The 72,089-nt window shown below is 39.0% G+C and overlaps 2 protein-coding genes across 2 annotated transcripts; one reads left to right on the plus strand and one right to left on the minus strand.

Annotated features, from left to right (window-relative positions):
* On the plus strand, positions 16,965-24,466 carry LOC109227398 (zinc finger CCCH domain-containing protein 13). Its single transcript, XM_019392542.1, has 12 exons — positions 16,965-17,057; positions 17,161-17,296; positions 19,006-19,116; positions 19,393-19,426; positions 20,012-20,147; positions 20,300-20,356; positions 21,287-21,384; positions 21,479-21,550; positions 21,685-21,893; positions 22,511-22,686; positions 23,381-23,587; positions 23,963-24,466. Exons 2-12 carry the CDS (start codon positions 17,167-17,169, stop codon positions 24,020-24,022), a joined length of 1,290 nt encoding a protein of 429 aa, XP_019248087.1. The 5' UTR covers positions 16,965-17,057; positions 17,161-17,166; the 3' UTR covers positions 24,023-24,466.
* On the minus strand, positions 24,778-44,148 carry LOC109227399 (peroxisome biogenesis protein 22-like). Its single transcript, XM_019392543.1, has 8 exons — positions 43,792-44,148; positions 34,380-34,616; positions 34,238-34,285; positions 28,657-28,713; positions 28,474-28,575; positions 27,567-27,623; positions 25,988-26,089; positions 24,778-25,291 (listed from the first exon to the last, which is right to left on the minus strand). Exons 1-8 carry the CDS (start codon positions 43,882-43,884, stop codon positions 25,187-25,189), a joined length of 801 nt encoding a protein of 266 aa, XP_019248088.1. The 5' UTR covers positions 43,885-44,148; the 3' UTR covers positions 24,778-25,186.

Genomic DNA, 72,089 nt, shown 5'->3' on the forward strand with positions numbered 1-72,089 from the left:
CTTGCGCAATCGACCGCAAAAATTCTCGGGATCTTTCTGTAAAACCCCTTTTTATACTCTGAATCATCAACCATATTCGCACGACCGATCTCCCTGCTGTATAACCAATAGAATTTCTGCAGAAGCTTCGCCAACCATGCAACTGCCGATCCGCTCACTGGAGATAACCCACCTGTGGGATTTACGTGCCGACGTCTTCCAATGCTGCTACACGGGGTGCAATCCCCACGACATTAATGACCCATCCTGAGTCCAAGCTCACTCTCTAGCTGCACAAGTCCATTCACCTCTCATGGACATCAATTAAGTGCGCGGCAACATCCTTCCAATTCAAAGTTAGGTTGTATCCTTCTTCATTTCAAGCAGCTCCTTTCCGTTATATCAAATCTCCTGCCGCCTAATAGCCCATACTCCAAATTAATCCGTAGGCCCAAATCACCAAATCACTAAAATTCCCAAATCACCCCAAACTCTCCCACTTTGCGGAACTCACCCCGTTAGTCGACTACTCGACCTTTACTTCTATACCTGGCCTTCTAGAAATTTTAACCACCGCCTGACACCCCCCACATGTCCTTCCTTATCCTTTGCTGCTCAGTTGTTGCCTTAGATAAAATCTATCTTCCTGGCACTTGAACCCACAACTGTTGCTAACTTTAAACCTTTCCGAAGATCATCTTTCTCGAACCGTTGACAATAGAAATACTGATTCAATCCTGAACTACCGCACCCCGCGATATCTGACAGTCGCATCTTCAATACTATTACACAATATCTTACCCCAAAGGCGAATTGTAGAAGATCATAACACCAGCGAACCGAGTACGTTCAATTAGGACAACGACACCTCATCATAGAAGAAAACTCCACCACGCTCGCAAATACCAAGTCTCATTACTCCATCAACCCAAATCTAAACATCCTTAGTCCGATTGCCTTTCCCCTGCCGGGAACAAAATACCAAATCTCTTGGTCATGCACGGGGTAAACCTCCCTACAAGTCATTCACTGCCCCGACACGTGGGCAAACATCATATCATCATATCAATACTGCGGAACAATCATTCATAGCATCATGGCAACTTGTGCCTAGCCTCAGAGCTCTCAGAAGTACCGCTACTGAGCTGAAACGACAAAATATTCTTCCACAAGGCGACAATAATAGCTCAGACAACTATGCAGGGAGAAACATCCCGCACCACCTCGGTAGTACCATTACAATTCTTCAATTCTCGATTTATAACAAACGGCTCGCGTCGCGTAAGATTGAGTAGGAAGGAAACAAGGGCATAAGCCTCAAGGAATCAAATCGCACGATGAGGAATCAAGAAGGGAAGTACTCCTAACAGCCCTGTAGCCTCCCGAGGATAAGTACAAACGTCTCCGTACCGATCCGCGAGACTCTACTAGACTTGCTCATGACTCGTGAGACCTACGGGAACTTAGTGCTCTGATACCATGTTGTCACGACCCAAAATCCATTCGTGATGGCGCCGGACACCACTGTCAGGCAAGCCAACTAAAAATACTTAATTAAATTTTCGTTTTAATACTCTTGAAATCTATGATTTTCCGTCAAATTTACCAATTAAAAAGATGATCGCTTCAATTCAAATTAAATGATAAGCAATTAATACAAAATACATTCATAATCATCCCAGAACCGGTGTCACAAGTGCACGAGCAATTTCTAAGAAGAATCGAATAAAGTACAACAGTTATCCGGAATACAACTGGACGGAAAATAAATAGAATCCTGAGAGAGACTATACTAGCTGCGGGTCGCCTCGAGGAAATACAGCTCACCTAGTCTCCGTGTCAACCATGCTGCTACGCCCACTAGGCCACTAGAGGTGCATGTGCCTGTGCAACAAAAATGCACAGAAGTGTAGTATGAGTACAAAAATAACGTGTACTCAGTAAGTATCCCGCCTAATCTCAAAGAAGTAGAGACGAGATGGCAACTTCGAGACTTACTAAAGGTCCAGTAATAATATTATTAATGCAATGACTCATGGATTTATTAAGAACAACAGTAAAATTTAAATGAGTCACTAAACAGGTGAAAGTTCCTTTTTATTTAAGGTCTCCGGATTCATAATCCATAAGTTAACAATTATCTCAAGTCGGGAGAGCAGACAGCAATATCAATAGATCTCAAGACAAGCAACTCAAACATGCGCAACTCATGCCGAGGTCGTACGACCCGATCCAACATAAATGCAAAATGTGCACTGCCGAGGGTCGAGCGGCCCGAACCATAGATGCATCTATTACCCCGCTCGCAAATCATACATGCGACGCGGTCAAATATAAATACACACGACAATCAGTCAATCATGAATTTATCAGGGAACAATTATCCAAGGAAAAGCCAAATTCTCTTTTAACAATTCAAGAAAATGAAGTTTAATCTTCTTAGAAATTTATTTACCAATTCGATAGGATTTAAGAAATTCAATTGTCAATAAGGTTACAGATATTCCAAGTATAGCATGCTTTTGGGTCCTAGACTACCCGGACTTACACATATTAGTAGCTACGCACGGACTCTCGTCACCTCGTGCGTACGTAGCTTCCACAAATAGGAGCACATAACCAATTATTCACCTATGGGGACAATTCCCTCTTACAAGGTTAGAAAGGAGACTCACCTCGCTCCGAAGATCCGTATCCGGCCTTCCACGCCCTTCCGAAGACTCAAATTGATGCTACTTGCTCCAAAACTAGCCAATAGTTATGCAAATCCATTAATATATGCTCAATTACTCATTATAATCCAATATTTAACAATTCCTAATCCCGATCGAAAAGTCGATAAAAACGCCCTCGGGCCCACGTGCCCGGATTCCGAAATTTTTCGAAGATAAAGTTTACCCATAACCTCACGAACTCAAATATATAATTTACTCTCAAGTTTATATCCAAAATCGTGGTCAAAATCCAAGAATATCAATTTTCTAGGTTTACCCTCAAACGCCAAGTTTCTACCAATTTTCATGCTCAAATCCGAAGCAAAACCATGTATTTAGCGCCTAATAAGTGGGAACGACTAACCTTGACATAGATGGAGAAAATCTCTCTTCCAAAAGCTCCAAAATCGCCCAATCCGAAGTGAAAATGGAGGAAATGAGCCTAAACTCGATTTTTAAAGATAGCTCACTGCCTCCAGTCCTTTCGCATCTGCGGTCTATTGACCGCTTCTGCGGTCCCACAGGTGTGGACCAATGGCCGCTTCTGCGGTCTTTCCCCAAGACTCCTACTTCCGCATCTGCGCTTCTCCTTGCCGTTTCTGCGCTTGCACATATGCGGCCAATACCCCGCATCTGCGGTCCTTCTCTTAGCTTCCCCAGCCCGCTTCTGCGCCGCACTGACCGCATCTGCGATCACGCAGGTGCGGTAATTCCTTTGCACCTGCGGCCTCTGCTCCCTTCACCTCTAACCGCTTCTGCGGTTCAATTTCTCGCTTCTGCGGGGCCGCTTCTGCGGTGAACCCTCCGCAGAAGCGGTTATACCAGCAACCAGACCCCTTCAGCTCATCCTTCAAGCTCCAATTCGATCCGTTAACCACCCGGAATCCACCCGAGGCCCCCGGGACCCCAACCAATCATACCAACCAGTCCCAAAACACATTACGGACTTGCTCGAGGCCTCAAATCATACCAAACGACGCTAAAACCACGAATCGACCTCCAATCCAAGCTTTATGAACTTTAGAATTTCAAACTTCTACTTTCGATGTTCAAACCTATCAAATCACGTCCGATTGACTTTAAATTTTGCACACGAGTCATATTCGACATTACGGGCCTACTCCAACTGTCAGAACCGGATTCTGACCCCGATATGAAAAAGTCCACCTCCGGTCAAACCTCTCAAAAACCTTCAAATTTCTATCCTTAGCCAAATGGCTCCAAAATGCTCCACGGACATCCGAATTCACTTTCGATCGCGCTCCCAACTCCAGAATCACCATGCGGAGCTACTCCCAGGCTCGGAATCCCAAACGGACATCGATAACACTGAAATGCACTTCAACCCAAACTTATGAAATTCCTTCCTAAAATGCTAACTTCCACAATAGGCGCCAAAACGCTCCCGGGTCACCCAAAACCCAATCTGAGCATACGCCCAAGTCCGAATCCATCATACGAACCTGTTGGAACCTTCAGATCCCGATTCCGAGGTCGTTTACTCTGAAATCCAATCCTAGTCAATTCTCTCAACTTAAAGCTTCCGAAATGAGAATTTCGTCTCCAAGTTAACTCCGGACCTCCCAAAATTTAATTCCGACCACGCTTACAAGTCATAATGCTTGAATTGAAGCTGCTCCATGGCCCCGAACTGTTGAATGGCGCGCTAGGGCTCAAAACGACCGGTCGGATCGTTACAGTGGGCCACGTAACCTGGCCACGCGACTTGAGATCCCTTCCCTCCTTATTCTGGAATAGGCCACGCAGCCTGCGTGGGCCACGCAGCCTGCGTGGGCCACGCATCTTGGCCATGCAGGGCTTCAGCAATGCACCAAGTCCAATTTCGATCCGAACCCCGTCCGAAACTCATCCGAGCCACTCGAGACCTCGTCCAAATATACCAACAAGCCCTGTAACATAATACGCACTTGCTCGAGGTCTCAAATTATGTCAAACAACGTCGAAATTACAAATTGTACCTCGAATCGAACTTATACATTTTCAAATTTCCAAATTCCATATCTTGTGCCGAAACGTATCAACTCAATCCGGAATGACTTCAAATTTTGCACACAAGTCATAAATGATATAACAAAGCTTTTCCAATTTTCAGAATCGGATTTCGACCCCGATATCAAAAAGTCAACTACCAGTCAAACTTCCAAATTTTTAATTTCCTATTTTCGTCATTTCAAGCCACATTTAACCACAGACCTAAAAATAAATATCCGGACAGACTCCTAAGTCCGAAATCACCATGCGGAGCTACAAGAACCATCAAATTCCATTCTAGGGTCTTTTACACATAATTCACTATCCGGCCAATTATTTCAACTTAAGCTTTAAACCTTGGAACTAAGTGTTCCAATTCATTTTAAAACCTCCCCGACAAGTCACATAATTATAACTGAACACGGAATAAGCAGTAAATGGAGAAACGGGGTTATAATACTCGAAACGACCGGGCGGGTCGTTACACTAACATTATTTTAAGGGGCTCTCTAGCAAGCATGGGAAGCCAACAGTTACTACTGACGAGATTTCACAATTTGAACAACTATCTTATTGAGTGTTGACTATCACATCCCCTAATTTTAATTGATAACAACATATAAACTTCATTGCTAAAGACTAAATCGTGCAAACGATTAATTTCATATAGATTTGCAGGAAACTTTCAAATAGGCAGATTTTTTATCATTGTTTAACATGATACATGCAGTAGTTCAAGTTATAACACCAAATTACTTTCCAAACAATAATCAAACAAGACACAACTTGATGAATATCGAACAAATTAACAACACTGGAACACAACCAGCAGTCAACAATTTTATGCTTCAAACAAACTGAAATTTACATCACTTGATCGAGAAAGGATACCTGGCTTACAACAGAATAAAGAGAAGAAAATAAATCTCTGGCTTTGGAGAAGAAGTAACTACCAGAACTAAAGAGCTCAGCTACAGATTAATAGGCAGCAACAAACAACAATTTTCGAATTTAAAACAACTTCTAACTACCAGAGAATATGTAACAAAGAATTGAAATTGAAAATAATCTATGAATCTGCTTTCTTTTAAACCTCTCTTTCGTTTTTCTTTTGAAACCTTTTTTCGGTTTTGGTTTTCTTTCTTCTCAAATCTGGATTGAAATTCCCAGATTTCTAGCTACTAATGTGTGAAAGTGAGAGGAATGTATATTCTTTGAAAAGGCAGAATGAAAAGTGTCTGTGATATGCAAAAATGAGAGGATATATAGAAAAGTGTCAGCCGTGAAAATGGGAAAAAGGCAACTTTTGCTAACAGATTTTTGGTACTGCTGTCTTTCAGATATTCTTTACTTTCTTTTTAATCCTTTTTTTCTATTTTTACTCCCTTAGTCTCTTACACCTGGCCATTTCTTTTCTCTTGTAGAACTTTCTCTAGGCAGTTACATAAGATTTCTTCTGGACTTTTTCTAAATTGAACCTTAAACTCTTACTATGCTCCTCCCCCCTCCCCCTCCCCCACGACCCCTATTTCCAAATTCAAGAGTCATGTGACCTGAAAATCAAATCCCAACAGACTTCACTCGACCTCTTCTCACCCATTAAAAAATTTTAAACTCTAACGGGCCTATCTATTACACAAAGCAGGCCAATCCTATATTAAACTCAAACACACTGAAAATGGAGTTCATGCTCCATTCAAAACTTAAATGGAAATCCAAATCAAAGACAACAACTATTTTTATTCTAATTTCAAAATTAAAACTAAATGGCATTAATGAAAATACTAACTAATATGACACCACATTAATAAACAACCACCAATTTAATCAACAATTAACAGGCTTCAGCACAACATAATCAAAGCTAATTAAACAAAAATCTCAATTAATCTGAAACAAACTACTAATTAATCTACTCTTAAACACGTAATGCAATCAGCCAAAAAATGGATGGATAGCAATGAAATAGTAAATTGGACAGTTAAATGAAAATGAAGGAATGAAGAGGAGGATAAAGGAGTTACCACTCGAGACAACTTGAGAAAAACCCAAGATTCAATGCCAACACCGGAGTTTCAATGCTAAATAGCAACAATCTTTGCCCGATGAACAATTATCTGGACTCTTGATGTCCGATAAGTATTTCATTGGGCAAAGCCTGTTGAGGTTCAACGGATCTTGACAGAGATGAAGGATTCCAGTGAAAGAGATTCCGAGTATCGCGGATTAGCATGAAAAAACATAAATCGAAAGGTCTTGAAGGGACCAATTGATCAACGTAAATATCATGGTCATAGGGGCTCTGGCTTAGCTGGGAATCGAAAGAAAAAGGAGGGTCTAGGGTTTGGGGGGGGTCTGTTCGGACAGTTTTGTAGGATTAGATGGTGGAGTTCGAACGAAGGGTCAGGATTAAACGTGACAAAAACAGGATCGTCTGATTAAAGGGGAAACTGGACTGGGCTAAGGGAATGGGTCTGGGCAGATTTGAGACACAATTGGGCTATCTTTGAATGTCTGGCCCAATTTCAATACAAGACCAAATAGCCTCTTTCATTCCTTTCTTTTAATTTTCAATTCTAACCATTTTATTTAACATACCCAATTCAAATTAATTTGCAAAATTAACCTACTTACCTATTTTAATCTAACAATTGACTATTTAATTAACTAAACAATGCATGTAAAGTGACTAATGTATTTTTTGTGATTTTCATGTATTAATTATGCAATTAATATGTAATTAAATCCTAAAAATACAATTTAACCTAAAATGCTATGAAATAAAGATTTAAACATTTTTATGGCTTTTATGATGTTAAGATATTAAATATGCACAAAAAATGCAAATAAATGCAAGCAAACGAATAAAGAGAAATTCCTAGAACTTCTACAAAGACAACTAGAAAACTATTTTTGTGGAATCTGAAGGAATATTTTTCATAGGGCAAAATTACGTGCTCACAATACCCCATCACATAATACCTAGTGATGTAATCTATTATAGGGCTGTTCAAAATATAACCGAAACCGTTAATCAAACCGAACCGATGGCTTATTGGCTTATTCCTATCGGATTATCGGGGTAACGGATAATGAACAGATTGAGATTTTATAATTAACGGCTTAACGGTTTGGGGGCGAATTACTCAATTTTCTTATCGGGTAAACTGTTAACCCATTAAGAATTTTTATATTTATACTTTTACCCCTATGTATATAAAGTACTACTAAAACCTAAATGGCTAAATCTCTAATTTCTAATTCTCAATAGAACTGTCGTCTAACTGTAGCCAATGGCATTGGCAGTCGTCTTTGGCTTCTAATCATGAAAAGCTACTACAACTAATAGAGACAGCTTGAACTACGCATTTGGCCGTTTGGTATTGATTGTTCAAAATTTTTTTATTTGGTTTGGCCGATAAACCGTTCGATAATTATCAATCCGATACCAATCCGCCCGTTTTCTTATTGGATAGCTAGCGAATTACTATATTTATAATCCGATAACCGATAAGCCGAACTGTTAAGCCTAATTATCCGCCCAATCCGCCCGATAAGTGTAACGACCTAACTGATCGTTTTGCTTTTTAGAACCCCGTTCACTTAAATAAAATCTTCCGCGCTTGCTTTAACTAATTTACAACCTGCGGGGATGGTTGGTTCGGGATTTGGAAGAGTTTGGGTTGAAATATGCTCATTTAACTCCTTGGGATTTTCTTAAAAGGCTAAGTTTGACTTTGGTCAATATTTTGAAAAAATGGACCCAGATTCGTGTTTTGACGGTCTCGGAGGGTCCGCAAGAAAATATGGGACTTGGGCGTATGCCCAGAATCGAATTCCGAGGTCCCTAGCCCGAGTAATGAATTTTTATTAGAAATTATTAAACTGAAATTCTAAGGATTTAAAGAAACTAATTAATGATTGATCACGTTGGTATTGGGCTCGTATGTTGGTTCCGAAGCCCAGTACAGGTCCAATATAACATTTAAGACTTGCCCGCAAAATTTGGTATCAATCCGGGTAGTTTAAGGGCGTTTCGGCTCGTTAGAGGAAAATTAAGAACTTGAAGTTCATAAGTTTGACTCAATTGGTTTTAGGGGGTGATTCTTAGATTTAGCGTTGTTTCGGGCGTTCCGAAGGTTCGAGTAGGTCCGTTTCATGATTTTAGACTTGTCGGTATGTTCGGGCGGGGCCCGGGAGCCCCGAGCGTCAATCGGACGAGGCTCGAGTGAAGTTGGAATTTTTGAGAAGTGCTGAAGCATCTGCTTCTGTCATAACCGTACCTGCGGTTGGTCGACCGCAGGTGCGAGACCGCAGAAGCGGTCCACCTATCGCAGATGCGGCCCAGGGTAGGCCAGGCCAAAACCGCAGAAGCGGCTCCCAAGCCGTAGAAGCGGCTTCTAGACCGCAGAAGCGGTCGCAGCCCGCTTGGCCGGTTCCGCAGGTGCGTCCCATTTCTCGCAGAAGCAGGACCGCAGATGCGGTCCCCTGACCGCAGATGCGCAAATCGCTGAAGCAGTGAGCTTCATTTAATACGGGTTCTAAGTCATTTTTGCCACTTTTCACTCCTCCATTGGCGATTTTGGGAAGTTTTGAGAGAAGACTTCCACCTAGCATCTTGAGGTAAGTTTATCCCACCTATTCTTAGTTTAATACTTGTGTCTTAGGTAGATTAAGCACTAGAATTTAGGTAAAATCTAGGGGTTAGAGCAAAACATAGGGTTTTAACAAAAGTTAGATTAAACTACGAAATTTGTTATGAAATGGATTAGAAATCATATATTATTGATCCTTAGGTTATAGAGAACAACTTCCTTCGAAAAATTTCGGAATCTGGGCACGTGGGCCCGGGGTCGGATTTTAGGAAACTTGTGTTAATGATTGGGAAATTGCTTAAATAGCTAGAATTCGATCTTGTGAGCTTATATTGACTAGTTCCTACCTCATTTAACTAGTTTGGGATTGTTCGGCTCCGAATTGAGGGTTTGGGCTCGTTCTTGATATTGGAACTGCACTTTGGAGCGAGGTGAGTCTCCTTTCTAACCTTGTAAGAGGGAATTATCCCCATATGTGTAATAATGAGTAATTTGCTACTAAATGCGGGGGCTACGTACGCACTAGGTGACGAGAGTCCGTGCGTAACTACTATTATGTTAATTGTCTGGGTAGTCTAAGACTCGTATCATGCTATATTTGTGAATGTCTCTATATTTCTTGCTAATGTGATCACTTAGGATATGCTAGAGACTTGGAAAGGAATATAAGCGAATGTATACACTTGTTGGACGCTTATATGAATTTACTTGGAAATAAATGCGCATTCATGTGTTTTCTTGATATTAATTGATATTTGTGGATTGGGCCGATCGCCTCGGTAGAAATAGATGCATCTATGGTTCGCGCCATTCGATCCTCTGGCGGTGCACAGTTTATTTTCTGTTGGATCGGGCCGTCGACCTCGGCATAATGTGCACATGATATCTATGTGAAACCTTATCCATGACTTGTCCTGCTAAATACTTGAAATGTAATTGGTTGACTGCAAAATTGTTCAGAACATGACTTATTATCTCTTGCTACAAACTGTTGATTATCTGTGACTCCCATGCTTGGCATAACACCTTATTATATTATTTGACCCTAGTAAGTATCAAGTCGACCTCTCGTCTCTACTTCTTCGAGATTAGACGGGATACTTACTGGGTACATATTGTTTATGTACTCATACTACACTCTTGTACTTAATTGTACAGGATCTGAGGCAGGTACATCTGGCTATCAGTCTGGTGCGCGCCCCTGATTCATAGTTCGAGACTTCCACGGTGAGCTACTTCCTTCCTGTGCCGTTCAGCAGCTTGATGGAGTCTTTCTTTACTTTTGTTGTCTATTCTATCTCGGACAGTAGGATAGTTTTATTCTTTTGTACATTCTACTAGTTGCCCATTACTTGTGACACCAGGTCTTGGCACACACATTAGTAGACTATTATTTTGGGGTTGTATAACTATTTTTGGCACATTACTGTTCATTCCTGGTTTGACTTTAACTTAATGAATTGTTGCACTTATTTTGGTAAAAGTAAAAATGAGTACTTAATTATATTTCCGCGTTGGCTTGCCTGACAATGGTGTTGGGCGCCATCACGATCTATTTTGGAAATGGATCGTGACAATAAGCACCCCTAATCTATTAGTTTACCAAACGAAAGAAACTATGATTTCATGTTCAAAATCCAAATAAAAGCAAAAGGAAAGGTTTAATTTTTTGAGAAAATGATATCCTATAGTCGCTCTCAAATAATATGTGAAAAATATATATACAATTTTATATACTTTTTTGACTATCAAATATAAACTAGTATTAGTACCCGCGCGATGTGCGGATACTATTGTAATCCCATGAAATTTATAAATTTTATATACATAAATGGATAACTATTGGCAGAAACTCAAATATTATAACCTCACATCTATGGAGTAATATTATATGGAGTAATAACTAAAAAAATATTTAGTAATATCTTAATTTGAATTATAAAAAAATATATTCTATTGTTATCCCAACAGAAATACCTCTCACAACAACATCAACTTCTACCAACCTAAGTCACACAATTTATTACCTTTAGGGTTCGTTTGATAGGAAGTATAAGAATAGTACTGGATATGGTATATTAGTAATACTGAAATTATGTTTTATTCACTGTTTGGTTTGGTGTACTAAATCATTGCATAATTTTTTTTTAAAATTAATTGTGTACAAAAATATCCTTCACATTCTTTAACTTTGTACATTATTTTTGTTGCAACAATTTTATTACCCTCTACATTCTTTACTCTCTATAAAGCCAGCTTCTTTTACATGAGACCAAAATTAAAATAGAAAACTAATTGAAATATTGGAGTTAAAAGAGAAGAAAAATTTAATTGCTATGACATATAATACAACATACCAATTATTAAAAAAAAGGTAGATTTTTAACAAATAAAAAAATTCAGTTTATACTTTGAATGAATTCAAAATCAAATATAGTATTAAATATAATATTATTTTGATTATAGTAGAATGCTAAAGAAAAAATAATCAAAATATCACAATATAAAAATATACAAAATATATACACAAAGTATTTGGAGGGGCAATTATATCTTTAACCATATTTATGCAAGTATAAAATCCTTGCATTGCTAATATCATGGTTTGCTATGTATTAGTTATACGTAGGATAATACCAAATAGAATGTATAATTAATACTTGTATTAGTTATACATATGTTAAAAAAATATAGTACCAAATAAAGGATTAGTAATACACAAAGCTAATGCTTGCATTATTTTTTCTAATACCTCCTACCAAATGACCTCTTAGTGTTTTGATGTTGAAAAGACAAACTAATATATACATATATGATGGTTTATTGACAATCAACAGTAAAGTAACACAATTGACATTTAACTCAGCCGATGTCTAAGTAGCTTTGTACTTTAAAATGTTATTCCCACAAAATACATTGATGTGTAGCTTGGTTTCAATTCCTCTTGTTCTTATGTACATTCATAATTGATTTTAACTTCCTTCCAACATTATCGGAGTTACTTTATTATTGATCGAATCAAATTACTTGCCCATGACCATTCTCTTTTTTGAGAATAACTTTAAAATTGTTCGAATTCACACTACATCCGTCACACATTTCGATTCTAAAAACTAAATACTAATTGAGCAAGAGAATCAAACTGCATGCCCAATGACTTTTAGTTTCTATTGAAATTAACTACATAAATATTTAAAATATATCTTTATATTTTTATTTATTTATTGAAATTGTGTAAAATATCTATATTTTCTATTTTAGTTTTATCTATCATAATATTTTCAAATACGTGTATCTTATCCATATAGTATGATTTCTCTCGTTCTTTGAAAAACTTTCTCTTCTAAAAAACCAAATAAGTCTTATTCTTCTATATATCTCGATACTGAAATTATTTATTTACATAACTTTTTTCCTTTTTTCCTTTTTATTTTTTGTCCATGTTATTGCATTACCATAACTTAAAATTATCCCTATCGTGTCTGCTACTCCCACTATAATATATTATAGATGAATTTAGTTTTTGTCTTGTAATAATTTTTTTATTTGCGTTTATTCTTTTATTCTACTGCTCAGGTTATTGTCTAAATTTGTCAATAATATTTTTAGTATTATTTATTTAATATAGCCATTTTGTTTTAAACTTAATTCAAGTATAAAACTTACACTCTCTGTTTTTCTTTTTTATAATTATATTTCCTACTGTAAAACTTTTATATAATTATTTTATTTGGTGTTTAATATAATAATAGATTAAAAATAAAAGTGCATATGCTCATACTTTATACTTCACCAAAATTTCAAAGTATTTTTTTCGTCCTCGGAGTTTTCTTTGCTTATTCAAAAGCTTGGATAAAATTTAATTTATTTTATTTTTAATTTAACAGCTTGGATATGATTTGAATTAATTTGGTGTAACAAATAAAAAGATAGAAGATATGTGATTATTATTATTATTATTATTATTATTATTATTATTAATAATAGTAGTAGTAGTAATTACAGTATATGCTAAAATCAAGTTTTCTATTTATCTTTATTTATATCTATGGATCGATTTAAGTTTAATTCATTTGAATAAATAAAATCACATTGCCCCTTGGTTTGTTGCCGATAAAAATAATTTTTTTAATCGTGATTCCTCCTCACAATCAACGTGATGTTATTATTTAATCTAAAAAATAAAATTATTTGTATTTAACGTATTGGATAAATTCTAATAGATATAGATGATTAATCAAATACCAATTTAAAAAGAATACATACTTGCAAGATACTGTATTCAAGGTAAATCAAACTTGTGTCATATAAGAGTCAAAATCTATCTCAACCCCCCCTTTTAATTGATAATATTCATTGTAATGAAGGAGCCTAAACGGAATTTAAATAATTAAAGATCTATAACAAAATTGAATTTAAAATTGCCATATAAGATTCAAAATAAAATTGAATAATGAAAGATTTAATTTAGTAAATGGTATTGTGCATATAGTTCTTAACCGATTTTTTCTTATTTGACAGTATTCCTATAAACTCTCCTTAATATTGCCAAGTGGCTTTTTAATAGCTTGCCACTTGGCTTAACCATAATGCCAATATATATATGGTAACTTTATTGCTTTAATATATATAGATAGATAATTATATTCCCTACTATAAAACTTTTATATAATCATCTTATTTGGTGTTTAATATAATAACAGATTAAAAATAAAAGTGCATATGCTCATACTTTATACTTCACCAAAATTTCAAAGTATTTTCTTCGTCCTCGGAGTTTTCTTTGCTTATTCAAAAGCTTGGATAAAATTTAATTTATTTTATTTTTCAATTTAAAAGCTTGGATATGATTTGAATTAATTTGGTGTAACAAATAAAAAAGATAGAAGATATGCGATTATTATTATTATTATTATTATTATTATTATTATTATTAATAGTAGTAGTAGTAATTACAGTATATGCTAAAATCAAGTTTTCCATTTATCTTTATTTATATCTATGGATCGATTTAAGTTTAATTCATTTGAATAAATAAAATCACATTGCCGCTTGGTTTGTTGCCGATAAAAATAATTTCTTTAATCGTGATTCCTCCTCACAATCAACGTGATGTTATTATTTAATCTAAAAAATAAAATTATTTGTGTTTAACGTATTGGATAAATTCTAATAGATATAGATGATTAATCAAATACCAATTTAAAAAGAATACATACTTGCAAGATACTGTATTCAAGGTAAATCAAACTTGTGTCATATAAGAGTCAAAATCTATCTCAATCCCCCTTTTAATTGATAATATTCACTGTAATGAAGGAGCCTAAACGAAATTTAAATAATTAAAGATCTATAACAAAATTGAATTTAAAATTGCCATATAAGATTCAAAATAAAATTGAATAATGAAAGATTTAATTTAGTAAATGGTATTGTGCATATAGTTCTTAACCGATTTTTTCTTATTTGACAATATCCTATAAACTCTCTTTAATATTGCCAAATGGCTTTTTAATAGCTTGCCACTGGCTTAACCATAATGCCAATATATATGGTAACTTTATTGCTTTAATATATAGATAGATATATAGATATAGATAATTTTTATAACGAGCTAAAAATAAAAAAAATCTGTTATTTTTTGGGATAATTTCACATAAGTACAACTCACATAGGTGCTTCTCATTCGCGTAGCCACCATTTTAAGTTTTCGTCCGTATAGCCAATGAAGCCCTCTAACATTATTGCCTGACTGACATTATCGCCTGACATCAATCTCATAATGATCTCTTTCCTTTTTTTTTTCTATTTCTCCTATTTATTTTTTTCTCTTCCAGATTAATGTGACTATCTGACAAAAAGTCAAGTCATCACGTGGTTTTAAATTCTTACTTTTTCTCCCTCTCTTTGCCTTATTTTTGTCCGAAATTTACCAAAAAAAAGAGTATATTGTCATTTTATATAGTATGTATATATATATATATTTCTACAGAATTGTACATTAGAATGCAATGTAAATACATTATTATATGCTCGTATATATATAATTATACACACTTATATACATATTTATACAATATATATAATACATATGTATGAGTATACAACATATGCACTGAATGTACATAAATTCAACATGCATATTTTACACTAGAAAAAAGCTTTCCAGCCATCATTAAACCTTTATTTCAACATAAAATTTACCATATAAAAAAAGTGTCAAACCTTCATGAAGACCTCTTATACAATAATAATGTATATACACCCTTATACATTGAAAAAAATATAACTATACATCATTATACACAAATCTACACACTTATACCTATTTTATACATAATTATACAATATTTGTGTAAGTGTGTATAAACACCAGTTATACGGTGTATGCACTGAAAAATACCTTATGTCCATCACTACACCTCTGTTTAACACCAATATTATCAAAAAGAACAAGAAAAAAGAAGAAGAAGAACCAATTAGCTCAAGATAGGTCTAGATGAATCCCAAATTTTTAAATTTTGTCTCACCCGATCAATAATACTATTATTAGTCAATACCCATATGGATTGAAGCACCAATTCACAATGAAAACTTCCAGATGTGAAAACTTTAGCTTCGTCAGTGGCGGAATTATGATTTTTGGGACTTATATTTCGATACCAAATGCTCACAGTTATATACACCCTTATACAAAAAAAAAATATAATTATACATCATTATACACAAATCTACACGCTTATACCTATTTTATACATAATTATACAATATTTGTATAAGTGTGTATAAACACCAGTTATACGGTATATGCACTGAAAAATACCGTATGTCCATCACTACACCTCTGTTTAACACCAATATTATCAAAAAGAACAAGAAAAAAGAAGAAGAAGAAGAAGAAGAACCAATCAGCTCAAGATAGGTCTAGATGAATCCCAAATTCTTAAATTTTGTCTCACCCGATCAATAATACTATTATTAGTCAATACCCATCTGGATTGAAGCACCAATTCACAATGAAAACTTCCAGATCTGAAAACTTTAGCTTCGTCAGTGGTGGAATTATGATTTTTGGGACTTATATTTCGATACTAAATGCTCACAGTAAGAGACTCAGAGATTTATCAATCAAAATTACTTAAATCATTAATGGGTCAAATGTTTTCTTCCTCAATCCTTTCAAACGAACAACTAACTTCATATTCTTCATCTTACTCTAGACTTTCATCTTTTTGCATTAGGAAAGTTTGAGAGAATTAAAAAAAATTAAGCAAAATTAGATCTGGAAATCAGAGAAGAGAAAAGATAGGATGAAGATAGATTTAAAATTATAGAAGATAGAAGATGAATATGGGAGATAGATCAAAAAAATATGGAGGATAGAAGATGATGGCCTGTAGAGAATGAAGAGGCACCAGGAGAGAGAGCATTTTGGGCGTGTAGGGAAAAAGAGAACTAGGTTAGTGATTGAAATCTTTCCTTCAAATTCTATACAAACTGGGCTATAGCGGGTAAACTTAAAAAATTTGAACCATTTTTTATTATGGTGTGAAGTGTATTTTCTTGTAATTCTTTCTTATTTTTTCCGCACCTCACAAGGAGAAAGGAAGAAAAAGGCCAAAAGAAAAAATAAAAAGGAAAAAAAAACCACGTGCGTTATTTTTCGATTAACAAAACGATTTCAATACCTAAAAAGATCTGTTACCTCAGAAGGTATCCATTTATATCCATCCGTACGTGCAAGTGAACTATTGCGGTGGTGCTATCCAAAATTAGGGTTTGTGGAACGCTAAGAATCTCGATTTTTCTATGTTTTATTGATTTAATTTTTGGAGCTAATTAATCTGCTGCGTATAAAACGACGATATAAATCCAAACAGAGAAAAATGGTGGAGAAGAAGCTGTACAAAACGAAACTATGCTTGCTTTATCAAAGAGGTCGTTGTCATCGCCAGAGTTGTTCTTTCGCTCATGGCAATGCGCAGCTCCGTCGCTTCTCCGATTCCCCTGCCGCCGGTAATTTTGTTACACTTCTCCATCACCACTTGTTTAACACTTTAACCATATTTTTTTTCATTCCATAAAGGCTCTATTTTTATTGACTATTCTGTATGTGGTTGAACAATACTCCTCCGTCCCAATTTATCTGGTAGTTTTTTTTTTTTTTTTGAAACTTGTGATTTTAAACTGGCATTAGATATTTGTACGAGTGTTAATCAACTCATTGAGGGTAAAAGGGGAATTTTGAAGTTCAATTATTTCTAAATCTAGAAAGATGTTTTGTGACAGATCAAAAAGGAAAATTTGCCACATAAATTGGGACAGAGAGGGTGTTTGAGATCAAGTTGAAAAAGTGAGTCTTTGAAGTTGAAGAATATACTTTAAAACTAGCTTTTGCTGGTTGGTTGAAATTGGTGCTTTCTCTTGTTGATTGTGCCTACTGGTTCATTAATATTAATATTAGATTAAAGAGATGAAAAAGTCTCATTTTGCATTTTGCTTCATTTGCTGATTCATGTTTGTTTCTTATGGTTAACACTCTTTAGAGTAGTATATTGTAGAACTGTATATGCTTAATTTCTTTTAAGAGAAACAAGATAGGTGAAAATTACATCGGACATTAGGATATTTTTCTCCCTATTCGTGTCAGTTCCCATTTTGTTTGTCAATCATTTGCAAATAATTGGGAACTAGGAAAAGACTGAAAAATTTAAAATGAATGGAAATACTTGAGTCACCTAGTAAGGGAGCAGAGACCTGTCCATATCTTGATTACAAATTCTCATTGGATGTATGTAGTTTCTTTTTGCAATTCTTTTTGTTTTCATTTTTATTCCGAAGCTTGTTTGGTACTTCTCTGCTATGCGTTTTGGTTAACATTCAGTTTAAGAGAGCCCCGTGTTGTATCTGTTTGCTCAAATGGGCAATGTTACAGAGTTGAACGGAGAAATTTCACACTTCGGGTTATTCTATTGGACAGTGAATAACTGCCTATCAACTAACAGGTTTTAGTATTTCTTATCAGAAAGGAATTTGCTGGTTGCTTTATCTTTGTGCTGCTTATGGTATTTTTCTCAGCATCTTGGTTTATCATATTGCATATTGAAGCAGCAGTGTATGAGGGATCAGAATATGTTTCTCTGGGCATAGTCTCTTCCATATTTATATTTACTCATCTGCCAGCTTGATGAACCAATGAATGCTCTATCCTAGTAAATTCTTCACTCATATATTCCTTGAGAATATGGTGTTCCCTTCTTGTGACGTCTGTTTGAATGAATCTTCAAAGAGACCTCTTGGATGGGTATTTTGGTCCAAGAAGGCTTATTATCCTATATATCATCCAGGGGCTGGTTTAATACTTGTCCATTTGATACGGCTGCAAGCAGAAATGTATAGCAATATTTTCTTACTGAGCAAGATGCAAGGATGTCTACTAGCTGTTCAGTTGGTTCTATGATATTTGAAGCTTTTCTGGATAAAAGCTCAAAAACTGGTATTCTACATATGTGCATTATATGAGAGCAGTAGGTTCTATGGCTCCTTTTGGAACTCGCAGGAAGGCCGTATAAATATTCACTGTTATGTTTCTCTTGTAGTTCGATGTAATGGTAAGATTAGCTTTATTATTGATTATTGGCGATTTAGTTGGTGCGGATTTCATCAATGTTTTGAATCAACAACTGTCTCCAGTTTAGTGTATAAAGTCAGTGTTCTCATTTCAGAGAGGCGGGATTTTCGCGGTCATGACTTGAGAGAGAAGCTTGATAGAAGGCGTTCTCCGGTGGGCAGATACTCCTCCGATAGAGATGCAAGAGAGAGACACGCATCCCATGGTTAGGCTTGCTTCTTTCACGATCACTTTGCTGTCATTGCTCCAATCCTTATAGACTTATTTAGTCTAGCTCATCTGAAATGATGAGTTACGTGATTAAGGATATTCATTTCCATGGAAGTGTACTTATGTCACAGGATCATGTGAATATGCTGGCTAGATCTAGCCTTTGGTTCATGGAGATTTTGGAGCTAATACATTCCTCTGGTTTTCTTTCTCGGCCTTCTTTCATGGTCTGTTTCATTCATATAATATTTCCTTCCGATTTATTTTGCAGGGCGCAGTCCTACTGAGTCTCCTGGGAGGAGGAGGTAAGTGTATCAATATCTTGTGCGTACTTCATTTTAGGGCTTAGTCAGACAGGTCAATGTTGACAAATTACATACTCAGGCTTTAGATAGAAACCTTGAACTGAATTCAGCACTCAGAAATGAGCTGGAACCTGATTGAGCTTGAATCCATTTGCTTATGATTAATGTCAGATATGGAAATCGTAATTGCTACTTAAAAAGGTGAAATGTCAACTTATTCTGTGCGTCAGTTAGCTTTGTCTCGGAGGAAATGCTATAATCCAGTTTTGGTAACTGTTTTCATACAGTTAATGAGATCACTGTAAAGAGACCTAAGGTTTTATTTTATGAAGGAGAACTCTCTTAGCAGCTTCCTAAGGCAGAATTTTTACCAGTAGAGAGGTTAATTGGATCTTCCCTATTTCTTTGGATTTCTGAACCCCTTTAGAGAGCATCATTGGACAATGTGATGGTATTTCGTGATAAAGACAATATGCGGGTTTTCATATGATTAATCTATTTTCTTTAATCTTTCTATTATCTTGACCTGATACTTTGTCTATAATCATAATGTCTGACTAATACTAGAAAATTGGTATACTGCAGTGATAGAAAGCGGAAGATGAAACATCATTCGGATGGTCAAAGTGATTTGTCTGGAAGTTTGAACATGTCGGCTGAGACAGGAGATCATGTGAAGGAGAAAAAACATTTATCTTCCAGTTCCGAAGATGTCCTTCAGGTACACAGGGAGTAGATAACTCTAGTTCGCAAATAGCAGAATTGATCAGCCCTTTCTTTTCTCTGCTCTATTGGTGGGCTCTGTTTTATACATTTTATATTTGTATCTGATATATATTTTGTTGTGATATCTGTCTATTTTTCATGTTGCAGCTTAGGCAGTTGCAATCCGAAATCGATATGTTGGATGACCAAAAACGCGAACTGGAGGTTGGTTTCATTTCTCTTGTCCAATCGGAGTATGAAATACTTATATCTATTTTGTTAATGAATAGTAGTATCACAGCTCAGATGTAACATGTGTCTAAGCATGTACATGTTTGTGTCTCTACGGATAAAATATATATGTTTTTTCCTTTTCACATGTGTATCACAAAGGTAAGGTTAAGATAATGAAGTAAGTGATTTTACCATCCATGTACCGGGCTATGCTGATATTTCCTTGTTGCTCTGGTCTCGAAGAAATGAAATGTCAAATGTTAACGAGGAGTGGGACTCTTTAATCGGAAGAACTTTAATAAAATTTGATGATCTTAAGGAAATAAGTTCCAATAGACTACTGCTAAACTTGTATTTCATTCCTTGTTTAGGGGTATTAGTCTTGGCATCTATTTTCACTTCTTTAGAGTTTGGAACTATGAACATTTGGTAGGGCAGTTTTTAGCTCTTATTTTCTTACGGGCAAAGAAACCCGATGTCAAATAGAGGGTTTGTTAGTAAAGTTGGTTGTTATGTCATATATTAGCTGCTTAAAACAAAAGAGAAGGGTACTAAGCTGCGAAAGAACACCTTGACAGTCTAGTATGGCCCTCTTGGCTTTTGGTTTGTTTTTCCTTCTTATATAAGCTATCTTCTCTTTCTCAAACCTTCAATCTTTTGTTCTAACTTATAGCAGTGATATAGATATTAGGAAAGACTTCCTCTTCTATCTTTTTACTCATTTGTCATCAGCTACATGTAGAGGCTCTCATTGCCGTTTACTTGCTATATTTCCATATTCCACTCTCTTCTTTCTTCAACAGACTATTCTACTTTCTTTCTCAGTGCCCATCCCCTTTTCTTTAACACATTCTTTTGCTCCTTGCTCTAATATATCAAGTTTATCATCAATACTTTTCTATTTTGGTTGGAACATGGAAGATGTACCTTGAAAAGACAACTCGTCAGGCAGACAGTCTAGCTTCGAAAATTCAGGACCTTGAGATGGAACTTGTCAAGGAAAAGGAGGAATGTAAAAGGTTGTTATCTGTTATAATGCATTTCAAAATATTTTCACTTGAGTCTAGATGTACCTTTTCCTTATGTCTGCCCAATCCCTGGCTTTTCCCCCAGGATTACTTCGAAGATCAAGAAGTTCGTGGAAGCATACAGCAATCACTCACGGTTAGAAGGTGAACTAAAAAGGTATTTTAATGATCTTTCTCCTTCTATTGACTCTCTCTCCACCTCCACTTCAGATTCTTGTCATCTAATATGTAAGGTCTATTTCTGTTTCTTTCGCTTTCTACAAACACTCAGTGGAGATAGTGCAATTGTAGGTCAGAAGCTCAGCTTCAAAAGCTCGCTAATAAACTCAGCTCAGATTTGGTCGGGCCCGGTGCAAGCGAAGAGGATTCGGCCATCAATATGAGTGATGGAGGGATGGCTGGTAATCATTTTAGCTCATTGGATGAGCCGCAGAAGAATACTTCACCCACCAAGAAAAGGCCGAGAATTCATCGTGAAGCTGATGAAACCTCAAATCAAGGTAATAAATGACAATTTATGTATAAGAGTGTAGCTTTTCAGACATGAATAAAATAACTGTACTAGTGCTTCTTATCATAATCCAGGGCACTTAAGCTGACTTTTCTGATTTATCAACTTTGAGTGTGCTTGCTTATTTATATAATTGGTTTTCCTGAACAAAACTGCCAAAGACCTCAGTGTATGTATCGGTACCCTGTTTTATTGTTCTGTATATATAGTCGAAGTGGCTGTCGCAGCCTTGGGATGAACAACAACAACAACAAAAAACCGAGTGATTTCCCACAAGTGGGGTCTGGGGAGGATAGTGTGTATGCAGATCTTACCCCTACCTTGGGCTGAAATACTTAATAATCAGCATTTGCTTCCTGCTCAGCTTTTACAAATTTCTTTTCTTCCTCATCTCCACAAAAGTCAGTCGACTGAAAATAGTGTTCTTTGCAGTCCTACTTAACCATGCACAACATTTGATTCACAGTCCTCAAAGCTCCCGTCCTTGTGAATATTAGATCCTACTTTTTGATGCAGAAGTTTGAATCAGACAGAGTTCATGAAGTCCCTCATTGTGAATTTGGTTTCTCTGACTCGTTTTACCTTTGGCAACTCGCTCTGTAACAGCTTCAACAAAAGGAAAAGGAAATGCTTCGCGGAGGATTGCTTATCCTACTCAGCTGAATAATCAGAAGAAAGATAACACAGAGTTCAATTGGGAGAATGGGTATAAGACCCTAGTGGGTGAAGAGAAGTCCAAGAAGGGAATAAACTTCTCCAGTGACATGACTTTCCCAAACAAGGTGCTCCTTTTACATAACATTCGTGTAGCCCTGACCCTTTCCCCCAACCAAGAAAGTTAAAGGAAAATTGGCGCAGACACTTAAAAAGAGATAGGATGTCTCCTTTATATCTTGGATAATGAATACAATTTCATTTTTACGTGGACAACTTTCTGATGCTCTTTGTTTTGTGGCTTCTCATTTTGTTCTTTCAAAATTTTCCGTTACATTCATAAGCATCTTTCTAGACTTTATGAAATCTGCATGTTCGTCATGATAAGTGCTTTACAATAAATTTACAAAAATGATATGGAATGACATGTGATGATTCAGATAATGGGACGTAAAATGAAGTGACAATATGAGAGGATCACTTGTCAGAAAAGAGAAGGGGAAAAAAATCATAATTGGCTGAAAAATATGGAGTGTGCATCAGTACTTCCCTCAATACGCATACGACTGAATTTGGCTATCATTTTTCGTTGGAAGAATGCAACTGTGTCCCATTTATTATCTTATTAATTTTGTGACACTATTCTTTTGCCTTTGGCATTTCTAGATTGAAAAGCAAAAGGTGTCTTACAGCTTATCCCTGATGGTAGTTGACCCAATTTCTATGCTGCAAACAACAATGCAAGATATATCATCTTAGAACATTTTGTTCTCTTTCAATTGCTGTTGTGGAACTGAAAAATGCATTCTTCAAATTCTGCAGCCCAAAGCCTCTGATGTTGCTGTTGTTTTGCCATCAACCAGCATGGCCGCCCATGCAGCGGATGAAGATGTTGAAGTTGTTGAGATGGAGGAAAAAGTTGAAGTAGCTGGAAATGCTACAAGAGCTGGGAAGGGAACTCCTTCTGGTATTCCAGAGTATCCTTTTCTACCACCTCCTCCTCCTCTCCCTCCGGGTGCTTATTTGAAGGTACAATCCAATAGTGAACTACATCATATGTAGCATGCGAATATATGGACTCGTGAGTTCTTTCTGTTTGAAACATCACTTTGTGTAAAACTATCAGTGATTAAAGTTCTCTTTCGTTGGATTATGCAAAATAATAAAGGGGTGAGCAGTAAAACTGCGAGAAAGGAAAAAAAGGGCAGGCATACTGCATTGTAGTCCACAGATTCTTGCCAAAAGCTGCCAGCATTTTCCATACTCTTTAGTGCTTGAATATCTCCTAGTCCTTAATCTAGATACATCTTTTGTCAGGTTGCCTGGGATCTTGCCTTTTGTATATTGTTGTATCCATAAGCTGAAGTTTTAATCTGAAGTGAGCCACTTGACCTTTGCTTGCAGTATAAGGGTGATAATGCGGAAAGGCTTGATGAAGAGACGGTGGAAGTGGATATTGTTTAGCATAGCGATCAATAAGCAGCTGGTGCACAGATGTAGAGGAATAGAGCTAATGAGCTGGAAATGATGATCGGCTTATACATACAAGTTTTCAGGATTTTAAATTTAAGATTGTTATCAACAGGAAAATAACTTAGATAACGCTTTTGAGCTTGTTTTAGATGGGAGAGCAGATTTCTTTTTGTATAGCAGGTTGATAATAATAGTTTAGTCTCTTAATCTTCGCGTATGCAGGGAGCTCTTCGAGTGTTGCTGGGGTTTGTTGGTTTAAAATGTGCTACTCTGAAGTCTTAACAGGAAACATGCTAAATAATCCCGAAGATGAAATGGTTATCTTCCTAGTATAGGTAGGACGAGTGATCAAAGTCCGCTTAGCTTGTTTTTGAAATATCATTTTGCAAGGAACAAATTAATACTTTGATTCATTTTGTGCGAAATTGTTTATTTTACCTGTTCCAAGAAGGATAATTTATTGATTGGGGAACAATTTAATTTAATGTAGTCATTTTATCTTCAATAACATGATGTTATAGCCACAGAAATGTCATTGCATATTTGAGAATATCAGCTATTGCGCCAACTCCTTAGGTCTTGGTTTTGGGGGACTTATAGTAGCAAGGAATTGAGAAGCATAAACTAATCTGGCAAATCAGGACCAAGCGATTTCTGTCACAATTACATTTTAGTAATTTCTTCAATTGTCATATAATCCTTATTTGTTTTCCTTTGGCTTAATACGGAATGCATGTACAATACACTCAGCAGAATGCGTCATTCAATATATTTCCATTCAGGCAGTAACTGACAAAACTTGAATTTAGTTCGTCTCTCATTTCAGGGTATTCTCGTGCAGAGATTCTGATTTACAGTTGATTCGTCATACTTTTCTTTACTTTTCCATGTGGATAAGTACTTGGATACAGAACAGCGCCAGGTTTGACTTAGGAGAGAATAATACAGCACAACCATATACGGTGATCTGTTCTGAAGATAACATAGTAATATACAAAGTATGCCTTCTTGAACCTCAAAACAGAAGCTGCATGTACCAGAAAAGGATTGAAACAGATAAAGATACGAACTTTCACAGCCCAGAGTTGAAGAGGAAGGGCAAAAAGAGAGACCTAAAATAAATGAAAACATGTTAGAGTTCTTCCGGGTTTGCATCTAAACAGTTCCAAAAAACTGCTCCAAAGAGGTTGAGCTGAAGACATTCATAGCTGCTCTTTCTGGCTTGGTAGGTGAAATGTGTAGCTCATATTTGATAAATCTCTGCAATCAGTTTGTATTAACACATTAAACATCAAAAAAGAAAAAGCACTAGGATCTGCATATAGCCTCACTGCCATTTAAATAATAATAGAACATTTAACATTCCAATTCTGTTTTATCACTACCCTAATGGAATGTCCTGTAGAAAACAGTGATCTGAAAAATCCAATATCTTATAGGTCTAAAACTTGAGTTATAAACAGGCAAGAGACAAGTAACTGTATGTGTTTGTAAAAGACATTCACATTGACAGAGGAAATTACAAGGTTAAACTTGCACACTTTGTTAAATGCAAAGAAGAAAGAGCATAAAATTGATAAGCAATTTGCTTTGAGTCATTATTATTACCAGTATATAATAGACAGTGAAGTTATTTACTTGGGGAAAGAGATCTACCTAATGCATGATAGATAAATGGATGGATTCATTGTTTGATGATACTTCTTACTTTTTCAGCTCATGAATTAGTACGTTTTCTGACAACTATGCCTCAATCCCAAACAAGTTGGCTCCACTACATAAATCCTCACTTCTCCATTTAAGCTCGACTCATGTCATCATCATACCAAATAAAATTAAGAGCGAAAAAATAAGTTATATTGAAAAACAAGTTAATATTAGTACGTTTTCTGATATAACAAAAAAACTAAGATGATGGAACGCTCATGTTATCAGTCAAAAGGAAACAAGGAGTACCGCCAATTGAAAAATGATTTCCGGATTTGTATCTATATGCCAATCAGGTTCCAGTTGTCGGACAAATGATGTTCGCCCATTCTCAGTGCTACAAAAGAGAACCTGCATAACAATCAACTTAGTAATCTATAATGCATACTACAAGAAAAAGAGGATCTTTAGAAAACTAATAGAGGTTAAAAAGGGAAGCTGAGCCATCAATTCAACTGTTGCATCTTATATCAAACATTCAAACTTTGACAGCTGGGATACTAAATCAATTCTGTACAATTCAATTAACCAGTCATTACGTTACTCCGCCTGCCATTCATTCAACCACAATTTTCCCGTCTTGTGATGAACATATTCATATCATGACCCGACGCTTTCCCCTCTTCTCAGCATCCACATGCTCTTTTTTTTTTTTGGATAACCATGGCGTCCGAGTCCGCTGGCGCGCACCTCAACTAATTTCACGGAGTAACTTGCTACCTCACACCAGTACATGTACCGGGTAACTCTGCCCATCAAGGCTTGGACAAATAGGAAGAAATGACTTCCACTGGATATGAACCTGATACCTCATGGTTCTCAACCTACTTCATTAATGGATTAACCACTAAGCTACACCCTTAGGAGCAACACCGCACATGCTCGCATCATTCAACACACTTACTCTTACCATCTTCTACAATACTGATTGAGCTTTAGGAGCGTTGGAGAAGATAACAACAATAAGCTCTACAGAGAAACATACCTCAATCCTTAAAAAAGATATTACAAAAATTTTCCTTTTCTTTTATTTTGGGTAATAAACTACATTATATACATACAGACAATTTTGTCCTTTGCAGTTAATTTTAGAATTATTTTTCTTCCACGTGTACAACAAAGTACCTTATTTCATTTTAAAGAAACTATCAGTCTATGCATGCATTTACTCTTTTATGCACCCAGCAAATTTAAGTACATCACTAACAAAGAATGATGAAAAGAACAAAATGAAAAAATATGATACAACATATATCTATAGAGAAATCTATTTCAGTATACTCCCTTTCAATTTATTTCTTTTATATCTTCCAAGTTTTTATTTGCATTTTTATGTTTATACATTAAGTGTGTAAAGCCTAAATGGAAAAGTTGCAAACAGGATGGTAAAATTATATTCATGATCCAATACAATATGAGAATGTAGTTTTGCTATACAGAAGAACAAAATTAAAATATATGGGTTAAACTTGTCCACCGATAAATTAAATTATAGCTTTGTTAAACAATTTAAAGAAGGGAGATTAACGTAGTACTTCTACCAAAAGGAGACAAAATATATCTTTTTCCCCAGAGCAGAGGAAATGTCAATAGCTCATGTTATGAGAATAAAGAGCACGCATCCAAAATCTATAGGCAAAACAATTGGAAGAATAGATCATCTTGATTTTCCAGGAAGAGGATACCAATTTGCAGACGAAGGAAAAGTGTTGAGATTAAAAGTTGAAGACAACACCCATTGTAAAACAATCACACTAACAAGAACTCCATGAAGGTATTATAAATGGATTTCGACTTCCTACGGAGTTGAACAATGATTAGTTGTTACCTTGTCTTTGACCATGCTTAACACTCCAGCATCTTCTAAAGCCACCAAGATGTTTTTCTGCAAATATTCGATCATTTCATGAATATGTATGCAAGAAAAAGAAGTTCGTTGATATACACATGCAGATTACCATAGACAATGAATGGATAAACACAGCGCCCACCATCAAGATGCACTGTAACCATGATAAGTGGGTGCTAAGAAATGAATCGCGCACCAAATATGAGAACTTCAAGAATATAAGAACTAGTCGACAAAACCAGGCATTACGAAGTGAGAAGTCCAAAGGAAACTCAAACATGGTCATTGTATCTCAAAGCATGGCTCTTGCTCAGGAGTTTAGTTTGACTTCTACCAAAGAAAGCTTTAAATTATGCAGATTAGTAAGTAAAAATATAGTACTAAACAAGTAAATGATGAATTTTGGTTAATGTGTGATGATTATTGAATGTGACATCAGTTTTCCGGAAAAAACAAAAGAAGAGAGTAGTGAATTGCTCAGGGAATGACATTCCACTTGACTGAACTATTAAGTAAAAGGTATACTACCGAAGTTGAGCTTATCCGTGATTCGTAGAAATTAAGCAAGCGTAATCGGTGCCTAAAGCAACATATTGGCAACTCGAATTTTAGAGTCACCTAGACTTGGCATCAAAGAGACTAAATCGTCTTTTTAGATTTTAGATTTAGCGATCAGTTCAAAGAGCGAGTTTTATTTGGTATACAAAGCAATCAACAATGTCAGCCTTTCCCTTTTCATTTTGAAAGAGGCATCAAATGGCATTCTGCCACCCATTATTCTTTCTGAATCAGGCAATAAAGATATAAAATAATTAAAGGGACTGGATCAGTAGCAATTACTAATCGACATACAGATGTAATATAACAGAGTGAGCAGTGCACTAACTTCACTTTCTTCATCATGTACTCTCTCCATGAGATAAAGGTCACAAAATTTGGTGATTTCAAGCAACACTTCCAGCACGGAGGATCGGATAGTTGCTTGTTTCTGCAAAGGACAAAGTATAAACATTGTCAACTGCATGTTGGCAACTGATGCACTATCAACAAATGAAATAATAATATTAACCTGTAGTTCCTCTGGGCTAGTTTCCTCCAGGATTACTCCAAGCAACCGACATGTTACCTGTACAGTGAAACAATATCCAGATTTTCTAAGTTATTTGTGCTGCTATGATAAAAAGATAAAAAGAAGGCATAAATGGACTTTAACGATGCCAAGCAGAATCGGGAAAGCTTGACCAGATAAGATTTGGTCGAGTAGCAGATGCTTTTTTAAATTGAGGTAGAGACAACCATCATGCTCTCAAATATTTCTCGTTTTGGTTATCAATAAATTACTTGCATTATTTTAACTAGGTTCCAATAAGGCTACCAATTAAAGGTGTGAGAATGCACGAGAGAAAAATACATGTCCTACTCCTAATACATATAGGATTAGGGTTATTTACTACTATTTATATTACTATTCTACACTCCCCCTCAAGCTGGTGCATATAAATCCTAAGCACCGAGCTTGTTACATATGTAGTTAATACGAGGACCAGTGAGAGACTTGGTGAAAATATCTGCAAGCTGATCATTCGACTTCACAAACTTTGTAGCAATATCACCCGAGAGTATCTTTTCTCTGACAAAGTGACAGTCATCTCAATGTGTTTAGTTCTCTCATGGAATACTGGATTTGACGCAATATGAAGAGCAGCTTGATTATCACACACAAGTCCCATCTGACTAATCTCACCAAATTTCAACTCCTTGAGTAACTGTTTGATCCAAATTAGCTCACATGTTGCCATAGCCATTGCTCGATATTCTGCTTCTGCACCAGACCGAGCAACCACATTCTGTTTCTTGCTCTTCCAAGACACCAAATTTCCTCCTACTAAGACACAATATCCAGACGTAGAACGTCTATCAGAAGGTGATCCCGCCCAATCAGCATCTGAGTATCCAACGATCTGCTCATGGCCTCGATCCTCAAACAATAAACCTTTGCTGGAGCTGATTTTATTTACCGAAGAATGCGGACAACTGGATCCCAATGACTATCACATGGAGAATCCATAAACTGATTCACAACACTTACAGGAAAGGAAATGTCAGGTCTTGTCACTGTAAGGTAATTTAATTTACCAACCAATCGCCTATGTCTTGCAGGATCGCTAAGAGATTCCCCTGTCCTTGTAGAAGTTTAAAATTCGAATCCATCGGAGTGTCGACAGGCCTACAACCTGTCATTCCTGTCTCCTCAAGAATATCTAAGGCATACTTCCGTTGTGAGATTACAATACCTGAGCTAGACTGAGCGACCTCAATACCCAGAAAATACTTTAGTTTGCCCAGATCCTTAGTCTGAAAGTGTTGAAAGAGATGTTGCTTCAATTTAGTAATACCATCCTGATCATTGCCGGTAATAACAATGTCGTCGACATAGACCACCAGATAAATACAGAGACTCGAAGCAGAATGCCGATAAAATACAGAGTGATCAGCTTCACTCCGAGTCATGCAAAACTCTTGGATAAATGTGTTGAACTTACCAAACCAGGCTCGAGGAGACTGCTTTAGACCATAAAGTGACCGGCGCAAGCGACATACAAGGCCACGAGACTCCCCCTGAGCAACAAACCAAGGTGGTTGCTCCATATAAACTTCATCCTAAAGGTCACCGTGTAAAAAAGCATTCTTAATGTCCAACTGATAGAGAGGCCAATGGCGAACAACAGCCATGGATAGAAAAAGGCGGACTGATGCTATCTTAGCCACAGGAGAGAAAGTGTCACTATAATCAAGCCCAAAAATCTGAGTGTATCCTTTTGCAACAAGACGAGCCTTAAGACGATCAACCTGGCCATCCGGGCCGACTTTGACTGCATAAACCCAACGACAACCAACAGTAGACTTACCTAAAGGAAGAGAAACAAGCTCCCAAGTGCCACTCGCATGTAAAGCAGACATCTCCTCAATCATAGCCTGTCGCCATCCTGGATGAGATAGTGCCTCACCTGTAGACTTTGGGATAGAAACAGTGGACAAAGATGATATAAAAGCATAATCAGGTGATGATAGATAATGATAACTTAAATCGAAATAGTGGGGATTAGGATTAAGAGTGGATTGTACACCTTTGCGGAGTGCAATTGGTTGACTAAGAGGAGACAAGTCCGCAGTAGGTGCAGAATCTGATGCAGGACGTGGATCACCTGGGCCTAATGCTAGACGTGGACGTCGATGATAAGTCAAGAGTGGTGGAGCTGCAGAAGGTTGAACTGGACTAGGTGGGGTGGAACTGGAGCTATAGGTGGTGGAGCTGCAACTGGAGCAATAGGTGGTGGAGCTGCAACTGGCGCAGTAGGTGGTGGAGCTCCAATTGGAGCAGTAGGTAGTGGAGCTGGAGTTGTAAAGGAAGATGAATGGGAGGTAGTGACTGAATCTTCACAAGATGAAACTGGTAGCACCTCAAAAATATCTAAGTGATTACCTGGATTTGTGAAGTATGATTGGGTTTCAAAGAAGGTAACATCAACAGACATAAGATACCGCCGGAGGTCAGGAGAATAGCATCGATACCCCTTTTGCTTTCTCGAGTAACTCAGAAATACACACTTAAGAGCACGAGAAGCTAACTTATCTTTTCCTGGAGTAAGGTTATGAACAAAATGCGTGCTTCCAAAGACACGGTGTGGAAGAGAGAACAAAGGTAAGTAGGCAAACAGGACAGAGAATGGAACTTGGTTTTGGATAGCTGAAGATGGCATACGATTAATAAGATAGCAAGACGTAAGAACTGCATCCCCCAAAAACGCAACGGAGCATGAGATTATATGAGTAGGGTACGAGCAGTTTCAACAAGATGTCTATTCTTCCCCATTTTGTTGAGATGTGTACGGACAAGATGTTTGATGAATGATCCCATGAGAGTTCATACACTGCTGAAATGGGGAAGACAAATACTCTAGGGCATTATCACTATAAAATGCGCGGATAGAAACCCCAAATTGATTTTGAATTTCAGCGTGGAAGGTCTGAAAATAGAAAACAACTCAGACCGATCTTTCATCAAAAATATCCAAGTGCACCTGGAATAATCATCAATGAAACTGACAAAGTAGCAGAATTCCAAGGAAGAACTGACCCGACTAGGACCCCAAACATCTGAGTGGACTAAAATAAAAGGTGACTCTGCTCTATTATCAAGACGCCGAGGGAAATGGGAGCGGGTATGCTTACCGAGCTGACATGACTCACACTCTAGAGTGGACAAGTGAGATAAACCAGGTACCATTTTCTGAAGTTTTAACAAACCGGGATGTCCCAACCGTTTATGTAATAAATCTGGTGAATCGGAAACAAGATAAGTTATTGAAGGAAGACAAGATGCGAGTCCATGTGATTTTGCAAGGATAAGGTAATAAAGTCCATCTGATTCACGTCCGGTACCAATGATCCGCCCCATACTGCGTTCCTGTATAAAAACAAGGTCATCAAGAAATAAAACAACGAATTTAAGTGATCTGGCTAAGCGACTAACGGCTATGAGATTAAAAGGACTATTGGGAACATAAAGGACTGAATCTAAAGGTAAGGAAGGAAGCGGGCTTGCTTGACCTATTGCAGTTGCCATGGTTTGAGACCCATTAGCCATTGTGACTGCTGGAAGAGATTGAGAATATGAAATACTAGTGAAAAGAGATTTGTTACCAGAAATATGATCAGATGCACCTGAATCAATGACCCAAGACTCAGAAGTTGAAGATTGGGAGACACAAGTCATGCTACTATTTGTTGGAACAACAGAGGCTAATCCTGAAAATGTCTGTTTACGTGCTTTGTACTGAAGGAACTCAATATAATCCGGTAAAGAAACCATCTAGATTGGATTCAATGCATTGGATCCAACGGATTGTGAGTTAAAGGCTTCTGATACGAATGCCATTATAATATTGTGCCGGAAAAAGCAGAAATTTTCTGGGAATCACTGTTCACGCCGGAAAAATCATTGTAGCTCACCGAAAAATTCCAAAGTTGTCGGAATCTGTCGGAAATAGTACCAATGGACTCGGAATTTATGTGCGTCTAGGCTGTCCTCAAGAAGCTTGGCCAAAAAATGGCCGGAGAAGCACGCACGCGCCGGAAAAATATAAAAGTGGTCGGAATTTGGTTTAAATTGGATGGGTAGGCTCGGAATTGCAAGGAGATGACACTGTCCAAAAGAAACGTTTCCAATTTCTGGCCGGAACAGCCCTCACGCGCCGGCGCGTGGGGGCGCGTGGTTGGTCTTTTTCAGGTGAATCTTTCTGGGTGTGGTCGCCTCTCTCTTGGGAACCTTGTGGTGGTGTTGGATTTCGCACAACACTGATAATTAGTGACTTTGACGTAAATAGTCACTTAGGTCACCGGAAAATCGCACGGTGACTGAGTTCTTTCTTCCCGGAGTCGCCGGAGTTTATGCACAACGATAAATATCTCACGATTGCTCTGACACCATGTGAGACTGCATGGGAGAAAAATATAATATTATTCACATATGTTAACTATGATACAATGAGCCCTATATATATATATATATATATATATATAATACATGTCATATTCCTAATATATATAGGATTAGGGTTATTTACTACTATTTACATAACTATTCTAACAAAAGGATAAGATCGGTCAAACACGCCATTACACACACTGCTCGTGCTAGGGTAGGCTTCAACACAGACTTAGTTAAGAACAAAATACAACAAAAGCAAAGAGTCCATATAATATGACGTCGTTATTGTTGTTACATTTACATTAGGCTTGGGCGATGTTGTCCACTTAACATTCCCGTCTTATCCATAATGATATGACTTGTTGGGACCCACTTGATATAAAAGTTTCTGTTTTACAAGGAGAGAAAAACTGAAAAGATAGGTGGAACTCTCACGAGTCACGACCACTCATTTAAAAGAATAATTTTGGTACTTTGCATATACTGTATTTGCCTTACATGTCAAAAGTCTCATTTAATTTCTTAAACTTCAGGCCCAACAAAACACCTTAACATAAAATGAGACGAAGTATAAAGCTATGCCTCCAACTAATTATAGAAGGCGTCCAATCTGTTCAACCTTCCAAACTATACTTCAAGGCACAAAAATTTGATGGAACGAAGCCGCCCTTTATTCAATAACTAATTTAACCTATTTGCACACAAATCAAAAACTATCTCGAGAATTTAAGCAACCATTTGAATAACATTTGGAAATAGTCTACCAAAACTTTAGATGCGTTTGAGTGGTTCTTTTGTGTTTTGTGAGAGAAGAGTTTCTTGAAAACATTCTGTAAAAACACACTTAAATTACAACTTCAAAGAAACAGTATTGCAAAAGACTTTTTGCAAACAGAACCTGAATATATTTGAAAAAAACAACAATTTGATCTTTACTTCTAATTTTTCCGGCATGTTCTAGGAAAAAAAAAATCATGGCACCTAAGAGAATAGAAAATTTCGAATTTAGACAAACAAATTCCACCCATGATCTAAAAATATTCTTAGATTAATATTATGTATGTTAGACATCAAATATTTACTTGGCATCCATGAGCCTTGGGGATGGTGGAAGAAGAATATGTTAAATAAATAGCAACAAAAGAACATTAAGAGATACCTTCCTCCCCTCACTCAGTCTCTGCCTAACTATTTGCCCGAGTGTCGGCTGCAAAGCAATTAGTAGAAGGTCAGTTATCCACCAATTATATTTGGATAATCCAAATTAAGGGGGTAGGGGCCGAAGGATAATCTCTTTCAACCTTTACTGGCTGAAAGAACTCATCAATAACATTTTGTGTACTTGAATCCTCTGAAGAAGGGCTAACTCCTGAAGTTGCTACATTTGCACTTAAATGACTGTTTACACCAGAACTACCAGGTGTAACAGCTTGTCGCTTAGGACGCCTCCTCTGTGGTCCACTAGGTGATCTCAATATTCTCCATGTAAAAACTATTGCAAATGCAAGACCTGCTATAGCTCCTACAGATCTCGAATCCTGCATTTACATCAAATAGCCATTACCATCTAAGAGAAGGTAGTACAACATCTAAAACATCTATCTTTGGAATGCCATAAGAAAAAAGTGATTATAGCACTATTTCTTGTATAACAGAAAGATTATATCTGCAAACAATTAGATAAATGGCAGTTCATTGGTTGTGGATTGCACAAATTGCTCATTCAACGTATGTTGCCTTCCTCAACTTTGTAAGTGGTGGAAAAGATTCAGGCATCACACTTTAGAAGCCCTGAAACTCTAAATTGTGCAGTCATCTATTTCTACACTCTGCTACTGCTCAGGCAATGTGGTAGTTGTCTTAAAATTATGGAATATACTGGGCTAATGCCAAAGTCAATGATTTTCAGAAAATTCGACCCAAACTGATAAAAAAAAAGGTATCATTATGTTGTCAAAGTTAAATGCGTAGAAAAAAATTGATATTCGATCGAACTTTAACCACTAAGAGGAATTAAACAGCGGATGTTAGTGAAGAAATAATGAGGAAAGAAAAGAGAAAAATAAGTACAAAAGGTAACTACAATTATATGGACAAATGAACTAAAAAACAACAACTACTACTACAACGCCTCAATCTCAAACAAGTTAGAGTCGGTTATATGAATCCTCATTAACTATGTTCCCAAGTTAAATCTATCTCAAGCCAACATTACACAAAATAAAAATAAAACTGAAACTATAATTTCTCTTTATTGCATACTGATATAAGATTCTCTAATAGGGCAAAAAGATTCCAAAAATGCATATGAGCTAAAGTAGGCATATTATCATGATTAAAATATATTTCTAACTACCAGATATCACCTATATAGCTCATCGTCCTCCATTGTGCCCTATCTTTCGCCAAGTCTGCATTGATTCAAGAGAATTTAGGTTTTTTACGATCACTTCTTTCTATGTGAATATAGGCCTATCTCGTCCCCTTTTAACACCTTCACTAACCATGATTTCGCATCTAAGGACCCGAGCATTTAGATGTTGACACTAGACATGATCAAGCTATCTCAAGCGACCTTCTCTCATTTTATACTTAATATGTGCTATTTTGCACCTTCTAGCGAATGTTGTGATTTTTATCCTTGACTAATCTATACGAGCGCATATCCACCTTAGCATCCGTATCTCTGCGATACTCGTGGATGTGTTAGACTTTAGCCGCCCAAAACATTCACCACATATAACATTGCTGGTATTATAACTATTCTATAAAGCTTACCTTTCATTTTGGTAGGCATTTTCCTATCACAACACCCCGATAGGACTTCTCCATTTCAACCATCCAATTTTGCTTCTATGTGTAATAGCTTCATCTATCATTTCAATTTTTTTTTTTGAATAATGAGCTTAGATATCTGAATTATTACACATTTAGGCATCATAATCCCATCTAATCTCAGATGAACTTCATTCTTTTTATGCTGACTATTTGCAGTGTATATAATTCAATCTTACTTCTTTTTTCATAAAACCCTTGCTTTCTAAAGTGTTTCTCTATAATTCAAGCTTCTGGTTAGATCACCCATAACTAGTATAAAAGAGTATGGGCTCACTCTGATCTTGGGCTGATATCTTCTTTCATTTCGTAACCTATGCATCTTTTTACTGCTTTTTAGTTAATAATATTCCACTTCCTTCAAAACAACTGTATGGACTTAAAGTCGATCCCTAGTGTAAATCCATGATTATGGGAAACTTTTTATCTCATACTACTGCTCTTACGCTAGTAAGAACTCCTTCATACATGTTGTTGCGGAAGTCGAATATATAGAGAGTGATTAAATCACAATAACTATATCTAAAGGTAGCTAATAAATAGTAAATGAGAGGATAATAAAAGGAACACCAGAAATTAACGAGGTTCGGCAAATTTTAATTTTTCCTAATCCTCGAAAACAATCAACTCAAACTTTATTTCACTCAAAAAATACAAGTGAAATACTACAAGAGAGAAAGAAGATTCAAATGCCTTAGGAGATAAGAAGGCAAGTGAGAGATGTTTACAAATGAACAAAAACCTTGCTATCTATAGAAGGGAAATAGCCTTAATAATATCATGCATGACATCATATTAAGTGTGACCATGCAATGTAAATGCATCTAAAAGGAGGCTTCAAATGTTCACACCAGTATGAGCGCGAAGCGCAAAAAGCGACAGTGGCTCGCCTCAAAAGCGAAGCGCACGCTTTATTGAAGTGAACCGCAATTCTAAAAATACACATAATAATTAATTTATAAACTGAAATAGACATTAAAAAAATCAAATAAACTAAAATATAACATGTATATATATATATATACCAAGGGGACCGGAAGCGAAGCCCCTATAAGATTAGGGAAAAATTAAATAAATGTGAGGACAGGAAGCAAATAACAATAAGATAATTAAACCTGCAGATGATACAGTTAGAGTGCAAGCAAATAAATTTATGGGGCAAAGCCGACCATGTAAATAAAATGCGATAAAGTAAATTAGGCGGTTTAACCGACCATAATGCAGAGTAATATAAATGTAAACTTGGACAAGAGTAAAATAAATATAAACTTGATTATTATTGAAACTGAAAAATTGATAATACAAGTTAAAAACTTATATTAATATACTAGAGAGAGAGCTCTAACCAATTCTAGAGAGAGGGAGAGAATTCTTTCTCAAATGATAGTGTAATGTGTGTTTTTTACAAGTGATATGGGTGGCTATTTATAGCCAAAAAACTAAAAATTACATAATGTTATCTAATGTCATCCATGATGTCATTAGGAGTAAGTGCTAGCTGATGTCATGGTGCTGATTAATTTTTCAGAACATTAAATCAAGGTCTTCTTCTGATGATGATGATTTGTCAGACAAAGATGCTTGATTTTGTTGACCTGGAATTTGTGTCTTGAGGGAATCAAGAATTTTCTCCATTTGTTGAATAAAATCAAGCTTGCTGCTAGAACCGGTTAGTTGTGCACTTGTAATGGACTTTTGTTGTAAAAATAAAATTTCAGCCGCGTCTGTTATAGCTAGATACTGCGGATGGGATAGAAACCACTTGTCTACCGCCGGTGTATAGGCTTCGGATGAATCCCACATTTTATACCATTTGCAGTGGCCTTGGAGGGCTAACCACGGTAGTCCTTCTGGCTTGGGGAAGGAAACTTCTGGGAGTATATCCATGGGATATGAAATCAGTGGGAAAATTGGAGGAGTATGGGTATTTGCTGTTCACTAGAAAACCTGTGACAGAAATAATCATATCCTTCTTTTACTGGTGCTTGGAGGATTTCAGCTCTATGACTCTATGCAGGCCACCAATGAGGGAATTCAGAGGTTAATCGTTTACTCTAGAGGATGAACCATGAATGCTTTCCAAGTGGTTTTGGACGGTGAAAGCATTCATCCTTGCTGCCTGGTAGTCATAATAATTGTAAAATTGTGCATCAAAGGGCTGAGAAAGTCTTTTGTATTTGGCTGGATGGGTTCCCCATTCTTTTTGTGAGATTATTTTGTTAATCCACACCGTAGTATGTGTGATATATGATTGGGTTTGCTTTTCTTTGTGGGGCTTAAACAAGCAGGATCTGATATCTGTGAGAATAAACTCATAATATTTTTGGGTATGTTTGTGGGTGTTTTGAATGAACTGAAGGGCTAAGTATTTTGTTAGCTACCTCTTAGGGGTTGGAATGCCAGAATTCTGGTTCAATTTGAATGAGTGGGTAAACACTTTCATTCTTAATATAAGTGGGTTCTTTGGATGAGGAGCCTTTGTTTAAAGAAATAGATTGTGGCACTGATGAAGAAAGTGCCTGATTGGTTGTAGTTTTTGGGATGTTGGATGGATACCCTGTACCTGCAATGGAGCTTTTAGCCTCCAATATTTTTTGTGTGGTGCTTCTAGCAACCACAGGAAGTGAAGATGCAGTGACTTTGGGCCGCCACGGAGTTGGAAGAAGATGTGTGGCCTTGTGCCGCCACATTGGAACAATAATTTTTATACAATTGATACTGATCTCTCAGTTGTTTTTTAAATAAGCCAGGCATGGTCATTTGATCTTTAATGCCCATGAGTTGTCGCCATTGCATGAATTCTTCTTCTGTCCAAGGAGAAGACATGGTTTGTGCTAGTTGAGCTTGAGATTATTGAGATTCTTCTTCCTCAACTAGGTCTGCCCATTTTTTCGGACTAGAAATTGGAATTGGTCCTGAACTTTCTATCATTTGAACTTGGGGAACTCCCTCATAACGCAGTCTGATGGCTTTCTATATTTGGGCTAGCTTGGTTCAACTGCGCCTTTTGGGAGTTGCATGGAGGCAACTGAATTGTTTATTGTTTGGAAACAATGTCTGTATCAGACTGTTTGGGTATTGCCTGAGTAATATTTTCCTCCGACGGAGGAAGAGGAGGTAGTGGGGGATCTGAAAAATTATTGTTCCAATGTGGCGGCACAAGGCCACGCATCTTCTTCCAACTCCGTGGCGGCCCAAAGTCACACGACATCTTCACTTCCTGTGGTTGCTAGAAGCACCACACAAAAAATATTGGATGCTAAAAGCTCCATTGCAGGTACAGGGTATCCATCCAACATCCCAAAAACTACAACCAATCAGGCACTTTCTTCATCAGTGCCACAATCTATTTCTTTAAACAAAGGCTCCTCATCCGAGGAACCCACTTATATTAAGAATGAAAGTGTTTACCCACTCATTCAAATTGAACCAGAATTCTGGCATTCCAACCCCTAAGAGGTAGCTAAGAAAATACTTAGCCCTTCAGTTCATTCAAAACACCCACAAACATACCCAAAAATATTATGAGTTTATTCTCACAGATATCAGATCCTGCTTGTTTAAGCCCCACAAAGAAAAGCAAACCCAATCATATATCACACATACTACGGTGTGGATTAACAAATAATCTCACAAAAAGAATGGGGAACCCATCCAGCCAAATACAAAAGACTTTCTCAGCCCTTTGATGCACAATTTTACAATTATTATGACTACCAAGCAGCGAGGATGAATGCTTTCACCGTCCAAAACCACTTGGAAAGCATTCATGGTTCATCCTCTAGAGTAAACGATTAACCTCTGAATTCCCTCAATGGTGGCCTGCATAGAGTCATAGAGCTGAAATCCTCCAAGCACCAGTAAAAGAAGGATATGATTATTTCTGTCACAGGTTTTCTAGTGAACAGCAAATACCCATACTCCTCCAATTTTCCCACTGATTTCATATCCCATGGATATACTCCCAGAAGTTCTCCTTCCCCAAGCCAGAAGGACTACCGTGGTTAGCCCTCCAAGGCCACTGCAAATGGTACAAAATGTGGGATTCATCCGAAGCCTATGCACCAGCGGTAGACAAGTGGTTTCTATCCCATCCGCAGTATCTAGCTATAACAGACGCGGCTGAAATTTTATTTTTACAACAAAAGTCCATTGCAAGTGCACAACTAACCGGTTCCAGCATCAGGCTTGATTTTATTCAACAAATGGAGAAAATTCTTGATTCCCTCAAGACACAAAGTCCAGGTCAACAAAATCAAGCATCCTTGTCTGACAAATCATCATCATCAGAAGACCCTTATTTAATGTTATGAAAAATTAATCAAAAATTACATCAGCACAATGACATCATCGATGACATCAGCTAGCACTTGCTCCTAATGACATCATGGATGACATTAGAAAACATTATGTAATTTTTAGTTTTTTGGCTATAAATAGCCCCCCATATCACTTGTAAGTAGAGGTGTCTAACGGGTCGGGTCAGCCCATTTCCGGACCCGCTCAGACCGGTTGAAACCGGAACCGGCCTGAACCGATACACAGGGGGCCGGGTGGGCTGGGTTAATAGGGTAAGGCGGGTTGGTCTGTTTACGTTGGGGCTACCGGTTAACCGGCCCGGTCAAACCCGATCAACGGTTTTCACTGTAGAACCGGTTAACCGGCCCAGACCAGACCGGTATAACGGCTACCTTAATTTTTTTTATTTATTATTTTTTTATAATGGGGCCTGCCTTTTTTTTTACCGTTGGCAACGGTCTTCTGGCCTTGGGGCCGTTGCCCAACGGCAGATTTGCACAAATATCCCATTTTTGGGCTTTTTAAAAAAAAAACACCTTTTGTAATTACCTAATTAGCCCTTTGAAAAACTATAAATACACCCCCCTCTTCTTCATTTCTTCACTCATCTCTCATTTCTCAACTCTCTCCGGGAAAATCATCAATAAAGGTTACAAAATAGTGTTTCCCACCTAATAAAGGTGTTTCCGAAGCACCCCAAACATCAGAGTGAACATAATCCAAAATACCTTTAGTATTATGTATAGCTGTTCCAAATTTAACCCTTGTCTGTTTCTCCTTGACACAATGCCCACAGAACTCCAAATTGCAAGTCTTTACTCATTTTAACAATCCTTGATCTGATAAAATTTTCAAGGATTTTCCTCCGGCATGTCCCGAGCGCATGTGCCATAGCTTGGTTGCTTCTGCCTCCTTGTCATCACTGGATGTCATTGTTGCTGTCCCAATAACTTACTACCATGATAGTGGTACATGTTATTATTACGCCGAATTCCCTTCATTACCACTAGTGCACCGGGGCATATTCTCACTATCCCATTTTCTGCAACGACTTTGAACCCCTTTGACTCTAGGGCTCCTACAGAAATGAGATTTTTCTTCAATTCCGATACGTATCGAACATCTGTTAATGTTCTGATCAATCCATCATGGTTTCTTAATCGGATTGAACCAATACCATATGCGGTAAGAGGATTGTTATTTGCATTGTGAATAACTCCACATTCTCCTCCTTGAAAAAACGAACCAGTCCCGATTGGGACACATATGATAGCTACAAGCTGAATCCATCAACCATATGTTACATGGTTTGAATGGCTCAGTTGTAACTAGTGAGAATTCAGAGTCGTCACAGTCAGCTAAATTCGAATCCATGACAACCTTCCCATTGTTAGGTTTGGCCTTGTTTTCCAACTTTAGACAGTCTTTCTTCCAGTACCCCTTTTCTCGGCAAAAAGTGCATTCATCTTTGCTGGGTCTGGATCTCGACTTGGATCTTTCTTTCTTCGTTCTCATATGATTTTGAGAATGACCTCTCACGACCAATGCTTCTCCTTCTCCACTCTTTTGTTTTTCTCTCTTTCTTTGTTCATAGCTGTACAAGGCAGAACAAACTTCTTTGAGAGATACTTCATCATTCCCATGAAGTACAGTAGTTTCGAGGTGCTCGTACTCATCGAGAAGTGAACTTAATAACATTAAGGCCATATCTCAATCACTAAAAGTCACGTCCATATTCTGCAAATCAGTCGCCAACTTATTGAAGCCGGTGATATGATTATTCATTGTAGTACCAGGAACATATGTGAAGCGTAACAGTCTTTTTTTTTCATGTAAAATTTATTTTGACTGTTTTTCTTCAAGAGTTTATCCTCCAATGCATTCCACAATTTACTTGCAGAAGCTTCTTTTGTGTATGGATACTTCTGTTCTCTTGCGAGGTAAGATCGAATGGTACCACAAGCAACGCGGTTGATAATCTTCCTATCTCCTTCTCCGATATTGTCTGGTATCTTTTCTTCTATGGCAATATCTAGCCCTTGTTGAAAAAGGACATCAAGAACCTCGGCTTGCCACATCCCGAAATGTCCTGACCCGTCAAAAATCTCAACTGCAACTTTCGCATTTGACATAATTCTTGTCATAAGCGAAGATGCCAACGACGTATTACTGACACCCGATGTGGACTTTCATTTTTATTATCTCCCATTTTTGCTACAAATACTATTTATTTGCTGACAGTACAAAACACCAAAGTAATTCTTTTCTGATGTAGAAGTTCAGACTATGCTGCAACCACAGAGCATACTAAGATAGAACATTGGCTCTGATACCAATTGTTGCGGAAGCCGAATATATAGAGAGTGATTAAATCACAACTACTATATCTAAAGGTAGCTAATAAATAGTAAATGAGACAATATTAAAAGGAACACCAGAAATTAACGAGGTTCGGCAAATTTTGATTTTTGCCTAGTCCTCGGACACAATCAACTCAAACTTTATTTCACTCCAAAAATACAAGTGAAATACTACAAGAGAGAAAGATTCAAATGCCTAAGGAGATAAGAAGGCAAGTGAGAGATGTTTACAAATGAACAAAAACCTTGCTATTTATAGAAGGGAAATGACCTTAATAATGTCATGCATGACATCATATTAAGTGTGACCATGCAATGTAAATGCATGGAAAATGCATATACCAATTTCTTCCTAAAAGGAGGCTTCAAATGTTCACACTAATTCACATTAATCTTGTCAAATTCAACACGTCTTTTATGGTATTTATCTATTTAACATGAATTCCTTTCTTCTCCAATACCCACCAAAGGACCCTTCCTGATACTGCATCATATGCTTTCTCCAGCTCAATAACCAGCATGTGTAGATCTTTCTTCCTTCGCGATAAAATTCTATCAATCTTCTTAGCAAGTATACAGCATAAATCCAAACAGATTCTTAGTCAATCTTGTCATTTTCCTAAGCTTACACTCTATCACTCTTTCCCAAAGTTTTATCGTATGACTCATAAGTTCAATGCCGCAATAGTTTGTACAATTTTGAATATTTCCTTTGTTCTCCCCTCTACAATTCCAAGTGAACGACAAGTTCTTGACGTAGTTAATTCTTTTGTTTTATGTTTCTACTGATATCTAACCTAAATGGTCTTTTAGGTCCAATTCCACCAACTTTTGTCCTGACAATTAGCATACTCATTAGTCCCTCTATGCCAGCACTAAATCATCACCTAAACAAGCTGAATCTGGGGTTTACTTTCAGGGTTTAAGTATGCCTCATTCGAGCCTTTCATAACACTGATTATTATTGAATTATTCAGTAAAACTATCCAACTTCTCCAATTTAACACAGTAAAACTATCTGAATCCTCACAAATAAGTTATATGCACTAACAATGCATAGGTATCATAGGCGTAATTTGATTAACCTGATTGTGTAAATACTTTTTCCACCGGCAGTGCATAGAACTTAAACTCTTAAACATAAGACAAAAATATAAATCGATTCCTTAATTAAACAAAAAAGAAGGCAAAAATAAATTCAAAAGAGATAGAATATAACCAGGTTTTGGAAGAGATTAGAAACTTTGAGGGTGAGAAAAGCCCCAAATCGCTTCATGAGCTGGAAGAAATCGTCCTTGGAATTATCGGCCATAACTTGCTGAAGACTTCAAAATTGATATAGAATTCAATGATTCGACGTGGTAGTAAGTTGGTTTTGTGGAGAGGATGAACGGCTGATCAAGCTCTAGGGTTCATCTTCATTGCTCTCTACTCTTCTAGAATCTTCTAGATTGAGAGAAAGTAGAAATGGATCTTGCAGAGGAAGCTTCGATGGAAAAACGAAAAACAGAGAAATGTAGGAAAGGGGGTTGTGCCATGTAGGATATAATATCTATCTGTTTTTATGGGTAGTTATGTGTTTCGAGTTTATAATACAAGTTATACTGTTATACTCCATTATGAAGCATAAAGTCTACTCAACAATCTTTACAATTCACTGTTTACTTTTTATAATTGATATATAAAATTTATATACTAATTATATATGATTATAAATATATTATATATAAATTATATATGTATAACTGTTTACTCTAGAAAACGGATAACAATTGAATTTATATGTGGTTTTAAAGATATGTGGATTAATTCAATACAAATGATTAATGGCGTTAGATTAAGCAGATAAAAGACGTGATAAATTGCCAAACCAAATAATGAGAGTGATCCTGGACTCAGTAACAACTTAACAAAGTGCCTGCCCTTGATCCCGAGTTCACACTAATGAAGAACTGATGAACAAAAGCAAGAACTTTGAATAACAGTGAGAATAACAGTATATTGCCTTGATATGCGTGTTACAATATCTCATATGAATAATAAGTTTTTTCCTTTATATAGTAGGAGAATTTTACCCTAAGTACAATTCTAAGAAAGGTAAAAAATCCCCTGTTTCGTTAATCACTGATTTTCGGCCGATACGAGTCGAGATTCACGCCGTGATATCCGGTTGGGCACGGATATTACGGCCCTTCGTTAGTAATGTGCAGTTGTTCGATAATGTTCTCCGAAGTCTCGAGGCTCAAACTGGACCCGATGAACGTGGTTCCGATACCCCCGAGGGTGGGAGTCTTGTTCGAACCCCGATATAAGAGGCTCCTCGCTCAGATTCCGATTCCTTACGATCATATTCCTGCTCCGTTTGTCTTACCGGGAAACCGAGATGTTCAACAGGCTCGATTTTACCCGCATACAGATAGTCCCCTCGTTTCTTAGAGAGGAGGTTCACCAAAACAATGAGAAATGACAGATGCTTTTCAGTTCCTTCTTTAATATGCCGTAACAGAAACAACGAAGAAGCTGAAATGTCCCGTCAGTTACGTCGTTCTGACTTCGAACACGTGTCAACCATCAGCAAGTCACCTCTGAACGCGAAGCATCACCGAACCTCCATAAAAGCTTCCATTCCTTGTTCATTTTTCACCATTTGACCAAACTTCTACCTTCGATTCTCAAGGCTGCTACTAACCTTCTTCATACTTTCATATCTTTACCTCCGTTCTTCAAGATTTCTCAGTAATTTCCAGGCTTTTACCCAGTCTTTACCCAAATCGGCACACTTGACTATTCATTTTTCAAAACCATTTCTTAGACCTTTCAAGCTTTTTCAGATAACAATGGCTAAAACATCCAAATTTGTTCCTCAACAAGTCGCTTTTTCCTCTTCTTCCCAACCGATCGTTGAAATTGGGGCGGTCACTCCTGATATAGTCGTCCCCGAGACGTCCCCTCCCTAGTTCATGCCATTCCCCGAGAAGTAGAAGGCATCTCGTAAGTATAGCTTTCCTTTAAACGTTAATTTTATGTTTATCTCCTTTTCCGCACTAGTATTTGCGGTGGTGCAACCGTTGCTCGAGTCCCAAACGCCATCCCTCGGTTCAAATAGTGGATCAAGGGTATTTGTTCGCAAATGCCTTATTCCGAGCGCACATGGCGCGAACTCTCGAAGGGCCGACGAGAGGCTCGTTCTCATGGTAAGATCTCCATTCCGAACAAGTAACATTAGACTCCCTTTTTTGCATCATATTCTCTTTTTTTCTTTTTTCTTTTTGCAGGTTTGCCTAAGACCACTGATCTTAGGTCTTTAGAAGGAGACGAGGACATGCCCTCGTCCATCGATCCCTCCACTTTGTGTAACGATCCGACTGGTCGTTTTGAGCATTTGCACATCGCTTGGTAGTTTGAGGGCACGAGTATCTCCGCATGATGTATTATGACTTGTGTGAATCGTCGGTTTGGTTTTCAAGTTATTCGGAATCGTTTTGGAAGAATGAACTTCAAGATTGAAGCTTTAAGTTGGAAGAGTTGACCAAGTTTGACTTTTTGAGCACTTGACCTCGCATTGGAGTTTTGATGGCTCCGTTAGGTTCGGATGGTGAATTTGGACTCGGGCGTATGCCCGAATTTGCATTTGGATATTTCTAGAAGGATTCAGCACTAATTGGCGAAAGTTGAAAATTTGAAGGTTTGGAAAGTTCATAAGTTTGATCGGAAGTTGACTTTGAGGATATCAGATTCGGATTTTAGTTCAGAGAATTGGAATAGCTTCGACATGTCATTTGGAACTTGTGTGCAAAATTTGAGTTTATTCCGGGTTGATTTGATATGGTTCGGCGCGAGTTTTGGAAGTTCAAAGTTCATTGATTTTGATTTGAGGTGAGATTAGTCATTTCGAGGTTGTTACGCATGATTTGAAGCCTCGAGTAGGTCCGTTTTCTCATATGGAGCTTGCCTCCAAAATTTAGCGTCATTTGGAGTTGATTTGATATAGATCGGACGCTTGGTTGCGATTCTAGAAGTTCTTGAAGTTATTGTGATCCTCATGCGTTTTGGCGTCCGATTCGTGCTTTAGAGGTTATTTTGATGCTTTGATCGCGCGAGCGAGTTCGTGTACTATTCTTGGACTGGTGTGGTTATTTGGTTTTGAGCTTCGGGGGCTCGGGTGAGTTTCAGATTGATTCGAAATGATTTTATATGATTTTTGAGTGCTGGTACTGGTTTCATCGCATTTGTGATGTTTTTGTTGCAAATGCGACTATCGCAATTGCGAAGTAGCCCTCGCATTTGCGAACCTGGGCTGCTGAGGAAGACTTCGCATTTGCGAAGATATTCCTCGCATTTGCGAGTGGGGGCTGTTCGCTTTTGCAAAGACTTCTACTGCTTTTGCGATGGTAGATGTCTTCGCATTTGCGATATTTTGGTCGCAAATGCGACTTTAACAGGAGTTCGCCTGGTTCGCTTTTCGATGAGTTGTCCGCTTTTGCGGTGTTTGCATTTTCGAACTCCATGTCACAGATGTGATATCTGCAGCCTGCATATAGCTGGGATTCCGAGACTTAGCTTCATTTTGTTATATTTTGTACCCTAGTCTCGATGGGAAGCGATTTTGTAGAAGGATTTTCACACCAAACTATTGGGTATGTAATTTTAATCAACTTTCAATAATACTTCATGATAATACATAAGATTTAACATCAAATTCATTAGATTATAGGGAAAAATTTGGGGATTTTATCAAAGTTTTGAAAAATGAAAATTTGGAATTTGAGAGTTGAATAGGACTCAAATTTGGAAACTAAACACTTATATGCACTCGTGGGGCTATGGGTAATCAAGATCTACCCTTGGACCAGGGTTTGGACCGGGCGGGCCTGGGGTTGACTTTTGTTGAATTTTTAGAAATTGTATAAAGATCACAGCTTTATTAATTAAAATTATTTTCTCTTGCATTGTGTGATGTATTTAAGTCATCTTTGGCAAGATTGAGCCGAGCGGAGGTGAATTTGTAAAGTAAAAAAGCTAAATTGAGTGTTGAGTTAGCCGAATTGAGGTAAGTGTCTTGCCTAACTTTGTTGAGGAAATTTTTCTTACTGTTTGACATTATTTGCTACATGCGGGAGTGTTTCCGACTTGTCACTTGTTATTATCTGTGTACTCTCTACTTTGTGGACATTATTATTGGAAATTGTTCTACATGGTTGGTACTGCTATATACATTTGGCAAAGGATGAGTAAATGCACGACTATATATATATATATATATATATATATGGTGAGGAAGGGTTAAAAGCACGAAGGGCCTTGCCGTGCCATTTGATTTGATATCTTGAATATACTTCTCACACCAGGAAAATTATGAATGTATTACTGTGATCTCTCCTAGTAATCATTTACTGCCTCGCATAGTTGTTAATGGTACCCTTATCTGTTATGTTCTATAACTGTCCATACTATTAGTCTACTGCGCAGGTTATAACAGTGAGTATCTTTTTAAACTAAAAATCCTCGTCACTACTTCAACGAGGTTAGACAATATACTTACTGAGTACATGGGGTCGGTTGTACTCATACTACACTTCTGCACCTTGCATGCAGATTTTAGAGCTGGAGTCGTTGTGTATGGCGGGAGCTAGCGTTGAATATGTACTTGCATTCCGGATATAGATGCCACTTGTCCTTGGTAGCTTTAGATTTCCCTAATATATTTATGTAACTATATTTAATTGTACCAGCTTTGTAAATTTCAAATCCTTAGAAGCTCATGATTTGTACTACCAGTCCTTGGGTTATTATATAAATGTTCAGATAATTCTTTACTGTTTTCCTATAAATCTCATTTCGATTGTATTGACTATTAACTGGCTTACCTAGCAGGTCGAGTTAGGTGCCATCATGACTTGTGGATTTTGGGTCGTGACAAGTTGGTATCAGAGCACTTGGTTCATAGGTTCTACGAGTCATGAGCAAGTGTCTAGTAGAGTCTTGCGGATCAGTATGATGACGTCCATGCCTATCTTCGAGAGGCTACAATGCATCTAGGAAACTTCTTTCTTTCTTTCCTCATCGTGAGACTTTGTTTCACCTTGGCGCCTATATCTTTGATTTCTTTCTATTCACTCGTATGCGAGGTTGCACACTCGATATTAGCTATGCACTGACGGTTGTGCTGCTGCGATGGATTATGAAGGGATATGGATGCTTTATTATCATCGCGATGTGTTGTCTAGTCTCGGGAGCAGATGCAATGTTAGATCTTTCAGTCGTTCATTTGTGGTATGAAGCGAATTCTTATATCTGATTGGGAAGCACGAACTCGGGACGACCGGTTGGAGGCCTAGTTGTTGTGATTGTGGTGGGTTCATGGTAAGGTGTTGATTTGAGTACAACCGGTGGGTTATCTCATTTGTGATGAGTTTGGATTGTGTGTTTCTTATGAGGTTTCCATTCGGTGGAATGCATATTTTATCGTCTTAGAGCATTTGGGGGAAGTTTTATTGACTATTGCTAGGATTGATAAGCGCTTGGTAGAGTCCTCGGGGTGTTCTATGACCAGTATTGCATGAGTTTTGAAGTATTCAGCTTAATAGCCATGCGGGATCAGGACAGCTATGAAGATATGGTATCTTGGACTACCGATGATGTGTTCAATGGCTTCGAGCTAAGTGGGGGAGTCTGCTAATGACGATCGAATTGTAGGATCATGCGTTGTATCAGTTTTCGGGCCGAGGGATTGCTTGGTTGTTTCTTCGAATAGTCATGTGTTGGTGAAGTGCGAGTCACTCAATGCGTATTAGCTATGTATTGAAGATCAGAGTAAGCTGAGTGGTTATCGAGAAGGTTTTGACGAGTTCCAGGTCTTATGTAGCACTTAAGGACTTCTGAATTTGTGTACGGGTAGGGTTGAGATTGGTAGCGAATGGTGATCGAATCTGCGGTAGTTCTTTGTCAAGAATGAATCTACATTGCAATATTAGAAAGATGCAAGAAACGGCTTCGGGTTCGTAGAACGTTCCTTCAGAGTGAGCATATCGGATTGAATTACTTTTGAATTGGCAGTCTGTGTGACTCGGTTGAGTAAGAGGCGATCGGTTCTGGTGACTCGATTATGTGTTAATGAGTTCCGAAGAATTCATCATGGTTATGACCACGGCCAGAGTTGGTGTTTGCTACAGGTATAGAAGCTATATTGTGTGTGTGGTGATGTTCTCCTGGATTGAGTTAAATGAAAGGTTCGCGGTTGATGAGATGTTCAATTTGCTCATGGTTCAGAGTTGATTATGTAATTTTCATAGTGTCACAAATTAGCATGTTAGTGGCAATGCACCGTGTGGGGTTGAAAAGTTTCATGTACAAGGTTGCAGTTTAGTTTGGAGGGAAGGATATGAGTTCTTGATGACACAGACGATTTCAGATGTTCAAGATTGTGCTGGCACTATTTGTTATCGTCGGAGGAGAGTTCGCCTGTTGGAAGGTGCATTGTGTTTTGACTTGTGGGTATTTTTCTGTAAGATGATGGGGTATGAGTGACGTATCAGCCATTTGAGTAGCGGTGTTGAGATCGGATATGGAAATTTTGGTATGCAAGAGGTTCGGAGACGGGATGTTCTCGTTGTCAGACTATTCCTTGATTGCGAATTGTGAAGGAATGTTAAGGATTGGGTGATTGATGGTATGTGTTATGGAAAGGTTGCTATGGGCTTTTGGAAGGTTATTTACCTGTTCGAGAATGATCGGAGTCTTGTTTGGGGATTATTTGTGAGCCTAATGAGAATGTGTATTCTGTATCGGATCGGATTTGCTTGCTCCTGCGCAGCTGTTACCACAGGTATATCATCGGGCGGAATAGATGCTATTCGCCTTGGCCTATGTTATGTGTTTCTCTCTTATGCTATGACGGGTTGTGAGGGTTACATGATTCTTCGTACACATATTGTAATTTCGTTTAGGCCTTATGGTGTTATGGGCGAGATGGCCTTCATGATGTTGACTTGTTTATTGCACCATATATGTGCTTGTCTTCCTCAGTATTGTTTAGGCCTAATCATTTTACCACAGTTATATTTTGTGCACTATATTGTGCTGGTTGTTTATGCACATGTGATCAGTGAGCCCGAGTATTATGGCTCGATGGGTACCCTATGTGGGTTGATATGATGAGATCAGGTTGCACGCCGCAACGGTAGTATGATGAAATGTAACTCCTTATGCTTATTTCGTGTATTTTTGCTTTCACCTTGTTGAAAATAGTTCATAGGAAAATTTTAAAATTACCCTACCTGCTTAAATTGCTTAGTAGACTTCTTATTTAACTTTCTTACCATTATCTATCATGTCTGAATTATTACTTGTTGAGTGTACGGAACCACGTTGTGTGGGGCTCCATATGATTTTTGTTGAGACTTGTCGGTTGGGTTGCTTGTATTGACTGATGTGAGGTTTCTAGATCCGAGATTTGCACTAACGTATTGATAATGAATGTTTGGAAGGATGGTACTATATTTCTGCTGAGGATTGGGGCAATGGCCCTGGTCGGACGAGCGAGCTTCTTGGCTTATTGATCAGATGAGTGGTTAAGAGATAGCGTGTTTCTTTCATCATCGACAGTGTATGAAGGTTTTCAACGAGGTTCTAATCAATATGAGGTTTACTACTAGTACTGAATTTGTTTTTGGGTAGCCATGGTAGTCGGCAGTTACTGTTGTGAGTATCCGAGTGATTTAGTATATCATGTGATTACATCTTGGGTACGATCATGGCTTGGCACCACTTGTTCATACTTATATAGTGTGTAGATTTGAGATTCGGGTCTTGTAATGGATTCAGGATGTTGGAGATTGGGTTCTAAGGTTTAAGGATCAAGGTTGAAGTAAGGATCTCTAGTTATTAACAGGCTTATACGGAGCGGGGTGACGTGGGATCACCCCCGGATATGTGCATGGTAAGGTTACACCGTGATTTGATAGATTTGGAATGACTCCTGGCACGTTCGAGGATGAACATATGTTTAACTAGGGGAGGATGTAATGACCCGACTGGTTGTTTTGAGCATTTACACTTCACTCGGTAGTTTGAAGGCACACGTATCTTTCCATGATGTATTATGACTTGTGTGAATCATCGGTTTTGGTTTTTGAGTTATTCGGATCGATTCGGAAAAATTAACTCCAAGATTGAAGCTTTAAGTTGGAAGAGTTGACCAAGTATGACTCTTGAGCATTTTACCTTGCATTGGAGTTTTGATGGTTCAGTTAGGTCCGGATGGTGATTTTGGACTCGGGCGTATGCCCGGATTTGCATTTGGATATTTCTAGAAGGATTTGCCACTTATTGGTGAAAGTTGAAAATTTGAAGGTTTGGAAAGTTCATAAGTTTGATCGGAAGTTGACTTTGAGGATATCAGATTCAGATTGTAGTTCCGGGAATTGGAATAGCTTTGATATGTCATTTGGGACTTGTGTGCAAAATTTGAGTTCATCCCGGGATGATTTGATATGTTTCGACGAGAGTATTGGAAGTTGAAAGTTCAAAGTTCATTGATTTTGATTTGAGGTGCGATTCGTTATTTCGAGGTTGTTATGCGTGATTTGAAGCCTCGAGTAGGTCCATTTCGTCATGTGGAACTTGCTTGCAAAATTTGGCGTCATTTGGAGTTAGTTTGATATGGATCGGACGCTTGGTTGTGATTCTAGAAGTTCTTGAAGTTATTGTGATCCTCATGCGTTTTGGCGTTTGATTCGTGCTTTTAGAGGTTATTTTGATTCTTTGATCGCGCGAGCGAGTTCGTGTTGTGTTCTTTGACTGGTGTGGGCGTTTGATTTGGAGCCTCGGGGTTCGGGTGAGTTTCGGATTGGTTTCTGAATGATTTTATATGATTTTTGAGTGCTGGTACTGGTTTCGTCGCATGTTTTTGTCGCAAATGCCACTATCATAATTGCGAAGTAGCCTTCGCATTTGCGAACCTGGGTTGCTGAGGAAGACTTCGCATTTGCGAAGATATTCGTCGCATTTGCGAGTGTGGGTTGTTCGCTTTTGCGAAGACTTCTACTGATGGTAGATGTCTTCGGATTTGCGATATTTTGGTCGCAAATTCGACTTTAGCAGGACTCCGCCAGATTCGCTTTTGCGATGAGTTGTCCGCTTTTGCGAGGTTCACATTTGCGAAACACATGTCGTAAATGCGACATCTGCAGCCTGCATATAGCTGGGAATTCCGAGACTTAGCTTGATTTTGTTATATTTGAACCCTAGTCTCGATGGGAGGCTGTCACGACCTAATTTAACCCCTCCGAAGATGTCGTGACGGCACCTAGTCTTTACGACTAGGTAAGCCTAAAATTTAAGGGAAACACTACTATAAAAATTAAAACAGCATATTGTATATAACAAGTATAGAGCCTCTTGACATATACAAAATAATCTCCCAAGAATCGAAATATCGCTAAGTGACAAGCTTCTATAATCTATATAGCTCTATACAAAAGTCTGAAGATAAACAAAAAGGAAATCTCTAGGAGGGAATAGAAGGGGACTCCGAGGATCTGCGGACGCGGGCAGAAATACCTTGAAGTCTCCTGGAATCAGCAAGCACGGACTAACCTCGAGGCTGATAGCTCGTACCTGGATCTGCACACGAAAACATGTGCAGGAAAGGGCATGAGTACACCACAATGGTACCCAGCAAGTGCCAAGCCAAACCTCGGTCAAGTAGTGACGAGGTCAGGTCAGGGCCCTACCGAAGTATATATATAATAAATTAAGCAGTAAAAGATATAAATAGAGTTTACGGTAAAACAATTAAAGAAAATTGCACAATTTTAATAGTTAAGGGAGCCCTCGGCTCGGACAAGGTAAACACAATAGGAAACTCTCCCGGGATACCGTCCCGTAGGCTCCGAAATGATTATGCAGTACAGGGGGATCTCCTGGAATACGTCCGTAGTCCCAAAACAACTATGCAGTACTGGGGGATCTCCCAGAATACGTCTGTAGTCCCAAAATAAATATGCCAGGCAGGGGGATCTCCCGGAATACGTCCGTAGTCCCAAAGTAAATATGCAGCTCAAGATATAAATGGCAGGTACGACATCAAATTATACAGTTTAGACTAAACACAAACGAGGGAAAGAGGGGTCCACCTAAGCATGTTGTACATAAATCAAAATAAGTAGTTAAAACACGTAGGCATGCTTTCCTAATCTAATCTCAGCAATTAAACATAGTAGTGCAATATAACAAGGGAAAACATTTTATGATTAAGTAGGAAAAACGAAATTTTTGCAACAATAGCCCGTGTACGTACTCGTCACCTCACGTACACGGCACTCACACATCAAGTAATACCAAACATCCTAAGGGAAAATTCCCCAACACAAGGTTAGGCAAGCAACTTACCTCGAACCGCTCAAATCAATCCGATATCACGCTCTTGCCACGAGTATCCGACTCTGAGTGGCCCAAATCTAATGAAACCAACTGCATAATGTAAATATAACTACAAGTAACTAATTTAACTAATGAAATCAAGCTAGGGTAAGAAAATAGGAAAAATGCTCAAAAATCCTCCCCGGGCCTACATCTCGAAATCGAGTAAAAGTTACCAATTTAGAACACCCATTCGCTCACGAGATCACTCGGCTAAAATTATTCAATTCCGACGCCTAAAACCCGATCAAAATTCAAAAATTCGATTGGGGAACTTTTCCCCCAAATTCTCATTTCTTCCACTCAAATCCCTTGATTAAATGAGGAAAACAACAATAGAATTATGTATGATCCAAAATAGAGTTAGAATTCGTTACCCAATAGTTCTCTTTCAAAATCCCTCAAGAAATCGCCTCTCACCGAACTCCAAATCAAATTTTATGTTATGAAATCTCAAACCCTCGAACTCCCATTTTATTCCCAGTGATCTCCGCATCTGCAGTCATAGGGACGCTTCTGCGGTCCCGCACTTGTGGAAAAATTATCGCAGGTGCGGAAGTCACTTATCCGGGCTGGGGCCGCTTCTGCGGTCACCGGGCGCATCTACGGTTCCGCTTCTGTGGTCCCCCAGCCGCACCTGTGGTCCTTGCTACCTTGGTCCAATTTTGCCTCTGCGGCTACCCAGCCGCTTCTACGGCACCGCACTTGCGGTCCAAAATCCGTAGGTGCGAAAACAACAGGTTCAGCAACTTCAGAAAATGCCTAAGTCCCAAATCAAATCCGTTAAGCATCCGAAACACGCCCGAGGCCCCCGGGACCTTAACCAAACATACCAACCAATCTTAAAACATCATACGAACTTAGTCGAGTTCTCAAATCACACCAAACAACGCTAAAACTACGAATCACCCTCCAATCTAAACCTAATGAACTTGAATTTCCAAAATTCTACAACCGATGCTGAAACCAACCAAACCACGTCCGATTGACCCAAAATTTTGTACACAAGTCATATTCAACACTACCGACCTACTCCAACTTCCGAAATCGGATTCCGACCCCGATATAAAGAATTCCACTATCGGCCCGAAACTTCAGAAATTCAACTTCGCCATTTCAGGCCTAAATAAGCTACAGACCTTAAAAACACAATCCGAACAAGCCCGTACGCTAGAAATCACCCAAAGGAGCTAACAGAATCGACGAAATTCCATTCTGGAGCCGTCTTCATATTGTTCCGACTACGGTCCAAATTCTAAGACTTAAACCCTCATTTGGGGACTAAGTGTCCCAAAACACTCCGAAACTCAACCTGAACCATCCCGGCAAAGCACAATAGCAGAAAACGATACGGGGAAAGCAGTTAATAGGGGATCGGGGCGTAAATTCTCAAAACGACCGGCCAGGTCGTTACATCTTTTCCCTCTTAAAACATTCATTTGTCCTCGAACGAGCATAAAGACATACCTGAAGTTGTGAAAAGATGAGGATAACGGCTGCGCATATCCTGCTCGGTCTCCCAAGTCGCCTCCTCGACCGACTGACCCCTCCACTGGACCTTTATTGAAGCAATATTCTTTGACCTGAGCTTCCTGACCTACCTGTCCAAAATGGCTACTGGCTCCTCAACATAAGATATATCCTTGTCCAATTGGACTGAGCTGAAATCCAATACATGAGTCGGATCACCGTGATACTTCCGGAGCATGGAAACGTGGAATATCGGATGAACTCCTGCTAGGCTGGGAGGCAAGGCAAACTCATAAGCAACCTCCCTAACATGCCGCAATACCTCAAAAGGACCAATGAACCTCGGGCTTAGCTTGCCATTCTTCCCAAATCTCATGACGCCCTTCATAGGTCATACCCGAAGCAAGACCTGCTCTCCAACCATAAATGCCAAATCGCGAACCTTCCGGTCTGCATAACTCTTCTGCCCGGATTGGGTTGTGCGAAGTCTCTCCTGAATCACCTTCACCTTATATAGGGCATCCTGGACCAAATCTGTACCCAACAATCGGGCCTCACCCCGCTCAAACCATCCCACCGGGGACCAGCACCGCCTACCATACAAAGCCTCGTACGGTGCCATCTGAATGCTGGACTGGTAACTGCTATTATAGGCAAACTCTGCAAGTGGCAAGAATTGGTCCCATTACCCTCAGAACTCCATCACACAAGCACATAGCATATCTTTAAGAATCTGAATCGTGCGCTCGGGCTGCCCGTCTGTCTAAGGGTGAAAGGCTGTGCTCAGCTCCACCCTAGTACCCAACTCCTGCTGTACGGCTCTCTAGAACCATGATGTGAACTGAGTACCTCTATTTGAAATGATGGATACTGGAATATCGTGAAGGCAGACAATCTCCCTGATATAAATCTCGGACAATCTCTCAGAAGAGTATGTAGTCAATACTGGAATAAAATGAGCTTACTTGGTCAGCCGATCCACGATCACCCCGTAGCCTTTTCATTTCTTCACTGTCTTGCATTTTTGCTTAGCTCCCTCTTCAATGGCGTTAGAAGCTTACACATTACAAAGCACTGATAAAATCCATTCAGATGTTCTCTCACAAGCTCGAATATCTTGTTACAAGGAAAGAGATGCATTTTATTCATGCCTGGAAAAAGAATCGAGTAAAAAGCCTACAGAAATTGCTACAGCTGGGCTTTTATATCCAATTGAATGCAAGAAAACAAGAGAGGAATATGTGAAACAATGTCGACCCACTTGGGTAAAGCATTTTGGTAGACAATAGTGTGCTAAGAAGAGAGTTCAGAGACTCTTGGATGATAATGATTCAAGAAGAGGGGTTTAAAGCTTGACCTCTGAGGAAGAGGCTAGTACATAACTCATTATCGCCGTAAACTTGTTGGTTTATTCTTGCTTTGAATGTTGAGAACTTCCATATAAGAACAGAAGTATAAACATTCTCAGTTCCAAGGGATCAACCATTTGCATGGCCTGCTTCTTTAGGTATTGGTAGCTCGTTCACCTCGATTGTAGAAGATCCTGGGATTGTATTTTACCTGCAGAGCGAAAATAAATGTAACTTGGAGTCATTGTTTTTACCTTTGGAACATTAGTTTCACTTTGATAGTTATATAGTTTCTTGAGATGAAGTAATTCTCTGCTAAAAAAAAAGTTCCACGATCAGCCAAATAGCATCGAACTTCCTCAAAGTCCGCGGAAAGCCAACTATAAAGTCCATGGTGATCCGCTCCCACTTCCACTCTGGGATCTCTAACCTCTACAGCAACCCACCCGGTCTCTGATGCTCATACTTAACCTGCTGGCAGTTGAGACACTTGGCCACAAACCCAACTATATCCTTCTTCATCCTCCTCCACCAATAGTGCTGCCTCAAATCCTGGTACATCTTCGCGGCACCTGGATGAATGAAGTACCGCGAGCTGTGAGCCTCCTCAAGAATCAACTCCCGAAGCCCATCCACATTGGGCACACAGATCCGGCCCTGCATCCTCATTACGCCATTATCACCAATAGTCACATCTCTAGCATTACCTCGCCGAACCCTATCCTGAAGAACTAGAAGGCGGGGATCATCATACTGAGCTCCCTGATACGGTCATGAAGAGAAGACCTAGCAACCACACAAGATAATACACGGCTAGGCTCTGAAAAATCCAATCTCATGAAGTGACTGGCTAAGGCCTGAACATCCAAGGCTAAGGGCATCTCCGCTGCCAGAAGATATGCCAAACTCCCCAAACTCTCCGCTCGTCGACTCAAGGTGTCGGCCACTATATTAACCTTCCCCGGGTAGTGATGTCATAGTCTTTAAGCAGCTCTAACCACCTCTTCTGATGCAAATTAAGGTCCTTCTGCTTGAACAGATGCTGCAAACTCCGGTGATCAGTGTAGATCTCACAAGGAACACCATACGAATAATGACGCCAGATCTTCAAGGCGTGAACAATAGCAGTTAACTCGAGATCATGGACATGATAATTCTTCTCATGCACCTTTAGCTATCTGGATGTGTAGGTAATCACCCTACTGTCCTGCATCAATACCGCTCCAAGGCCAATCCTCGAGGCATCACAATAGACAGTATAAGACCCCAAACTTGTAGGCAATACTAATATTGGGGCTGTAGTCAAAGATGTCTTGAGCTTCTGAAAGCTCTCCTCACACTCCTCGGTCCACCTGAACGGAGCACCCTTCTAGGTCAGCCTGGTCATAGGTGCTGCAATAGATGAAAATCCCTCTACAAAGCGACGGTAGTACCCCACCAACCCAAGGAAACTGCGGATCTCCGTAGCTGATGATAGTCTAGGCCAACTCTGCATTGCCTCTACCTTCTTCGGATCTACCTAGATCCCATCACAAGACACTACGTGGCCCAAGAATACCACTAAATCCAACCAGAACTCACATTTCGAGAACTTCGCATATAATTTCTTTTCTCTTAAGGTCTGAAGCACTGCCCTCAGGTGCTGCTCATGATCTTCTGGACTCCGGCAGTACACCAGAATTTCATCAATAAATACAATGACGAAAGAATCAAGATAAGGCCGGAACCACTGTGCATCAAATGCATAAAGGCTGCTGGGGTATTGGTCAGCCCAAATGACATAACAAGGAACTCGTAATGACAATACCGAGTCCTGAAAGCAGTCTTCGGGATATCTGGCTCCCGAATATTCAACTGATGATAACCTGAACGCAAATCAATCTTAGAAAATACTCGAGCACCCTGTAACTGATCAAACAGGTAATCAATACGAGTCAAAGGATACCAGTTCTTCACTGTAACTTTGTTCAACTGGCGATAATCAATGCACATACGCATAGAACCATCCTTTTTCTTCACGAACAAGACAGGAGCACCCCAAGGTGACACACTGGGCAGAATGAAGCCCTTATCAAGCAATTCCTGTAATTATTCCTTCAACTCAGGAGGGGCCATACGATAAGGAGGAATAGATATGGGCTGAGTGCCCGGCAATAAATCAATGCCAAAATCAATATCTCTGCCGGGCGGCATGCCCGGAAGATCAGCTGGGAACACATCAGGAAAATCCCGCACTACTGGGACTGAATCAATTGTAGGGGTATAAATATTGACATCTCTCACATAAGCTAGATACGCGTCACACCCCTTCTCAACCATTCGCTGAGCTTTAAGAAATGAGATAACTCTACTAGGAGTGTAATCTAAAGTACCCTTCCACTCTACTCGTGGTAAACCCGGCATATCCAGCGTCACGTTCTTGGCGTGACAATCAAGAATAGCATAATGGGGCGACAACCAGTCCATGCCCAAGATAACATCAAAATCTACTATGCTGACTAATAATAAATCGCCTCTGGTCTCAAAACCACTAAGAGTAATCAAACACGATCGATAAATGCGATCTACAACAAGAGAATCTCTCACAGGAGTGGAAACATAAATAGGGGAGCTCAAAGAATCCCGAGATATCCCCAAATGTGGAGCAAAATAAGAAGACACATATGAATACGTAGAGCCTGAGTCAAATAATACTGATGCATCCCTATGACAGATAGGGATGATACATGTGATGACTGAGTCTGAAGCGACGACTTCTGTACGGGCTGGAAGGGCATAGTATTTGGCCTGGCCTCCCCCTCTAGGGCGACCTCGACCTCCCTGATCTCCACCTCGAGATGCCTGAGGAGGTGGAGCGACAGCTGGGGCTGGGAAAATGGCTGGAGGACCCGGTGAGCATGTAGAGGCTGATAAGTCTATTGAGGTGCGCCCCTCCTGGCTCTGGGGAAATCTCTAACCATGTGATGAGTGCCACCACACTCAAAGCAACCCCTCGGAGGACGTGGTGGCTGAGACTGACTCGGACCTGACCTACTGGTCTGGCTGGTAATAGCACCTCGAGCAGAAGGCATACTGGATACTGGCGGTGCATAATAGGGCTCCTGAGGCCTAGGAGGAGCTTGAACACCACTGGCTACTGGTAGAGCTGAATGAACATGGCGACTCACAAAACCCCTACCATAGCGTGCTGCTGGTGCACGGGCTCCTGAATAATGACCAGTCTCTCGAGACCTCTTAGCCTCTCTCTCCTCTCTGTCCCGGGAAAGCATGCCCTCTACTCTCTTGGCAATACTCACTGTCTGCTGATAAGAAATGTCCATCTCCAATTCCCTGGCCATATTGGTCTGAATACTGGGGTGGAGCCCCTCGATGAAGCGATGAACCCTCTCTCTGACGGTGGCGACCAAAGCCGGTGCATGACGAGCTAACTCACTGAAATGAACTGCGTACTCCGACACAATCATAGCACCCTAGCGCAGCTGCTCAAACTCTGTGCGCCAAGCATCTCTAAGGCTCTGAGGTACATACTCACGCAAAAACATCTCTGAAAACTAAGTCCAAGTGAGTGAGGCTGCCTCGTCCGGACTACTCAACTCATAGGTACGCTACCACTGATATGCCGCTCCCCTCAGCTGGAAAACGGTGAAGGAAACCCCACTCGTCTCCACAATGCCCATAGTACGGAGAATACGATGACACTCCTCAAGAGAACCCAGAGCATTATCTGAAGCTAGTCCGTTGAAGGTAGGTGGGTAGTACTTCTTGTACCTCTCAAGTCTGAGCTGCTCTGCCTCAGAAGCAGCTACCCTGGTCTCATGCTGAACCGGAGCCACTGAGGGCATAAGAATATACTCTGGGGCCTGATCAACCTAGACCCTCTGCTCAGGAGTGTGGGCTGCGTGAGTCTGTGCCCCTCCCCCGGCCTGAGATGTAGCGGGAGCTATCGGAAGTAGTCCAGCTTGAGATAAAGTGTTGAACATGCTCATGAACTGAGCTAATGTCTCCTGGAGGGCTGGAGTAGAAATAGGAATCTCCGGTGCCGGCCCTCCAGCTGGAGCTGCTGGGGGCTCCTCTGTCGCAGGTCTCGCAGGTGCTCGGGCTGCACTGCATGGTCGTGACCAATTTAACCCCTCCGAAGATGTCGTGAGGACACCTAGTATTTACGACTAGGTAAGCCTAATATTATGGAAAATTTAAGGGAAACACTACTATAAAAATTAATACAGCATATTGTAAATAACAAGTATAGAGCCTCCCGGCATATATAAAATAATCTCCCAAGAACCGGAATTTCGCTAAGTCACAAGCTTCTATAATCTATATAGCTCTATACAAAGTCTTAAGATAAAAAAAAGGAAATCTCTAGGAGGGAATAGAAGGGGACTCCGAGGATCTGTGGGTGCGGGCAGAAATACCTTGAAGTCTCCTGGAATCAGCAAGCACGCACTAACCTCGAGGCTGATAGCTCGTACCTGGATCTGCACACGAAAAATGTGCAGGAAAGGCATGAGTACACCACAATGGTACCCAGTAAGTGCCAAGCCTAACCTCAGTCAAGTAGTGACGAGGTCAGGTCAGGTCCCTACCGGAGTATATATATAATAAATTAAGCAGTAAAAGATATAAATAGAGTTTACGGTAAAATAATTAAAGAAAATTGCACAATTTTAATAGTTAAGGGAGCCCTCGGCTCAGAACAAGGTAAACACAGCAGGAAACTCTCCCGGGATACCGTCTTGTAGGCTCCGAAATGATTATGCGGTACAGGGGGATCTCCCGGAATACGTCCATAGTCCCAAAAGAAATATGCAGTGCTGGGGGATCTCCCAGAATACGTCCGTAGTCCCAAAATAAATATACCAGACATGGGGATCCCCCGGAATACGTTCGTAGTCCCAAAATAAATATGAAAGATAAGGGAATCTCCCGAAATACGTCCGTAGTCCCAAAGTAAATATGCAGGTCAAGATTAAAATGGCAGGTACGACATTAAATTATAAAGTTTAGACTAAACACAAATGAGGGAAAGAGGGGTTCACCTAAGCATGTTTCACATAAATAAAAAAAATAGTTAAAACACGTAGGCATGCTTTCCTAATCTAATCTCAACAATTAAACATAGTAGTGCAATCTAACAAGGGAAAACAGTTTATGATTAAGTAGGAAAAATGGAATTTTTGCAACAATAGCCCGTGTACGTACTCGTCACCTCGCACATCAAGTAATACCAAACATCCTAAGGGGAAATTCCCCAACACAAGGTTAGGCAAGCCACTTACCTCGAACCGCTCAAATCAACCCGATATCACACTCTTGCCACGAGTATCCGACTCCGAATGGCTCAAATCTAATCAAACCAATTGCATAATGTAAATATAACTACAAGTAACTAATATAACAAATGAAATCAAGCTAGGGTAAGAAAATAGGAAAAACGCTCAAAAATCCTCCTCGGGCCCACGTCTCGGAATCGAGTAAAAGTTACCAATTTAGAACACCCATTCACTCACGAGATCACTCGGCCAAAAGTTATTCAATTTCGACGCCTAAAACCCGATCAAAACCCAAAAATTCGATTAATGAACTTATCCCCCAAATTCTCATTTCTTATACTCAAATCCCTTGATTAAATAAGGAAAACAACAATAGAATTATGTATACGGTCCAAAATAGAGTTAGAATTCGTTACCCAATAGTTCTCCTTCAAAATCCCTTAAGAAATCGCCTCTCACCGAGCTCCAAATCAAATTTTATGTTATGAAATTTCAAGGCCTCGAACTCCCCTTTTCTACCCAGCAATTTCCGCATCTGCGATCATGCGGACGCTTCTGAGGTCCCGCACCTGCGGAAAATCATTGCAGGTGCGGAAGTCACTTATCCGGGCTGGGGCCGCTTCTGCGATCACTAGGCCGCATCTGCGGTTCCGCTTCTGTGGTCCCCCAGCCGCACCTACGGTCCTTGCTGCCTTGGTCTAATTCCACTTCTGCGGCTACCCAGCCGCTTCTGCGGCACCGCACCTGCGGTCCAAAATCCGCAGGTGCAAAAACAATAGGTTCAGCAACTTCAGAAAATGCCTAAGTCCCAAATCAAATCCGTTAAGTATCCGAATCACACCGAGGTCCCCGGATCTCAACCAAACATACCAACCAATCCTAAAATATCATACGAACTTAGTCAAGTCCTCAAATCACATCAAACAACGCTAAAACTATGAATCACCCTCCAGTCCGAACCTAATGAACTTGAATTTACAAAATTCTACAACCGATGCCGAAACCAGCCAAACCACGTCCGATTGATCCCAAATTTTGCACACAAGTCATATTCAACACTACGGACCTATTCCAACTTCCGGAATTGGATTCCGACCCCAAAATCAAAAATTCCACTATCGTCCCGAAACTCAAAAAATTCAACTTTCTCCATTTCAAGCCTAAATAAGCTGCAGACCTCAAAAACACAATTCGAACACGCCCCTATGCTCGAAGTCACCCAACGGAGCTAACGAAATCGATAGAATTCCATTTCGGATCCGTCTGCACATTGTTCCGACTACGGTCCAAATTCTAAGACTTAAACTCTCATTTGGGGACTAAGTGTCCCAAAACACTCTGAAACTCAACATGAACCATCCATGGAAATCACAATAGCAGAGAAAGACACGGGGAAAGCAGTTAATAGGGGATCGGAGCGTAAATTCTCAAAACGATCGGCCGGCTCGTTATAGAGGCGATTTTGTAGAAGGATTTTCACACCAAACTATCAGGTAAGTTATTTTAATCAACTTTGAATTATACTTCGTGATTGTACATAAGAGTTAACATCAAATTCATGAGAATCTAGGAAAATTTTGGGAATTTTATCGATGTTTTGAAGAATGAAAATTTGGGATTTGAGAGTCGAATAGGACTCGAATTTGGAAACAAAACACGAATATGGACTCGTGGGGTTATGGGTAGTTAAGACCTACCATTGGACCCGGGTTTGGACCAGGTAGGCCCAGGGATGAATCTTTAGAAATTGTATAAAGATCACAACTTTATTAATTAAAATTGTTTTCTCTTGCATTGTGTGATGTATTTAAGTCGTCTTTGGCTAGATTGAGCCGAGCGGAGGTTAATTTATAAAGGGAAAAAGCTAAATTGAGTATTGAGTTAGCCGAATTAAGGTAAATTTCTTGCCTAACTTTGTTGAGGGAATTTTTCTTACTATTTTACATTATTTGCTACATGCGGGTGTGATACATATATGAGGTGACGAGCATATATGCATGTGCCAGGGTTAATCATACTCGGGGGTGGATTATGCTATAAATTGTACCTTGTAGAATTACGTGACCTTCTTGCTTTATGTCTTACTTACTTGACTTATAGATACCAAGAATATGGAATTAAATGTTAGAAACCAAGATTTTGTTTACTATAACATGATTAAAATTTGACAGAATGTTGAAACATATTGATGTGTCTAGTTCGGTCATCACTGTGCTTAATCACTAATACATTGATACGACCGTTATTCTTGAGATATTAGATTCTATACTTGAGTTGTAGAGCATTTTGAGAATTTTTGAAATATTTGAACAATAAGGTTCTGGAGGGTTATTGAATTATTGTCGGCTTGAAGGTTGTGATCGTGATTCATTTCGAACATTCGTTTAACCATTATCCGTGATGTTATTTATGCTTCCTACCTTTCTTGTCATTGTTATACATGTGCTCGGTAAGGAAGAGTGTAAAGCACGAAGGGTGATGTCGTGCCATTGTATATATATATTATCATGTGAGGGAGAGTGAAAAGCACGAAGGGTGATTCCGTGCCATTTCATTTGAGTGTAAAGCACGAAGGGTGATACCGTGCCATGTCATGTGAGTGTAAAGCACGAAGGCTGATGCCGTGCCATTTTATTTGAGAGTAAAAGCATGAAGTGTGATGCCGTGCCACTGAATTTATATCATCATTTTATGTTATCACGAGTTCATGGCACAAAGGGTGTTTCCGTGCAGGTGAAGACGAGGGACATGCATTATGTTGTGATATCTTTTCCCTCGTGTATACGTTCATACCTTTACATTGAGTTGTCATTGTCGTACCTATGTTTCCTATGTGACTTGTCGTTACAGTCCTGTCTTTGTTCTCTATCTCAATTGTTGTTGTGTTGCCCATGCCTTATACGTTCTTAAGTTGCAAGTAACATGCCTACTTCCTGTTGTTATATTTACATCCATGTCGTATCTATTTTGTTGCACTTTAGTACCAACCTTCTACCATGTTAGTCATTCATGCCTCTACCTGTTAGTTTATAAAGATCATATTTTTCCTTCTTGTTTGTTACATTTACATCCTAGCCTTCTACCATGTTAGTTAGTGAAGTTTATTTTTTTCTACCATACCTGTTGTCATTACTTTTGTGCCCTATATATCGTCTATTTCTGTTTTCTATACGTTTTCCGACTTGTCACTTGTTATTATCTGGGTACTATCTACTTTGTGAACATTATTATTGGAAATTGTTCTACTTGGTTGGTACTGCTATATGAACATTTGGCAAGGATGAGATAAATGCACGAAGGGTGTTGTCATGCTAATTGATTTGACATATTTATCTCATCCTTACTGTTACTTCTCGCGTTTTCGTACGTTAAAAGTTTCATCTTCAGTTAATCGACATAGACTCGGGGATAAGATTATCTTGAGGTTAATGTATTTACGTTATTTATAACAAGCGATAAGTAAGTGTCATGAAGGATAAAGGGTACACGAATTAAAGAAAACGAGTTTCGTTGAAAGTTGCCAATTTGGGATAAAATACGGGTTGAGCGATAATACTCGATAATTATAAACTAGTACCATGCAAGGTACCATATGACCACGATAGTATAATTTATAAAGTATATATAAAGTATATTAAAAATAAATATAATTTTAAGTAATTTGAGGCAATTTTTAAATTATGCGGGTAATTGATTAATTACCGGGTAACGATACATTACCCAATTAACTAATAAGTGAATAAAAAATTAATAAATTATACTCCAAAAAACGTGGCACAAAACCACAAGACTAAGAATGACTCTTAGTCATTTATGCCTAGGTGGCTACCTAAGGTTAAATGGGAATTTAACGTTAACAAAACAAGACTCATAACAAGTCTTGTTACATCTTCCATACTGGACAAAAAGAGAACCAAACACGTTAATAAGTCTAAAGCAAAACCTATCCTTTCTTGGTTTGATATTTCAAGAACAGAAGCTTAAAATTCGTTCAATACTTCAAAGAAGCAGAAGCTTAAAATTCGTTCAATACTTCAAAGAAGCAGAAGCTTAATTCCATCCAAATTTTGCGGTTCTAAAAGAGTACAGTGCAATCTTCGCCAAGAATATTATACGGAATTTTTCCTACTCCAGGTATGTTAAGGCCATCCCTTCTTTCTTTTGGCATGGTCCAAATTATACAGAAGAAACGAGCAAACGCACGGTTTCCATAAATTACTCTATTCATAGAAATACTAGGGGTGTCTATATTCTTGATTCCCCATGTGAATTATTATTATCTTCTGTTCATGGGTCTCAGAATTATACGCAGTTGAAAAAGTTTATCCGGAAAGAATATTGAGATTATTATGTATTTTTCATGCATTTCAGCCATTTATACATGTGCATTGACCCATGAACAAATGGCGTTATATACGCGTATATATGTAAATATATGTATATGAAATATGGGAAAAGGTTACGGCGTTTTATACGCACCACCACCTGATCAGCTGGTATATGTTGATGATGTTGCCCACATAGGCCGAGACGATATAATGGGATGCCCTCAAAGGCTTGATGATATTATGTACATCTATACCTATGCATGACACGAGATTTATATGCACGTGCATGACATTATAAATGTTTCAGGATTTATAAAGTTATTCAGATTTACAGATGTATTTCTTTATTGCATATTTCATCTATGTCTCTTATGTACTGATTTTTATGCCTTACATACTCAGTACATTATTCGTACTGACGCCCTATTTCCCGGGGCCTGCGTTTCACGCCCGCAGGTGCAGGTAGGCAAGTCGACGGTCCCCCTTCTTAGGATCCTTGATCAGGGAGAGTTGGCGTGCTCCACTTGATCCAGAGCTGCTTTTGGTTTTGGTACGATATGTTTGTATATGTATGGGTATAACGTGGCTCAGTCCCGTCTTTATACAGTTATCTTTCTATTAGAGGTCTCTGTAGACAGTTATGTATAGTTGGATAGTATGTGGCCTTGTCGGCTTTCAGTTTTGGGTGTATAGTTGTCTATAGCAGCCTTGCCGGCTCGCCCACCGTATTCTGCATGTATACGTACATATGCCTTTTTGGCAGGTTTCCTTCATCTATGTTATTTTCGTAATTCAGCAGATATTATTCTGATTTATATCTTAGACGCATGCTTAGGGGTGTTTGACAGGTAGGACTCAGGTACCCGTCGCTGCCCATTGGTTTGGGTCGTGACACTTACCAAATGTGCATATAGCAGTACCAACCAGGTAGAACAATTTCCAATAATAACGTCCACAAAGTAGAGAGTACCCATATATATATATATATATATATATATATATATATATATATATATATATATATATATATATATATATATANATATGATATTATTCACATATGACAACTATGATACAATGAGCCCTATATATATATATATAAGCACGTAGGATGTTGTCGTGCCATTTGATTTGATATCTTGAATATACTTCTCACACTAGGAAAATTATGAATGTACTACTGTGATATCTCCTAGTAATCATTTACTGCCTCGCATAGTTGTTTATGGTACCCTTATATGTTATGTTCTATAATTGTCCATACTATTAGTCTACTGTGCATGTTCTAACATTGAATATCTTTTTAAAATAAAGTCCTTGTCACTACTTTGACGAGGTTAGACAATATACTTACTAAGTACATGTGGTCGGTTGTACTTATACCACACTTCTACACCTTGCGTGCAGATTTTGGAGCTGGAGTCGCTGTGTATGGCGGGAGCTAGCGTTGAAGATGTACCTGCATTCTGGGTATAGCTGCCACTTGTCCTTGGAAGCTTTAGATTTCGCTAATCTGTTTATGTAACTTTCAAACAGAGGATGTATTTAATTGTACCAACTTTGTAGATTTCAAATCCTTAGAAGCTCATGATTTGTACTACCAGTCCTTGGGTTATTATATAAATGTTAAGATAGTTCTTCATTGTTGTCCTATAAATCTTATTTGGATTGTATTGACTGTTAGCTGGCTTACCTAGTGGGTCGAGTTAGGTGCCATAGTGACTTGCAGATTTTGGGTCGCGACACTTTGGGCCAGCTCGAGGCTGCAGTGGGGGAAAAGAAGAAGAAGAAAAGAAAAGCTTCGGGCTCCCCGAGCTCTGTGGTGAAGCCAATAAAGAGATTGGCTCGAGGCCAAAGAAAGGCTCCGGTTCCCGAGCACCGGATTCGGACTCACTTCTTCGGCTCATGGACGAGCCCGAGGAAGATTATATTTTTTTGGCCCATAGGCCGACCTTCCCCGAAGAGTAGACATCAGCCGAGGGAGAGACAATGGAGGCCGATCTACCTCAGGTTCGGGAGACCAATGTGAAGACAAGGGCTGAGACCCCTCAGGATGCCGACTCCGTTCCGCCCGGTGTAATAGAGATTTTAGGGTCGCCCTCATACACCGAATCCATGATCGAGGAGACCCAAGCGGTGAAGGAGCGGTCTAACGAAGGGGCTCATGGTGCAGATGACCCCCTCCGTTCCTTTTTCGACGACGTGGATTCGGCCGTTTTGGAAGACTTTTCCGGGTTGGGCGACCTGGAAGTGCCGAGGAAAGATCCCTCTAGAGAAGTCGGTAGGCTGAATTCGAGCCCAAAATTAATCAACCAGTTCCCCGCCCCGAGTATGGATCCCGGCCGCAAGAGGTCGATAATCATCACTGTCCCGGAAGATGCCTGATAAGTATATATTATGTATATTTTTAGGTATATATTATATTAAATAAAAAAATATTTTATTTATGGATATGAATCTTTGTTCAATATTTGTACAAATTTTTAATAAATGTTGCAGGAAAAGAAAAGAAAAGAAAAAAAGAAGAAAAAAGAGTGTTCAAGCAGAGATATAAAAAAGGCTAAGGATGGCATCCCCAACCCAATGATGTCATCCTCAATTCTAAGGATGTCATCCGTGGAAAGAATTGAGAAGTGGAAGAAATTAATTCAACAGTTAGGGATGTCATCCCCAATCCAAGGATGACATCCCTGAGAAGTTTACGGGCGTGATTTCCTATAAATAGGAATGACTTTTTAGTGGGAGAAGAACCATTGTTGTGTAGAGAACACCAACTTTAACTAGCTTTGTTTTAGTTTTAAAAGTCATTTATCTTATTGTAGGAATAGTATTTTTCTATTTTATCTTTTCTCCATAATGGAGTAATTTTCTTTGGTTGGGATACTAGATGAAGCTATAAAAGTGTTATAATAATTATTTTAATTTTATTATCTTCTTATGTTGAGATTTTCTCTTTATCATTATTAACACCAAGTCCGTGGCTGGTGAGACTACTATTTGAGCGCCACGAGTTACCAGGGCCCGGGGAGAGTTTCATAGTGAGATTCCACCTCAGACTTCACATACCCCGCCTTTTTCAGAAGAGTTTCGAGGGGCACCAGCTCCAGCGCCCGCCCCTATACATCCAGCTCCTCAGCCGGATGCACCAGGTCAGGAGATGAGAGATGCTATTCACCTATTAACCCGATTAGTAGCCGTGCAGGCTCGGCGTCAGGAAGTAGGTATTGGTCATGCAGATAGGTCCGTTAGTGCGAGGGTTCATGACTTCATTAATTTAGACCCTCCAGTATTCACGGGGGCAGATCCAAAAGAGGACCCTTAGGTATTTATTGATAGAATGCAGAGGATGTTAAGGGTAATGAAGGCCACTGCGACTGAGTCAGTTGAGCTAGCTTCCTATAGACTCCGAGGTGTTGCAGTTAATTGGTACGAGTCTTGGGAATGATCCAGAGGTCAGGATGCCCCTCCAGCAGTATGGCAGGAGTTTACAGAAGCTTTTCTTCGTCATTATCTGCCACCAGAGCTTAGATGGGCCAGAGTTGATAGGTTCTTGACCCTTCGGCAGGGTAACATGAGTGTTCGAGAGTACATATTCACCCACTATTGTGTCTAAGATGGTGGATCGGGTTCATCGGTTCGTGATGGTATTAGAGCCTCACTTGCTTAACGATTGTATGTTAGTCTCCCTTCAGCTAGACATGGATATTTCTCGTATTCAGGCATATGCTCAGGGTATAGAGGAGCGTAAGCAGAAACAGAGGGCCAATCGTGAGCATGATAGGGCCTAGAATAAGAGGGCGAGGTCTTCGGGTCCTTCTGGTGAGTTTCGAGGTGGTGAAAAGCAACAATGCCCGAGGTATCCAGGCCAGCCATCGGCTAGCGTGCCCCCTCAGTTTGGCGGTAAGAGATTTGTTCGTTCTATATATTCAGGGTCTAGTCAGAATTTCAGGGCCTCAGGTTCTCAGTATAGGGGTGAGTCAAGTCAGATGATGCCGCCCTTGCCACGATGTGCTCAATGTGGTAAACAACATACCGGGCAGTGCCGTATGAGATTAGGTGTTTGTTATACTTGTGGTTATCCGGGCCAGGTTATGAGGGATTATCCGATGAGAGGTGATGCAAGCGAGCTCAGCCAGTGAGATCTATAGCTGGTTCGTCATCATCTATAACGACCCGACCGGTCGTTTTTGGAATTTATGCCCTGATCCCCTCTTAACTACTTCCCCCAAGTTTATTTCTGCTATTTTGATTTGCCGGGACGTTTGGTTTTGAGTTCCGGAGAGATTTGGGACACTTAGTCCCTAAATGAGAGCTTAAGTGTTGGAAAGTTGACCGAAGTCGGAACAGTGTGAAGACGGCCTCGAAATGGAAATTCGAGGGTTTCGTTAGCTTCGTTAGGTGATTTCGGGTTTATGGGAGTGGTCGGATTGTGTTTTGGAGGTCCGTAGCTAATTTAGGCTTGAAATGCCGAAAGGTCGAATTTTGAAGTTTCCGGTTCGATAGTGAGTTTTTTATCCGAGGGTCGGAATAGAATTCCGAGAGTTGCTGTAGTTCTATTATGTCATTTGGGACGTGTGTGCAAAATTTCAGGTCATTCGGACGAGGTTTGATAGACTTTTTGATCGAAAGCATATTTTGAGAAATTTGGAGTTCTTAGGCTTGAATCCATGGTTAATTTGAGGTTTCGATGTTGTTTTAGGTGTTTTAAGGATTGGTACAAGTTTGGGGAGTGGTATTAGACTTGTTGATACCTTTGGTTGAGGTCCCGGGGCCTCGGGATGATTTCGGGTGGTTGACGGGTAGTTTTGAGAAATGTTGCAGCTGCTGTATTTTTGCTGCTTCTGGTATTTTCGCATCTGCCCGCAGAAGCGGCTAAGAAGACCGCAGAAGCGGATTTTCGATTTTCCTTCAGGTTCTGCAGATGCGGAAGGAATACCGCAGAAGCGGTGGCGCATCTGCGGAAGGGCAATCGCAGATGCGGTTTTTGTCACTTAAATGAAAGTCGCAGATGCGACGTAATTTCCGCAGAAGCGGGACCGCAGATGCGGTCCCAGGGCCGCAAATGCGGGAATCGCTGGGCAAAACCTATATTTAGTTGCCTTTGCGAAATTGAGCCATTCTTTCACAATTTTCATCCGGGTTTGAAGCTTTTGAGGAAAACAAAGGGGAATCACTTGGAGGTAACATTTTTGACTTCGTAACTCGTTTTTATGTGATTAAAGACCTAATTAGTAATGAGAAATTTGGGGAAAAAGGGTAATTAGGGCTTGAGTTTAAGAGGCCTTTAAATGAGGATTTGAGGGGCCATTTGGACTCCGATTTTAGTGTTCTTGGTATGTATGAACTCGTGAGAGTACGAGGTTTCTGAAAATGTAAATTTTATTCGATTCCGAGACATGGGCTTGAGGGGCATTTTTGTCATTTTACCTAATTCGCGTATTAGACTAGAATTTAATTATAAAATCAGTTACTTGAAGTGTTATTTACATTATAAAATTTAATTGAATAGATTTTGGCCATTCAGAGTCGGATACTCGTGGCAAAGGCATAGTTTTAGGTTGACTTGCACTTGTTCGAGGTAAGTGGCTTGTCTAACCTTGTGTGGGGGACCTTTTCCCCTTAGGATTGATATTGTGGTAATTTAAATGCCTCGTACGTGAGGTGACGAGCGCGTAC

The sequence above is a fragment of the Nicotiana attenuata genome, chromosome 6 (genome assembly GCF_001879085.1).
Source record: "Nicotiana attenuata strain UT chromosome 6, NIATTr2, whole genome shotgun sequence".
Classification (NCBI taxonomy): domain Eukaryota; kingdom Viridiplantae; phylum Streptophyta; class Magnoliopsida; order Solanales; family Solanaceae; genus Nicotiana; species Nicotiana attenuata.

Excerpts from the sequence above, each read along its gene's own strand:
- LOC109227399 (XM_019392543.1), bottom strand. The coding sequence starts at position 43,884 with ATGGCCGATAATTCCAAGGACGATTTCTTCCAGCTCATGAAGCGATTT. Across the intron at positions 28,576-28,656 it reads CTAGCCCAGAGGAACTACAG|AAACAAGCAACTATCCGATC; the intron begins GTTAATATTATT and ends TGTCCTTTGCAG. Across the intron at positions 26,090-27,566 it reads TAAGCATGGTCAAAGACAAG|GTTCTCTTTTGTAGCACTGA; the intron begins GTAACAACTAAT and ends ATTGTTATGCAG.
- LOC109227398 (XM_019392542.1), top strand. The coding sequence starts at position 17,167 with ATGGTGGAGAAGAAGCTGTACAAAACGAAACTATGCTTGCTTTATCAA. Across the intron at positions 17,297-19,005 it reads CTCCGATTCCCCTGCCGCCG|AGAGGCGGGATTTTCGCGGT; the intron begins GTAATTTTGTTA and ends TTCTCATTTCAG. Across the intron at positions 21,385-21,478 it reads GAAAAGGAGGAATGTAAAAG|GATTACTTCGAAGATCAAGA; the intron begins GTTGTTATCTGT and ends CTTTTCCCCCAG.